Below are 60948 nucleotides of genomic sequence, written 5' to 3' on the forward strand. Positions count from 1 at the left end.
CCTGGATCAGGAACAGTGTGGCCAGCAGGAGCAGGGAGGTCATTCTGCCCTGCACTGGTGAGGCCACACCTTGAGTCCTGTGTCCGGTTCTGGGCCCCTCAGTTTAGGAAAGAGGTTGAGTTGCTGGAAGGTATCCAGAGAAGGGCAACAAAGCTGGGGAGGGGTTTGGAGCACAGCCCTGTGAGGAGAGGCTGAGGGAGCTGGGGTTGCATAGCCTGGAGAAGAGGAGGCTCAGGGGAGACCTTATTGCTCTCTACAACTACCTGAAGGGAGGTTGTAGCCAGGTGGGGGTTGGTCTCTTCTCCTAGGCAACCAGCGCCAGAACAAGAAGGACACAGTCTCAAGCTGCACCAGGGGAGGTTTAGACTAGATGTTAGAAAGAGATTAGCCATTGGAATGGGCTACCCAGGGAGGTGGTGGAGTCACCATCACTGGAGGTGTTTAGGAGGAGACTGGATGGGGTGCTTGGTGCCATGGTTTAGTTGATTAGATGGTGTTGGATGATAGGTTGGACTCGATGATCTCGAAGGTCTTTTCTAACCTGGTTAATTCTCTTCTAGTCTATTCTATTTGAATGACCAGATGGAAGAAGCTGCCTGACCAAGGAGATGAATCATGGTCCTCAGCTCATTATCAATCCCAGAAGTGGAGCTTGTGACAGTTACTGGGGTTTACTGCATGCTGAAAAAAACCTTTGTCATATGTGTGGGGTTTGATAAGTAATAGATCTGCTGAGCCTAGGACTGCCATAGTGCTGGAAAAGGATTAACAGCCTGCCCACCAACCAGCATGTTTGAAACATCAACATCTCCAGGGTAAGAGCAGGCTAAAAAGGTAAGAAAAAGGCTTTTCTTGCAGTCTGTGCAGACTCTGACCTGGAGCCCTTCTCTCTCCTTGCTCACCGTTCCCATGTAGTGGAAATATGACCCAGATGTGCATGGAATAGCTGAGACTGCTTCATGAAGAAACTTCTCTCCTTTCTCTCAGTCACATGTACCTCAAATTAATTGCACTATTTGTCTATTTTCAGAAGGATTTTATTTTCCCTGGAACGCTATTAGGACTTCTGAATCACCCCAAGAGGTGCCAAGCAAACACTGATTCATACTCTGGAGTTAAATCACCATTCTTCCTCAATCCCAGGGACAAAGCAGGAAGTGTGGGAAACAGCTTAGTGCATCACCAGTAACGTTTGTTTCTTTCAAAAACAACTTTGTTATTGTCACCCTGGCTCGGTCACCCACAGCTTAGGAAAAGCAACACCCAAAACAGCAAAGAAAAGCACATTCAGTACAGCAGGGAGCAGGAAACCTCTCCTTCCTCCTCCTTGCAGATCACGAGGGGGTGGTTTGGCCTAAACCCAGCTACTTGAGTCATCAGAGCAATAAGCTGAATAATGAACACATCATCCCTCCCAGCCATTAGTTACTTAACAACTGCTGAGCTCTCTGTGCTGGGAGCAGCCCCATGCAACCTGCTGGAGCAGGAGCTGGGGAGCAGCAGCACGGCCAATGAGCTCTGGGGGCAAAGGCTTTCCTCATGGGGCAGGAGGCACAGCGTGGAAAGCCACGAGGCTAAGCTGCACCAGAACGTCACCAACTGACTGACAGAAGCTGAGAACACGTTGCTCTGAGGTGGGCCCAGCTGCCTTGCCTCCTGAGCAGGGCCAGAAAGCTAGCCAGCAGCTCCACCGTCACCCAGTCTGTAGTCCACCAGCAGTGTTATGGCAGAGAATGCAACAAAACCTGGGTTACTTGCCCCTGAGGCCTCTGCTGTTAGATATTTTCTTTGCCAGATCCTGCCAGAACTGGCAGCTAGGGCATGGGTTACTTGGATCACCAACCACACTTTCTTTCCAGATGCCTATGGTCTTCCAGAAAGGGCTGGGGGAAAAAGCTGGTTACAGATGGTCATGCACAACAGGCATGGAAATAAACTCCTTGGTCACCAGTTTACCCTCCTGATAAGGGTGCCCAGACTTGAAAGCTGGACAGGCCCAGACAGACACTGAGGTGTCTGGTGTCTGGTTAGGGAGGAAGTAGAGCTCAGTTTTGCTTGGAAGCCTCTGCCTCCACCGTGCAGATTTAAAGCAGAGCTGCTGTGATTCAGAGCTAAGACATCTGCAAGGAATGGTCAGTGTGTCTCAAGGATGGGTCCCAGCCATTCCCTTCTGCTCTCCTCTGTGCTCCCAGTGCTGGCAGGTCCCTGTTGAGGGCAGCACAACTGCTTCATCTTACAGTGTTAATCAGTTAATTTTACCACTTAGCAGGGTATTAAATACCTACCTTAAAACGTTAATTATCTTTCTTGTTCTTTAGTTCATTTCATCATCAGAGTACCAAACACTCTGCTTAGGGAGGGGTAGGTGAGACCACCCGTGGCCAGGTGCACGTTTAAGCACCTAGCCCCAGGACATACATTTGAAACTGCAGCCAAGATGTAATCCCCCTCCCACGCTGGGGAGCACAGGGCTGGCTGTTACACTTAGGAAAGGATAAGCACCTACATCGCTCTAGAAAGTCAGAGCTCGCATCACACCGCAGCACCAACCCACCAGAAAAGAGGAAGGCAGCTCTCCCAATGACACCCGGCATTCATTCCCAGTCCCAGAGGGCCAGTTCAGTCCCCACAGACATGAAAACTCCCTTTTCCATGTGCCCCAAGCTATGCCCAACAATATAAGCAGCCACAGCTTCCCGAGAGCTCCGAGGGGTTGTGAAATCTCCTTCGCTGACAGAGTTGCCCATCACTCATGAGGCAGACTGCAAGTAATTCACCTTGGCAGCACAAAGAAACAGAACAAAGTTGAGACCCTCTCTGAAACTTGACTTGTGCTTAGCGGTGGAGCTCAGGCAGTGCTTCTCCCGAGCAGAACAGGCTCCTCTCTTGCCTCACTCTTCCAGAGGCTGGCTGTAACCACCCGGAGCCAGGCAGCCAGCGAGTGGGGGAAAAGCCACCCTGGCAGCGGTGTGGAAACCCCAAAACCAGGGAGTGGCTGTCGTGCCTTATTTGACCCTCGTGGGAAGGGAACGGCTGGGCAGGGCAGGTTTTAAGCAGAGCTGAGTGGAACTGCTCGCCAGGCTCCCGCAGCAGCACCTCTCGCAGATCTCGGCTCCCACGAACGACCTCTGCTTTGTCGAGCAAATCAAATATGCAACGTTTCAGGAGAAAGTGACACACGGAGAGCGCACGCCCGGCCCGCTCTGCTCAGCTGCTGCCTGGGTTTCAGCTGAAAGAGCGCAGCTGCCCCACGCGAGCCCAGAAGCGCAGGGGGAGCGGGCACCCACCTCGGGACACACCTCCCCTCCGGGAGCAAGACTCCCGTTACTCAATGCCGCTCCACCATTCCCCCCCCCCCCCGCCCCTTCAGCGGGAGCCTTGCAGGCTTCCATGCGTGGGGCAGTCATGGGGGTGCACACTCTGCTCTCCCTCCCGCTGCTCCGGGAACACGGCGCGCTGCGGGCACGGCAGCGCCACGCTCTCGCCTTAGGCGGCAGTGGGCGAGATCCCCGAGAGCCTAGCCCCGCGCGGCTGCCCGCTCCCCCCACGAGGAGCTGCCCCGGGAGGAAGGAGAAAGGCAATGAGGTGACGGGGACGCAACCCCCGCACCGTGACGCTCGTAGGCATACAGCGATCCTTTTGCTGACGTCACCCGCGGAGAGCCTCCGCCAGGCGAGACCACTCCGGGGGAGGGGAAGGTGGTCGAGTGTGCGGCCCCCACCCCCAGCGCAGCAACTCCCCACGCGGCAGCGGGAAGCACGGAGAGGAGACGGGAAACGCCACCCCGCCGGTCCCCGCGAGCAGACTGTGTATGGACAGCGGCGGTCTCCGCGTGTCGGCCGCCGTGTGTCCCCCGCCCGGGGCGCGGGTGGTAGGTGCCGGATGTTGGGAGCGCGCGGGGTGCCACCGCCTCTATAAGCGCCGCCACGGGGCGGGCGCAGGAGCCGCGGCTCGACTCGTCCCGTCCTGTCCTGCTTTGTACCGCCCGCCCCGCCGGGAGCATGTACCAGAGCCCCGTGCGCTGCCTCTGCTCGGCGCTGCCCGCACTCTGCTGCGCCCCCGCCGCTGCTTCGGCCTCCCTCCTGCCGCCCCGGCCCCGCTGCTCCCCACCGCCGCTCGGCCCCGCCGCCCTGCGGGCAGCAGCGCCGGGAGGCCCGCCCGCCCTGGGGGCACCGCCCCGCACAGGTGGGTACCAGGGAGGTGCGGGGCCGCTGCAGGCCGGGTTGGAGCCGAGAGGCTCCTGGAGCGGCGGCCCGTCACGGTTCACCAGGCCGCTGAGGCTGGGCTGTCGCAGCCGGAACGGGAAGATGAGGGTTCGGATGCCCGGCTGCCCCGGGGCCCCGTGTGTGGCCATGCGGCTCCCTAACAGCGGAGCCGGCTCTTCCGCTTCTTGCTGGGGCGTGGGCCGTGGCTCCTGTGCGCGGAGCGTGAGTCGGGGGCAGCCGGCAGTGGGGAACAGGCGCTGCCGTCAGCCCGCCGCTGCTCCGGGAGGCTGGCAGCGGCAGCTGGGCGCATCTTGCGCACAAGCGCAGGGTGGCTGCTCGGAACGGACCCAAGTGCTTGCGGGGTCAGGGCTGCAGAGGTGCTGAGGGGACTGGATTATCTCTCTGATGAGGAGAGGCTGAGGGAGCTGGGGCTGCGTAGCCTGGAGAAGACTAAGAGGGTATAAAGGGGCAGTGGGCACAAACTCTGCAGCCTGCTCTGTAGTAGGTTGGTTGGGCTAGATGCTCTCCAGACATGCTTGCCTAACCTGGCTCTTCTGTGGATTAACTCTTCTGTTGTCCAGATGGGTCAAGATCTTTATCCCAGTGTCAGAACGGTTCATTGATCTCCTCTCTCCCATTTGGCACTTGGTGCCAGGATGTACTTGTCTCTCAGTGGGTTTCCCTCTGATGGAGACTGTGGGGAAAAGCCCAGGCTGCCCTCAGCAAGCAGCAGTGGCGGTGCAAAGCTATCAGGTTCCTACTTGCCTGCACCGATCAATGATTACATCCCGTTCCACGCTCCCAAATGGAGACTTGGAAAGCACTCGGGAGCCCACATGTCCTTGGCTGCACGTGGAGTCCACGTGAGGACAGCACCTCAGCATGCACCATGCTGCCTCCCCCCTGCCTGTTGAGCCACAGTATGGCTTGGTGGAGTAGTGACCTCCCCTGTGGGCCTCTGCAGTTAGCTTCAGCTTTTGGCTGCATCTATTGGCAAGCAGCTTGCTTCTTACTGTAGCCAAAAGTGCACACCCAGGGAAGCTTCTGGTGAAAGCTGGGGCAGCACCCACCTTTGCCCCCGGCTGCTGCTGGTGGGAGAGGTGATGTCTGACACCCTGCCCGCAATCCCTGAGGCTGTGTTACCTGGCTTGCAGGAGATCCACCTTTCCCTGCTGTTGTTAGCTGGGGTTGGTGCTGTTACAAAAGAGGTCTACAAGCCAGGCTGGAGCAGGTGCTTCCATTCCTCCTGTTGAAGCCAGGCCAGGATGCCAAATGGCAGGAGTAAAGCTTCATGGGGCTACAGGGGAGAGGAGCATATGTGCCTGCAAGCTGGCAGAGCTGAGCTCATGATTAGAAGCACTCACGAGAAAAAGGATTTCCAGAGCTTGTGCCAATTCCTGATTATTCTGTGTTACTCAGAGCAGGATCTGAGGTTCTCTTTCTGGTGTTGCCTGTTGAGTAGGCAGCACTGCCCTTGCTGTGACAAACTCTCTGAATCCCCCTACAAGGGACCTGACTCCCCTGTGTATGACTGGCCCAGGTGCCAAAATCAGGGCTTGAACTTTCGAGTGTGGGCAGCCTAGGGCTGCAATCCACAGCTGGCCCAAAGAAGGCTGTCTCTGTATTATGATACCCTGTGGCCTAGGATTTGTCACATGGGGATGGTGTTGGCCAAGTTTCCTCTGCATTTGGGGTTGCAGGGAGGGCATCTGAGGCTACTGCTGGCCTCCTCAGCAGTGGAGGCTGGTGTAACTACACACTAGGTTGCAGGTGTGGCAGAGCTGTCCACCTGGCAGTGAAATCCCTGCAGTGCACGAGGTGGAGGCTCTGCAGCCAAAAGCGATGCTGGGAAGTGAAAAGAAACCAGAATGCTGTCCACCTTATCCAAAAGATATGGGCCCTGGCTCTGATTACCCTCTGCAGCCTCCTGGTCTGTCTGCACACCGCAACCCTCATCTTTGAAATAAAGTCTGTGCCTGCTCATTGCCTGAGATCCTGGATGGTCATCTGTTCTGTGCTCTTGCTAGGTGATACCAGAAACCTTGAGTTTTGCACCCAGTTCAAAGTTTAATGAACAGTTTAGTTTCTGCCCCTGCCCTCACAGTGCTGAGGCACCACCCTTGCTGAGAGGAAGGCTTCTTTTATTTGAAGCACCTTGAATGGTAATTGCTGAGCTGGTGTTCCCTATTGCAACCCTTCACCAAGAGAAAGGCTTCCATGCTCACCACCCACTACTAAAGTGCAAGCTCAGGAGTCCACTTCTTCCTTTGCACATACCAGCACCATGGTGTCACAGTGCCAGCAGCAGGCATTGTCCCAGAAAGTTACAGGTCCCTTATCTTGGACTCTACAGATGTCAGAAAGGTGACCTTCTCCTTGTCTCACTGCTATTGGCACGTTAAGCATTGCAAAAACAGCAAAGGGGGTTTGTGTTTAGGGCTTTAACAGTCAGGTTGCTGGTCTGGCCCCTCTTCTGCAGAACAGTTCAGTCCATGCTGTGATCTTCTCAGCACTTTGGGGACAAAGAGCTTCTGCAGTCCATCAGTCATCTTGAGCCAGAGTCCTCTTGCAGGAGTACCCCTTCAGCCAAGGACTCCCAAGTCACCTGAAAGTGTTTAGTTTGCAGCCCAGGTCTTCTTTCCACTGAACCTTTCCTGGGCTCTCAGAAGAAGGCAGAAGTTTTTTGCTTCCTGAGATGATACTGACTTTCAAAGCTGTCAGATCAGTGCTGCAGCTGGGCTGTAGCACACCCTGTGCAAGTTAGGCTCTGCTTGATTCAAAGAGCTGGAGGATGAGATTTAGACAATACTCTGGCTTTGTTTGCAGCTTGGCAGGGGCATGACTGAACTTAGTCTTCATCCTGCTGTAACAGCTGTAAGCTGCTCAGAGCTTGAGGGTAGACTTCTGGCCTCAGACACATTACACCAATCTTGTCCATTTCAACATCTTCCCTCTAATTCAGGTCAAGCAGCGGACACTCTTGCCTGTGGCTGCTTGGAGCAGAACAGCTCCCTGTTACTCCTTTGGAAAGCCCTGAACAAGCCATGTTCATCCAGTGTGGCAGGGGCTGTGCAGAAGGCACTGCATCTCCACTGGCTTACCACCACCTGGCTAATGTTGTGCCAGAGGGGAAGGGCAGGGGTGGGCAGGGCACAGGGCTCGTGGCTGTACTCAGCTGCTGACAGCATCCCTGAGGGAGCAGAAAACATCATGTACTTCCTCTCAGCTGCAGCACTTAGCTAGGGGCTGTACCTACCCCCAAAATAGGTGAGGAGCTCCCTGTGGAGACTTCACTGAAAGCTCTATTGATTTCTCTGGGTTTCTGCATGGCTGCCTGGCAGCTCTGGTACTGTGCAAGCAGGACCCTGCCGTAACCAGTACAGAGCATACTTCTGTTCCTGCTTAGGGATTTCATATCTGAGCCTGCTTCCCTCACTGTGAAATGGCATTTCATCTACTTCAGCTGTACTTGGCTTCTTGACAAGAGTTGTAAACTGAGACACTCTGCAGAAACTTTACCCTCTAAACACAGTTCCCCGAGTAAAAACATTTTGAGCCCAAGATCACATCTCAGTTCGAGGAACTCCTGGTACTTCAAACCTGAACTACAAAGATGGAGATGGAGGTGGGGAGAGGCAACTTGCTTCCAATGTAAATCCCTAGTTTATGACTTATAGCTCTTCAGAGGCACTGTTCCACTGGCTTACACGTACAAAACATGTTGATAGAAGTATTTTTCAGTGTCTTTACAAGTACTTATTCTCCTAAAGAACATGAGGCTGCTGCTGCAGGGTCCTTTCTCTTCTCTTTTACTCCTAAGTATGTTTACTGAACTGTTAGAACTTCCATCTTCCTGCCTTCCCCTCTAGCCAGGTCTGTCACTAGCCCTTACACTTGGTAATGCTGTAATTCAGGCTAACAAAGGCTGCAGCTGCAAGTGTGGTGGGTAGCACCCCAGATCTGCCACAAGATGTGAGCTTGAGATGCTCAAGTCTCTCCTGGGTTTAAGTAACTCAGAGGTACAAATAAACTCCCAAACTGCTGCGGGCCGACAGCAATGCAACACCAAGTTCTTTTGCCCAAGATCACCTTTGCAAAACATGTTCAGAGTCAGTAAGCAAAGCAGCAACAAAACTCTGCCAGCATTGCCTCTTGAGCAGGTCGCTGTGGTGTGAGCAGTGCTCTTCCTGCTGGTGTTTGAGGGAAAACCAAGTGTCCAGGCACAGCTCTGAGTGTGGAAAAATGCAAGCACAGCCTCCTTTCAACTGCCCCTACCTGCTGGGTGAGAGCAAACCTCTCAATGTCATGAGCCCTGTGCAAACTTCCACAGCTCCCTGAAGCCCATCCCTTAACACTAATGGTCTCCTGTGTGTTTGCAGTAAGCAAGCCATGGGGCATTGCATTTACTGGCTGTGCTCTGGTGAAGTAGAAGGAGGAGATATTTTGCAGCACGAGGCTATAAAGCCCTTCCACCTTGGGGGCTAGCTGCTAGCAGGTATTAACAGGGAGAGGTGGGGGACAGCTGCTGCTTTGCAAGATGTGCTTAAGATGGCCAAAGGAGGAGGAGGTCACTGGGTCCTGGAACTGCAGGACCACAGGGTGTGCTGGAAGGTGCCAAACTGAGGCACAGCACAAAGGAGTGAGAGGCTGAAGGGAGAAAGAAGGGTGAGGGGAATGAGTGTAGGGGCATGAATGGGAGCTGGAGACACCTTCTCCTCCACATCCTGAAGATAAGCCAGGAGAAGCATTTGGCCACTCTGCTCATGAAAAAACGTTTCAGCTGGTTTGGGGCAAATGAAGCTGTGGTCCAAGATTCCCATGAAATACTAACATGAGGGAATGAGTCCCCTTGCTTGCTGCTCTGCAGGCAAGAAGCCATGGGGCATCCCAGATAGGCTTAGGGTACTGGGCCATGCAGAGTGCCATCCCCATCAGTGACAAATGCTGCCCATGAAATAAGGGGCAGAAAGTATTTGTCCACCAGCTGGACTCTCTCCTCCATGAAGAGGGAAAAGGTATGCTCTGTTTCCTACAACACATGCAGAAGTGCATCTGAGCCCTGCTATGCTGGATGAAAGACTTCTTTCCTAAGAGTACACCTGCCCAGCATCTTAAACCAGACCATCTGCATGCTGCAGAGCCTGCAGCCCCTGACAACAAAACTCTGAGACTGTGGACAGAACTAACCCTCTCTGCATCCTTCTCTGTCTCAGGAGTAGGCTGCAGTACAAACCACAAGTTGCTGGCACTGTAACAAAGTTCTCTGTAAGGCATCTTAGTGGTGAGAAGAGTCATGGTGGACATGTCTAACACCCTGTGTTTCCTTCCCAGTGTGTTCCATGGGAAACAGCACCAGCCGGCTCTACAGCGCGCTCGCCAAGACGCTGAGCAGCGGCGCCGTGTCCCAGCACCAGGACTGCCTGGAGCAGCCGGACTCGGCACGGCTGGACCCTATAGACCCCAAGGATTTGCTGGAGGAATGCCAGATGGTGCTGCAGAAACGGCCCCCCCGCTTCCAGAGGAGCTTTGTGAACCTGAGGAAGAACGCTGCCAGCAACCACCGCCCCATTCGGGTCATGCAGTGGAACATCCTTGCCCAAGGTAGGAGCTGCCTCTAAAGCTCAAGGTGTGACCTTGAGATCAAACCCAGCAATGGAGACCTTGAAATGCAGGTGTGCCTAAGTAGTGAGACATGCCAGGGATTGGCAGAGCAAAGGGAGAGGTGAATGACATGAGACAGAACTGACTGAGGGGGAGGTTCTCAGCACTTCTGTTCTGTGGGAAAGAAGGTCTCCCCTTGCAAGTGTGATACCCAGGGTAGCCCTGAATGCCTGTGCTGACTGAACATGATACACTGAAAAAGCTGTGACAACTTCTGGACAGATGTTAACCTCCAGGAACAACTCATCCTTTTGTAAAGCTTCCCTACCATGAGTTTGTCAGTGCACTGTTCAGGGATTCAGATCTCTTACAGGAATTCTTAATCTTTCAAAATCATTTGAACTGATTTCTCTCCCCCTGAGACCTCTAATATCACGGCTGTAAATTGCACAATAGCCTCACCTTAAAGTCTTTCAGGGTGGGGAATCCCCATGCAGGGACTGCCTTAACATTCTGCATCAAAGTCACTCCTCATCCACTGCACTTTTCCTTAGGCTTAAGGTGTGGCAGCTGCACGTGGAAGTGCTTGGCACCATGTAGTGACTTTTGGGAAGAGGGGGAAGTCATCTTTAATCTAACTTGTATTTGTAATGGAACTGGGTTTGGAGAGGCTTTGGTGTTTAGAGAAGAGGTTCTCACACCTATTGGCAAGCCTGGCAGCCTTGGAGTGAGCAGCTACTCCGGCATGTAAACTGATCTAAACTCACACTGCATCCCATCACAACCTCTGGCACTGTGACTGCCTGCTCTCCTGGGGGTGCTGCCAGCAGCTGCTGCAAGGTGGCAGGTGGCTCCCGAGAGCAGAGCCTTTGTGACCTCTGCAAAACCTGGAGCAAGACCCTGTTCTAGCCCTCCATAACTTCCTTATCTTTTTTTTCTCCCCCTTCCTGCTGATTTCAGCTCTGGGAGAAGGCAAAGACAACTTTGTTCAGTGCCCCATGGAAGCGCTGAAATGGGAAGAGAGGAAATGCCTCATCCTGGAGGAAATCCTGGCGTACAAGCCTGACATCTTGTGCCTGCAAGAAGTCGACCACTACTTCGACACCTTCGAGCCACTCCTGAGCCGACTGGGCTACCAGTGCACCTTCTTCCCGAAGCCCTGGTCCCCCTGCCTCGACGTGGAGCAGAACAACGGCCCCGACGGCTGCGCCTTGTTCTTCGTCAAAGAGCGCTTCCAGCTCGTCCACAGCGCCAACATCCGCCTGACCGCCATGAAGCTGAAGACCAACCAGGTGGCCATCGCCCAGACGCTGAAGTGCAACGAAACTGGGAGGCTGTTCTGCATCGCCGTCACTCACCTGAAAGCCCGCACGGGCTGGGAGAGGTTCCGCTCCGCCCAGGGCTGCGACCTCCTCCAGAACCTGAAGAGCATCACCCAAGGCGCCAAGATCCCTCTGATCGTCTGCGGAGACTTCAACGCGGAGCCGACCGAGGAGGTCTACAGAGAGTTTTCCAACTCCAGCCTCAACCTCAACAGTGCGTACAAGCTGCTGAGCCCCGACGGGCAGTCGGAGCCCCCCTACACCACCTGGAAGATCCGGCCCTCGGGAGAGTGCCGGCACACGCTGGATTACATCTGGTATTCCCAGCACGCCTTGAACGTGAACTCAGCCCTGGGCTTGCTGACTGAAGAGCAAATTGGGCCCAACAGGCTCCCTTCCTTCCATTACCCTTCCGATCACCTGTCTCTGGTGTGTGACTTTAGTTTTAACCAAGACCCCGACAGACTGCTGTAAGGTGTTGGAACGCCGCCTGGTATTGATTGCCGTGTCTTAACTCACCACTGTTGTATTTTAGAGAGAACTTTTGAAGCTGGAAGCTCCTGGAGGATGAGGAAATACCTTTGGTTAGACATTGTCTTGGGCACTCATTTGGAGCTACCCTTGTCCTTCAGCACTTGTTAATCTGGAGCCTCCCAAGAGAGGAAGAAAGGAGTCATGGGGTTGCTTAGCCTGGAGAGGAGGAGGCTCAGGGGAGACCTTATTGCTCTCTACAACTACCTGAAGGGAGGTTGTAGACAGGCAGGGGCTGGTCTCTTCTCCCAGGCAACCAGCACCAGAACAAGAGGACACAGTCTCAAGCTACACCAGGGGAGGTTCAGGCTGGATGTTAGGAAGAAGTTCTTCACAGAGAGAGTGATTGGCCATTGGAATGTGCTGCCTGGGGAGGTGGTGGAGTCACCATCATTGGAGGTGTTTAGGAGGAGACTTGATAGGGTGCTTGGTGCCATGGTTTAGCTGATTAGGTGGTGTTGGATGATAGGTTGGACATGATGATCTTGAAGGTCTCTTCCAACCTGGTCTATTCCATTCATTGTTCTTCTGGTGGTGGTTTTGCCATGTCAGGGCTTGAAAAATGGAAGGAAAATGAGCTTTATCCTTTCACTAACCCCTGTGTTTAAGGATTTAATCCTCTAATGAATGTGGAGGCCTTACTACGTCAATCCAAACACTTGTGTTTGTAAAACAACTTGCCCTATCAGCATGCTGATTTTATTTCATGCTAAGCTTATGCAAGTACCAAAGGGAATGAGGCCTCACTACTCAGTGAGATCCTCTTCAGTCTATTTTTTTTCTGTTGCAATGATGCAGTTCAGACATGAACAAATCTAAGTTCACATTAGTGTTGTCTTCTCCTTTTTATGTGACTTGCTAAGAGGATTTCACTAAAAGTGAATAGGTAATAGCACAGTGTGAGGAAGGCCCCCTCCAGTAAGACCAGGTGAGGAAGCAGAGACAAACTACATCATAACAGTACCCTCCTCACTTCTCCAGGTAAATGTGCATGTCTCCATGACACACCTGTGGCCTGTAGGTATACACACAGTGACAGTTACCTTTGCCTCTTCTCTGCTTCCCTCCAGAGGACACACCTATCCAGAGAGCATTTCCTTCTCTGCTTCAAGTATTATTTTTCTAAATGGTTTAAATTTGTAGTCTTGTCACTCTTGCTGTTTCAGTACAGGGACAATCCTCATGTTGAAATGCTTCCTTTTATTTATCTTCAGAACCTAAAACTACACTGGAACCTGTAAGGAGATAAGATTTATTTATTGAGAGAAGCTGATGATCCTGCATCTGACTTGAAATCATACAAAATGCACTCAAGAGCCTCTTTCCCTGGCCCAGGGGAGCTCTGGCTAAGCACTTCAGGCTCCATCAGAGCTGTGTTAGTGTAGGAGCTGTAGTGCATGGAGTGGTGCTCACTGGAACAGCGCAGGTATTGCACACATGGACTGTAAACATGGCACTCTGCTGGAAACTGAGGTAGAAAGAGAGGAGTTGGGATGGCATTTAGCTAGCTGGGAAAGATGAGGCAGAGCAAGTAAAGCAGTACTTCCATGTATAGTAGGGCCCAGAGTAACTCTTAAATGTTCCAGGTGTTAATAAAAGTCTTTGGGAAAAAAACTGTCATGTCTCTGCTGTCATCTCTTTCCTTTCCCTAAGCAGGAGAATCTCTCTCAAGTAGGGACTGTTTGAGCTTCAAGACAGTGGTGATGCTTCTCATCCTCCACACTTCTGTCCCTGAGCCCTGCAGTTCTGATCTTACAAGTTGGCACACCTGCTTTGCTTTCCCCACAAGTGCTTTCTCAGACTTGACATTCCCAAATGCCACAGCAAATCTGTAGGGAAGGGAGTTAACCTTTAGCACTGCTCTCTCTCCCCTAGCTGAAGAGAATGCCTAGACTCTCTTACTGTAACTATGACTCTTTCCAACAGTTGTGTGGAGCTACAAACCCATCCAGTACTGCAGTGCAGGGTGCAAGTGACGCACTTGAGGGCTGCTAAGCACACTCAGCAGAGCAGGCACCTCACAGCAGGCAGCTGTGTGTCACTTCCTCTTGAAAGGTCACTTGAAGAGCAAGAAATGCCACAGGTATGTACTTGTGTTGCTGGTGAGTGAAATACAGGACCTGCAACTGGAAGTCCCAGATTCCCACACAAACACTCCCTTTCAGGTGCATGAATGCAGGGCTGTGTTGCCCTTCCCTTACATGCTCTCTGCATGTGTTTCTGACCCTTGTAGGATGATGTCAGTGATCTTGCTTCCAAGCAGAGCTGCTCAGGCCCCTCTAACCAGATGGAAATGCAGGATTACTCCAACAAGGGTAGATTTGCAATTCCCCAGAGAAAGCATTTTAGGACCAAGGAGCTCAGCTTTCTTAGTGAGTGTTCTTTACCAGGCCCACGTGCATCAGCTACTGCCAGCCAGGGCCTCTTTAAGGGCAAATCTTTCTTGGGGCCCTGGAAGCCAGAAGGGATGACTCCCCTGGAGGAAGATTCTGAGCCAGAATCGAGGCAGTGGTGACATCCCAGAGAAAGGCAGACCTTTGAGCATCCCTGCCATAAGCACTGCATACCAGCTAGACTGAGACATCTTCCTTTTCATGGTGCTGGCTGCCCTCAGTTCCTCTGAGGAGATGAGATGCAGTGCTGCTCCTTCAGGGTTGTCTTCCATTTCTTAGGCTGTTCCCTCTGATGGTCTTTGCAAGGAGAAATAACAGAATTGCTGATTAGTAGAGGTAGCTGTAGGTAAAACACTTCTAAAAGCAACACCACAAGGTTGAACTGTAAGATGGTACCTTTAACAAGTTAAATCCTTCCTCGCCTACCACCCTAAGTCACACCAGAAGCTGGGGTTTCCACTCAGCTCCTCTTGGCAGTTTCTGGAGAGGCTACACTTAATGGCAGAAAGCTGTGACCTGAGAGTGAAGATGATGCTGTACTCAGATGTGTGTTTGGAAAAACACACACACACCCCCAAAACCCAACCCAACCAACCAACCAACCAAAGCAAACCACCAAAGCAAGCCCTTCCTTTCCATTTTACTTTAGCATAAGTAACTCCCTTTTCCTAAGGGCAGCCAAGGGCATCCATCAGCATGGTCCTGCCTCAGTGACTGCCAGGGCACAGAGCCATCACACCCATTATGGCAGGCTTTGTTTACCAGCAGGGGCAAAACTATTGCAGCTACAGAACTCCCACGGGCATTTGCACAGGGTGATGACACTTGGGTGTCTGGGCAATGCTTACACCCATTTTACTCAGACCCTTGCTGTCAATGCTAACTCCCCCACTGAAGAAAGCAACCTGCAGGGAAATGGCAAGATGTGGATGATTTTGCCATTACTGCAGAGCTCTTCTGAAGCACAAAGGGCTGAGATTCTTCTTTCATTCACCCTGGCCATGTGACAGTGGATGCTCACTGCTTTGTGTCCTTAAAGGGTAATTCTGAAGGCCAGGGGAGGGTGGGAGAGCTGTGAGAGGGCTGGGGACTTCTCCCCATCACATGGCAGCTTTAATATTGCCATCCTCAGAAAACCACACATCCCTGCTGTAGCACAAGAGTGAACTCTTTTCTGCTGTATTTTAGTACAGGTAGACAAGATGCAGGAAATCAGCTGGTAGCTTCACCTTTTTAGTCCAGTGCTTGCTCTAAGTATGTATTATGCAGACAAACTAGAGAACTCCAGTGAAATGCTGCTCTTACTTTGTTTTATTCAGCAGGAGGCCAGCCTTCAGCACTGCAATGCTTTAGCCTGCTATAAATATCAGCACATCAAATACTTTTCACAGGAAGAAACAGAAAGATTTAGGTTTTTTCTCCCCCCCTATGCAGCACTGTGGCTTTTACAGTAAGAATGTCTTCAAAGCTCTTCTTGTGGCTGCCTGCCTCCCAAGCACAGCAAGGCTAAAAAAAGACTCAACAGATTCCTTGAACACAAGCTGCAGGAGAGTTTTCCCTCAGCCCCCGAGCTAGCTGAAGGAAGCAATGACCCACTTACTTACTGAAAGGCAGAAGCTGTTGCAAGCTCGTTAAAACACTCTCAGAGAACAATTAGATCAGAAGTAGATAGTGTCATTTGCATGTTCTTCACTTAATAAGCTTTGTACCTGCTATCTGAACTGCCTCCACAAGGCAAAAACTGAAATTAGCTTGCTGTGGCTGTGACAATCTTCACACATAAGTGAGATCCCTGCTGCAGCCGTCACAGCAAGTAAAAGCTGAGGCTTCTGCGCCTCTTCGCTTTCTCACCAACTCGTCACTGCCCCTGGCTCACTGATCCTTTATCAGCTCAGATGTAACTCTCCAAAGTCCTAAAGTTGAGGGAATCAATTAGCAGAGTATCCCAAGAGCTCAGGCTTCCCTGCAGCGTGCTTTACCTGGGTCACTTGAGCTATGTCAAGGCACAGAACCCCTCTACTAAGCAAGATGGACTTTGTCCAAGAGAGTGTAGGCAGAGCTCCCATCCAGGATGGGAGTGCCCTTTCAACCTTTCTTGCCATAACTCAGAAGTTTTGATACTCAGAACTTTATTCCAAGTTGCAACTCACAGATTATTTTTGCTGTGGATTGCACACCCCTTACTGTAGCAGTTACTTGAAGAACAAGGATGTGTCTGTATCTGTAAAATCAGTGGTACCAGGGCTGTACCTGTCTCAACACCTTCTGGATAAAGCATGCTCACTTCACACTGGAGTTTGATTCCACAGACATATCTAGAAAAGTTACTACTTGCCAAGGAGGAGTTAAGCCTGGACTCCTCCATGTCAGCCACCAGCTTCAGAGGCAAAAGCTAGTCCTGCTTTCCGAGCTATGCTTAAGCAGACATGCTGAAATCACTGTCTCACCATGACACAAAGCCTGTTTCTACTTCTAGCTAGCAGCTAAATTAACAAAGCCATGCATGGAAAGGTTAATGAGAAGGGTCTTCATTGTCTGAAGCCAGGTCAAGTACTCTTCCCATGTCACTTAGTGTCCCCTCATACAGAGATTCTCAAAGCACTTGACGCCCTTCTGCTAAACATCCTCTGGCAGCCAGCAGTATGTGTGCCGCTCACCAGGTGGCCAGGGGAGAGAGCCAAAGGACCATCAGCAGCTCTGCAGCACCTCAGAGCACTGCTGTGCCTACCTCACCAGCAGCAGAGATAGGCACCCTTCATTCCTTTCATTTTGGCCATTACATGGTGAAGTCTTGGCTCTAACTTAAGAGGAGCAGGTCATCAGCTGGGGATCCTATCTGTTTCCACGAAGACAGCTTGTCCCCGTTTGACTTCCAGTGTATCTAAATTAGGTGTTGGAAAGGTCTTAGGCTAAAAACTCCAGAGACAGACATTTCATGCTCTGAGACACAGCACCTCTCACATACTATCAGGTAACAGCCATCTAGAAAAGGACTTCTCACAGATAAAATGCAAAGGACTTCTCACAGACAAAATGCTGCGACTTTTCTCTCTTCTAGCTTGGTTGATCTACCTGCCTCCCTCCATGCTGTTTACCCAGAGCATTAATTAGTGCCTCTGAAACAACCCACTGCACAGCTCCCCCCTGCTTGCCTTTCTGTCCCACCTCTTGCTTGGCAACATAAATCCTCTTCCTTCTCCTACATCTCCTCCAGCAAAGGAGTCTTTGTCCTCTACCCCAAGTCAGACACAGCTCACCTGTAAGAACTTTTGCTTCTTTGGGTTATGTGCTGGTGGGAGGGACTGCTGTCTTCCACAACACGCTTTTGTGCCTGCTTCCCATTGTTCATTCACTCTTCCTTAAGCTCTGCTTCTCTGCTTAAGAGCATGAAAAAGGATCTCTTCCAGAAGAATTCCAAAGTTTCCCACATGCTGGCCTGGCTGCAGGGAGCTATTCCCACCTTTCTTACCAGTGGAAAGAAGGGGGCTTACTGCTAAGACTCTAGAGGCAGCTCATTTCTCAGTATTAAAACTTAAGAGGGAAAGCAGACTCCAATGTAAAGATTTAATTCAGGTCCCCTTTGTAGTTACTGAAGACCCCAATTCCAGATTTCTGCTAATATTGCTCCTCCAGGCATGAAGTGCTCAGATGATCATTGAGGAACTGTTTCAAGATTACTTGAGTTCCTGCTCTGAAGATCTTCCAGGGCCTCTTACTAGGAACTGGGGGTCCCACTGGGCACTTGGCTACTCACAATTCAGTGTCCTACAAGTTACTAACCTGTTGTAGTGCCAGCATGGGCTCCATGAAAGCAGGGTAAGCTACTCTGCTTCTATTTTAAGCCAAACTCTTGCACATGGATTGGAACTGTGGAGCAGGTTGTGTACTGTGTGTCCTCACCCAAGCTTTACCCCGTAATGTATCAGGGCAATTATAAATGGGAAACCTATTTAGATGCTTACTTCATTCAGAAAAAAACACCACCTACCTAAAGTCATGTATGTGTGCTGAAGCCAAAACAGTGACAGTTGCAAATGTCAGTGGCAATAGCATCAGAAGGACCAGCAGTATAATTCAGTACTTTTTTTCCCCACAGTTTCTAGCTACTTACTGAACTTCTTACCTGTCTCTTTCACATGTTCAGTGATTAGTTTATACACTGGAGCAGCCAAGGCTGCTCATTTCTACCTTCCCTTTGCAATGCAGACCTTAAAAAAATTAAGGTGTAGCTGGAGGAAGAGTGAGGTAGTTCACAAAGCTCTAGAAGCTATTGATTCTCAGAGGCATTTAATCAAATCCTGTCTTTTCTGCATTAAAACATGGGAGCAAACTTGAAGTTACCACTTGTCAGCAGAAGGGTGGAATAGGAATGGGGAGAGCAGTGCAATGGGGAGAGCAGTGCAATGGGGAGAGCAGTGCAATGGGGAGAGCAGTGCAATGGGGAGAGCAGTGCAATGGGGAGAGCAGTGCAATGGGGAGAGCAGTGCAATGGGGAGAGCAGTGCAATGGGGAGAGCAGTGCAATGGGGAGAGCAGTGCAATGGGGAGAGCAGTGCAATGGGGAGAGCAGTGCAATGGGGAGAGCAGTGCAATGGGGAGAGCAGTGCAATGGGGAGAGCAGTGCAATGGGGAGAGCAGTGCAATGGGGAGAGCAGTGCAATGGGGAGAGCAGTGCAATGGGGAGAGCAGTGCAATGGGGAGAGCAGTGCAATGGGGAGAGCAGTGCAATGGGGAGAGCAGTGCAATGGGGAGAGCAGTGCAATGGGGAGAGCAGTGCAATGGGGAGAGCAGTGCAATGGGGAGAGCAGTGCAATGGGGAGAGCAGTGCAATGGATCAGGTTAGAACCAGTAACTCTTCTTAAGCTACACAAGCTATTCCACAATGTCAAAACCACAGTGCAAGAACACTGTGTATGCTCACTGTCCTCAAAAAGCAGAAAGTAGGCTCCTGCCAGGAAAGTTACCTCACCAGCTACTGCAAACTTGTCAGACACTTCAATGAAAACTATTCCAGTGTGTTGCGTGGGAGAACTGGACAGCCACGCAGAGTACCAGAGTGGTGAGGGCTTCCAAACTTCCACACTATACCAGCTCATCTGAAGCTGAATGCCTGGAAGATTTCAGACAAGCAGAAGAGGTTAATAGGTTGAAAGGGGGGTGGGGGTGGGGATGTGATGGGAAGAAAGAAAGAAATAAAATGCAGACCAAACACCGTTAGATTTCATTTCTATATTTCAGTAAAACCTACTTGAATACACTTTGAAACAAGAGTACAACAAAATAGAATATACTTCAAATGTTGAATATACAAACTATTATAGTTCATTCTGAACACTGGTACTTCCCTCTTAACTTCAACTAAAAAAAAAAAAAAGAGATAAAATAATAATTTTACAGGTTTAGAACTACCTGACAAAAGCTCATGCTAGGCGTGACCTTTTCAAGTGACAAGAGTAGAGCTGAAACTGAAATGTATGCAGGGATGTCAAGGCTAAGTGAGAGCCACAGGCATGTTACAGCAGGAGGCAAGAAAGCCTGCTGCTCTTTTTGTCCACCATTAGGAAATTTTAGACAGAATTTTGGTTTAACTACCATACAAAATATGTTACATGGAATTCTATAACAATACTGTGCTAGGTACAAGGTCTTTAAAAAATCTGGGGGGTGGGGGTTTTTGTTTCTTTTTGTAATAAAAAAGCTTTACACAAACAAGCCATTAGCTTATTTCAAGAAAGGTAACTGAAAATCAGTCTAAGGCTTTTTCCATTTTGAATCTGCTGAAGCTGTATGATACAAAAAAAAAAAACCAACCAAAACCAGAAAGAAAGAAAAAATCCCTCTAGGTCTCTGTCTTCTTTTAGAAGCTCTTTAATCTTCTCCTTTATTTCACATTCTACAATACCTAATAGCAGAGTTTTTCACATAGCACCAGTTGAGTACTGTGGGCACACAGTAGTAATTGCTGGTATGCATCTAAAATGCATCGAATTTGCCATCTGTAACAATGAGACCTTCCTCTCCCCCTGAAACCTAACGACCAAGGCAAACCTCTCACACCACTCTCTTAGTGTTCCAGGCCTTAGTGTAACTTGGTAGCGGTAGTGAACTGTTTTGGTCCCTTTCCAGTTCCCTCTCTCTTTCCTTCTCCACAGGTTCAGCTGTTTCCCAACTGGAAGAGGCAGTTTTTGTCAGCATATCGATGTGGTTCAATTCCCACTGAAACACGGGAAGGTAAGGTTTGTTTTGTTTGTTTGTTTCCAGTAAGTCTTCAACATAATGCAGGGTTAGTAACATTTCCCAAAGGCTCCTTTTCCACTGGGGCGCTCCAGCCACTTCCCTCCCCCGGTTCTGTCAGTATGTTCAAAACCCTAACAGTCTGGAAGTCCACGCTGAAGTGACCTGCTCCTCACTTCTCACACGTGATGATTCCTTCTGTTTTTATTGTTACGGGCAGGGCAATAGCTGAGGGCGTGCTAACTACTACCACGTGGGTCACAGTCTTGCTGCCGTCCGCCGGCTTCTCGTCCTTTACCAGCTGCAGGGTTTTCACTTCGCGCTCCTGCTTGGAAGCCGCCGTGTCTGATTTAACTTCCGGGCTTTTTATAACTGCACTGATCACCCTGGGAGGAGTCTGGCCAGACGCCTGCTGGGCAGGCACCGATAGTCTCATTACTGGTGTCCCATGAGCTATAGACACTGGGGTTAGTGCTCTGACAGCCAGCGGGGTTCCCACGATGTTAATACCTCCTGAGCCAGACAGGCCTGTTTTTGTCTGTAACTGACACTGCGTGAGCTGGGTGGCAGGGATGGTAATGATTTTGGCAGGCTGCATGGTGATTTTGTCTCCATTCTCAGCAGAGGTTGGCATGACAGTAGGGATTGTCTGGATTACTACCTTGGGAGCCGTGGCTGTCGTTGGACTCGTGTTGGTTATTAGCGGCGACCCTGCATTCACTGACTGCACGGCCACGGTTGAGATTTTCTGTCCCAGAGAGGTCATCACAACAGGCACTTGCATGGCCACACGTACAGTCCTGCCAAAAAGAGGAGGATAGAGTCACAGAATAGAATAGGAATAGAATGGGATAGGGATGGGAGAATAGAATAGGAATAGAATGGGATAGGGATGGGAGAATAGAATAGGAATAGACCAGACCTTCAAGATCATCACATCCAACCCATCAACCAATCCAACCCACCTAAACAACTAAACCATGGCTTTGGTTGGAACAGACCTCCAAGATCATTGAGTCTGACCATCGACCTAACCCCACCATGGCCATTAAACCACATCCCGAAGTGCCATGCCTTGAACACCTCCAGGGACGGTGGCTCCATCAGCTCCCCGGGTAACCTGTTCCAATGCCTGACCATTCTTTTAAGCCAGAAGACAGGGCACCATCCAAGATGGCAACAGCAACAGACAAATCCAGGATATACAAACTTCTAATTGGTTCTTTCTTTTGAACCAAACAGAACAAAAAAATCCCCAAACCTTTTTGCACAGCAACCAACAGGACCTTGGAAATGTAGCAGCTCTTTCCCCCCCACCCCTCTCCACACAGTGCTGATATCAGCAAAGGGCAAGCACACTCACAGCTGGCTAATACAGACCTGGGAGCTGTCGTTGCTGGGACAGTAGTAGTGGTAGTGGAGGGACGAGATGATGATGTGTCATGTGCTGGTGAGGCAATGTTCACAACTCTGGTGACTGCTTTTTCTGATCTAGTACAGCTCAACTGAGAGGAGTTTTTCCCTCCACGTGCAGAGGTTGCTGCTTTTAAAAGGCTTTCTGCAGATAAAGACACTCTTTCCAATGACTTTTCATCTGTAGGCATTGACAAGTCTTCATTGCAGGACTCACTTTTCTCATCATCTATGACAACTATATTTTTTGGCATCTCCTTAAACTGATACACAAGCCTCTGTCCCTCAACTTTTGCAAGGATTCCTCTTTGATAGTAATATCTGCAAGAAAAGTACATGGAAGTAACCAACATTGTGACACACTTTGAAGAAAACCTCATTCTATGCTAAAAAGAAAATATGGTTTACAATGGGAGAAGGTATGGCAAGAAGCTGGCAGAGCACACTTGCAAAGGAATAGAACAGAATAGAACAGAATAGAACAGAATAGAACAGAATAGAACAGAATAGAACAGAATAGAACAGAATAGAACAGAATAGAACAGAATAGAACAGAATAGAACAGAATAGAACAGAATAGAACAGAATAGAACAGAATAGAACAGAATAGAACAGAATAGGTTGGAAGAGACCTTTGAGACCATCGAGTCCAACCTATCATCCAACACCATCTAATCAACTAAACCATGGCACCAAGCACCCCAGCCAGCCTCCTCCTGAACACCTCCAGGGATGGTCACTCCACCACCTCCCTGGGCAGTACATTTCATTGGCCCATCTCTCTTTCTATGAAGAACTTCTTCCTGACATCCAGCCTAAACTTCCCCTGGTGCAGCTTGAGACTGTGTCCTCTTGTTCTGGTGCTGGTTGCCTGGGAGGAGAGACCAACCCCCACCTGGCTACAACCTCCCTTCAAGTAGTTGTAGACAGCAATAAGGTCTCCCCTGAGCCTCCTCTTCTCCAGGCTAATCAACCCCAGCTCCCTCAGCCTCTCCTCACAGGGCTGTGCTCCAAACCCCTCCCCAGCTTTGTTGCCCTTCTCTGGACACCTTCCAGCAACTCAACATCTTTCCTAAACTGAGGGGCCCAGAAGTGGACACAGGACTCAAGGTGTGGCCTAAGCAGTGCTGAGTACAGGGGCAGAAGAATCTAGCTAAAAAAAAATAAATACCTGACCTTTGAAATGCACACTTCAGGAATTAACTTGCAAATTAACTGGTAGCCTAAAAAGCATCAGGAACTGCCAGACTCTGGTGCTTTTAAAAAGGCTGAGTCAGCAAGGAGGCAAAGCTTTTAGAACTTCAGAACCATTCAATTTCTCCAGGCAAAATCAAGAATCAGATTCAGGACATCAGAGTTGTACCTCAGAGCTCGTCCCATCGTCTCATAGTTCATGTCAGGTTTGTTTTTGTGTTTCCCCCATAGTTTGGAGACAGCTTTCGAGTCCACAAGTTTGAAGATCCCCTTCTCTCGCTGAGTCCATTTAATATAGCGAGGACAAGTGTTTTTGTCCTGGAGAAGGTCCAGAAGGAACTCCCACAGATATGTTGTATTTCCTAAAATCAGAAGACATTTAAACATTAGAAACCCACTTCTGAAGATAGCACGCAGTTCTCCATATATAGGTAACTCGTGAGTGACCTGCATCACCAGCAAATGTTAGCCAGTGTGTGGCAAGTAATGCAAGCTGCACATATTCATCCTTTCTGTTTGGTACAGCTCCCATAAATATTTACATTCTGCAAGGAGCTACTCCAAATGATCTGCTATATAGCACAGGAGCCTGTTTGATCCACCACCCCTTCTCAGTTCCTGAGAAGTGTGGGAGAGCATCTGTTCAGCAGAACAAGAACTCTGAATTTTCTTCTCCTATCTGCTTCAACAGGGAATGGATCTAACAGACAAGAGGATACAAGCAAGGCATAACACTTTCCATGACAAATCACCTCAACCGTGCTAAGTTTGTAACAAAAGCTTCTGGATCTGTCCAGGACCTGGGGCTCTCATACCTCTCTCTGACAGCCCCAAGTTCTGACCCTTCCCAAACTATGTTTCAGAGTGACTAAAGTCTTTCTAGGTGCAAAGCCAGTCCAACTTCTTGCTGCCACTATGGCAGACATTCCATGCCCCTTTCTGTAATTAGGAGGATGCAAAACAAAGTCAGCCTAGAGAAGAGTTTACTGTATTTCCCAGCATTCAAGAGGTGTACCACTGGAGGAGCTCCAGGACAGGGTTTAGGACAGTGAGTATCAGGACAGTATAAAAGATCTAATGTGAGGGCTGTCTGTGCTCTCTAACACTTTCACCTAGGAAAAGGGGAAGAGGAATCTCCAGTTCCTTCTGAATAATAAACTGAAGGGCACAATTCAATCAGCTGCTTCACTTTGCATCACAAAGTATCAGGAATGCAGAAAGAGGACCTACACAACCAAGAAGCCCTTTCCAAATGTGCTGTTCTCCTCCATGACTTAACCTTGCTGAGAAATTAATTCCTTGTTTTCCAAAACCACAATGCATTAAAAAGGCAACCAAACCACAAAACCCAAACCAGTATCATAAAATCACAGAATCAATAAGGTTGGAAGAGACCTCAAAGATCATCAAGTCCAACCTGTCACCCAAGACCTCATGACTACTAAACCATGGCACCAAGTGCCACATCCAATCCCCTCTTGAACACCTCCAGGGATGGTGATCATCTTCCAGTTCATCAACAACTATATAGAGAAATCAGCAGTACAGACAGGAACTAGAAGAGACAGAAATACAGGCCTCCTCTCTCTGTTATTTGTGCAGCAAACTAGGAACTGGGACACAAGTACCATTTAGATTAATGGAAAGCTGTAACACTGAAATCAAAGTCAGGAAGCAAGCTAAGACTTCAAACTACCCAAAAAGGAAAACACCACAAGATGTACTTTAAGTACAGCAGATGCAACTCTCTCATCTTCACTGAGGTCCACTTCTACACTCAAATCCCAAGACAGCAGAAGTGGCCAGCACAAGGTAGTTTAATGACTGTTTGCAGAGGTTTTTATGAGCTAACATTTGCACACCAGTCCCATTCTTCCATGCCCAGGACTGACAAATGTAGGAATCACATAAACAGCAGAAATCTTGCTTTCAAACAAACCCTAGTAGTGGAGCACATTCTGTCAGCTGGTATGCTGCCAGTGAAAGTCACTAAATTTCATTTCTCCTTGCCATAGCAACACCTCCAAACAATTTTCAGTGCACCAAGTAGGGAAGAGATACACATTTTTCACCTGTAACCAGGGGAAGAGCTTCTAACTCTGTATGTCAACTCAAAGGTGAGCAAATGGCCTAGTCTGTCTCTCAGATGATTGAAAAGCAGAGGCTTGGAGTCCAGGAAAGAAATTCATCAGGAGAAACACTAGGAGAGGATGGTTCTCCAGCACAATATCCTTCATTCAACCAGTAAAATGTATCATCATTTGGTTTCTCCCCTGAAGCCAAAGTGAATCTATTAGTCCAGCAACACATGCCTTCTGAAGTTTGTGAATCAGCTGAGGAAACATATTGTCAACCATCACCATTACAAATGCCCATAAGCTGCTTCTACTTGAGAAGCCTTTAAGCAGCAGCTGAACAAATGATGTGTCTAGCAGCCAGCTGACACACAACACAAAAGGCAGTAGAAGTCAATAAACACAGAGCAAAGGAAATCACAAAAAACTAAATAAATCAAAAAGCCTATTAACTGCAGAGTGTATTACAGGGCAGGTGCACACATCCTTGGGCTACATCTTGTACAAACCAAATCTGAAGACACTGAATGAAATCAAAACTCTAGCCATGTCAGTACAAACTCACACACCAAATCTTTCAAGATCTGTGTATTCTCTGTGACCAACACAAGCCCAACAGGGCTGCATAATTTTAAGTACTTCATAAATGGAAACACATACCTTTGCCTTCTCTAGGTTTCTTCTTTATACCTAGGTCTGGAGAGCCATCAGATAGAGCTGATTGTTGCGTCTTCGGTTTACGGCCAGCTGCACATAAAACAAGGAGGGGGAAAACAGCCTTTATCATCTGCAGAATCAGTTTGTCTTTGCTGAAAGGAACAGTTCAGGCTTTTTTTTTTTATCCATAGCTATGGATAAACTTAAATTCTTGGATTACTACTGCTGCACACCCAGTTTAACTCCTCATCTGGCTGCATATTTGATAGGCAGATGTAACTCAGATTCAGACAAGTTAATGGCAGGTGAGGTAAGCACCATCCCTATTGAGTAGGAGTTCAATTCACTTCCTTTCTTTCAGTCCAGTCTGGTTTACTCTGAATGCATTATTTCTTCTGCTGCTTTGTTTTTGGGTTTCTAGCATGGGTGTTGATCAAAGCATCACTTCTCCTAAGTGTTACTCCTGAAACCATAAGCAGTCATTTCCACCTTGCACCTGCCCATCAAAGGCTGGAGACAAAGGCTTCCCCCAAGGCACATGAGCAGTGCCGCAGGGGATGAGGTACAGCAGAGCATCACTGAGAGCTACAAAGCCGCAGACAGCTCTGGGCACTGCTGGGAGCCCTGCCTGCCCCACAGAGCCCCCAGCTGCCCACGCAGGGCTGCCCTGCCTGGGCTCGCTATGGGCTGGCAAGGCTCCCAGCACCTCCTCCTACCCTTCACCTGCCCTGCCAGAAGCCTCAGGAGGGGACTCCTTCCTCAGCAGACCAAGCTGCCAGCCTTCCTGTGCCAGGGAAATCCACCCCCAGCAAGACCTGCAGCTTCTTCATCCTTTCACACTTCAGTGACCTTTTCACTCAACGTAAACAGGCCCAAGCAGGGAAGAAGATCACACCCCACAGCAGCTGGCTGTAAACAATCCATGCTTCTGCCTTTGGTTAAAGGCAAGCAGCAACAATTAACTTTCCTACCTCAGGTGCAAGAGTGTGATATTTTGCTGATGAGCAATGCCCTTCATTAAACACTGCATCTGAAATGGCATTAATTATGGAGTGCAAAGTTATGGCTCTGTAACTATGGCTACATGACCTTATACACTTAAGAGCAGGAATTTGGACTCTGTCATAGGAAAAAAGTATTTACAAAATAACCTTCATCAAATGTCAGAACTCCCTGAGCACAGCCCTGCAACACAATGTGCCCAGTAATGACCATTCATTCAAACAGACAGTGGAAGATAAAGAAACTGTTTAAATCCAGGGGGTGACTACAGCTATGGAAAAGCTTTAGTCATCATTTGCTTGCCTAGGTAATTTACAGTGGAGTTACAGTTACCTGTTATGTGTGTGTTTACTAAAACTAGGACTCACAGAGCTCAGATTGGGATCACTTTATCACTACCACTGCATTTTTATTCCTCTAAATCACAGTGTTTCATCTTAGCATCTCTGGAAGCTCTAATAGCACAACATTCCTCATTACGTGGACTGTCTTGCTGCCTGTAAAACCGCTGGACCAGAGAGAGAAACCTCACCAGGTGCCAACCTCTCATTTGGTAGCTTGATGCTTTCAACTGGAACACTGTTCTGAACACTTTCTCCTCAAGATATGCCACTCAGAAAAAAAGCAAAGTGCTTCTCTCTCACAGGGAAGGAAGATCCTGTACTGATTTTGTAAACTGATTTATGGTTTTCCAAGTCAGTACCCACCCTGACACTTCATTGGAAGAACTCCAAGTCTACCTGCTGACCAAATCTATCTGTGATTCCAGGCACCTGTGTATGTCTTGGCAAAACCCATTCTTGTGCTACTTTTCTTCTTGTTGCACACTCTTTTTCCAAGACCTCATAGGAGCACCCAGGTCATCTGGCCTATCTCCACCAGTCTCAACTGCACCACCTGCAGCAGAGCACAGCAGAAAGACATTTCTGAGATTGCTCCCAAGAGCCACACAGACCTTTCTTCTTCTTCATTGGCTCATGGATGTCAGGGGAAGCTGGAACAGGACATGCATCCATGGGTTCAGATTCTTCAGTTGACACCTCCACCACAGTTTCTGTGATCACATCAGGTCTCATGGCCGCATGGATGAATTCTGGGGTTGACACACAAGGAGGGACAAAAACTTCCACTATGAGGTGAGGGGGAAAAAAAAGCATCTGATGAAGTTTCTACCTGATTAATGTACCTCACATCAAATTATTTGCAACAAAGCATATCCCAGCAGCCTGTCACCTACACAATCAATCCAATTCCCATAAACATGCATGGTTGCCAGCATTGTTGGGCAAAAGGCAAGTATCACAGCAAAATTCTTTAGAACTAAACTCAACTTCATATGAAACAAATTAGAGCTTAACTGCTGATCCTTACTGCAGTCTCCATTTCCTATTCTGTAGCTTTTGTGTTTCACTTTGACCATTATTTCATCCAACACACATGAAGTAACTTCAGAAGGAACACCATGTTGAAGTAATCATCAAGTTTTGCTGGTTTTTAAACTGGCAACACTGTGCAACACAGTGTATTCAGATGCTCCTTCTAAAACAGAAAAGCAGTTAAAAATACCTTTCCCTTCAAGTAACTCTTTATTTCAGCAATTTAAAATGTGCAACTCACAGAATCACAGAATAGTTGGGGTTAAGGGGGACTTTTGGAAGGCACTTGGTCAAACAAGGCCACCTAGAGCCCGCTGCCCAGGACCATGTCCAGACAGCTTCAGAATAACCCCAAGGATGGAGGCCAAACAGCCTCTCTGGGCAACCTGTAGCACTGAAAAAGTATTTCCTGATGGAAAAGTTCAATTAAAATGTGTAGCTACTCAAGTCTCTGCCCAACAACCTCTCTCAGACAAGGGATCTTATCTGTAAGTATGCTTGTCACAGAGTGGAGAAACCACGTCAACCCTCAAACAACTCAGTCATTTTGAAACAAGCAAGCAAATGTTCTAAAGAGCACACAGCTCCCCACAGAAGCAGGTTTCCCAATTTGCTTGTTTAACTAATTAGTGGAAGGAGAAATGGCTGACAGAGCAGAAAGTGCTGTTGACATACCAGGACTCCTGGCATCTCTCAGGCAAGTAGGAGACTCCATATGGAGCAAGGCCTCTGCAGCTTCGATTGTTTTATCCGTGCAGTGCACATTGCTTCCATGAACTGATGCCTCCACTGTAGAAAGACAGGAAGAATATTACTGAGATTACTGCTACAAGTCCACTTGTACTGCTGTACAGCTGCACTACTCAAGCATGAAAATTCCAAAGCTGTCAGGTGCCTTCACACCTTTGACACCTTCCTCTCAACAGCCATGTTCAGGGAAGATGTGAAACAAGCAGAATCAACACTCCCACTTCTTAAAAAGAGATTTCTAGCTTGCAACCAAGCTCCTCATTTCTGTGAGGTGTTCAAGAGCTTACAGAAGCAGAGTTCTGGGACTTGTCTTCTGTCTTCAAATCACTCAGAACAAACCAGGTTGTAATGAGGATGATTATAAACTAACACAGCAGAGCAGGGTAGTACTATCTCCAACTATCATCCCATTAAAATCTAAAGGTCAACTCTCTTCAAAGTTTCCATCTATTTGGATAAATACATATATCCATACATATGTGTGTGTATATATATATACACAGCATTAAGTCTGTGAAACAAATATATCCAGTTTCATTTTATGACATTGGGTTTAGCCAGATTGGTTGTTATAAAAAAACAAACAAACAAAAACCAACAAACCCAAACAGAAGTAGGATAGGATAGAACAGAATAGGAATAGACCAGGTTGGAAAAGACCTTCGAGATCATCAAGTCCAACTTATCACTCAACACCATCTAATCAATTAAACCATGGCACCAAGCACCCCATCCAGTCTCTTCCTAAACACCTTCAGTGATGGTGACTCCACCAGCTCCCTGGGCAGCACATTCCAATAGCAAATCTCTCTTTCTGTGAAGAACTTCTTCCTAACATCCAGCCTAAACTTCTCCTGGTGCAGCTTGAGACTGTGTCCTCTTGTTCTGTCACTGGTTGCCTGAGAGAAGAACCCCCTCCCGGCTACAACCTCCCTTCAGGTAGTTGTATAGAGCAGTAAGGTCTCCTCTGAGCCTCCTCTTCTCCAGGCAACACCTCAGATGGTGTCTCTTCTGTCTTCTCATTCACCTCACCCTCAACTTCCAGTGCCCCAGATTTGTTTTGCAAGGGCAGCTGGGAAGGTGAGGGAAGCCCTGAGGGCTTTACTTTGTCTCCTAACAGCGTTGTTCTTAAGTGACAACTAAGGGAAGAAAGTAAAACAGAAATAATGTTTTGCTGAGTTACAATAGCTGATGAAAACTAAATCATTAATCACAAACCATTCCAAGCAACTTGAAGACGTTTACATTCAATACAGTGGAGACCACTGCAACTTGAACACAGTAGCAACACTACCCTTCTCCCCCCCGCCAACTTATCAATTAGAACCACCACCCTATTCAAGGCCAGCTCTGTTCCTCGCTCTTGCAATGGTTTTGAAGAGCAGGGACTGCAGCAGCACCTGTTGCACATCATCCACACACTCCCCAAGGTACGCCGGCCCTCTCCAGTTGCTCTTTCCATTTATGGCCATCTGCTCAAAGCTGAACCGCTCCAGCCAGGCAGCCGGCAGCCTAGGCAATCTATCTTTAGAGTAAGCAGGGTCACCTATCTCCAGCGTCAGAGAACTAAAGAGGATTCAGTCATAATTCTCTATGAGAATTCCAAGGCACCCATCCTGGTCTAAGAAACAAAGTTTAAGTGAGAAGCAGTGTTGCTCCTGACTTCTAGATACAAACAGACTGGGGGGAAAAAAGAAACCTTCCAGCATATTGCACTTTATTCAAAGTCAAAGACTGAGAAACTGAAAAACCTACTGGCCAGCAGATTGAACACACACATCACAAGCTGAAAAGTGAATTAAATCTGGAAGACACACCGAAGAAAAACTCTGGGCAACCAAACTGTCTCTCTGAACAAGCCCAGCTGCCCACTTCCTGGCTGTTTGCTGCTCCACAACCCTCTCTTGGGATGCTATTTAAGGGGCTTTATCTTTTTGGAATAGAGGATGCCTGATAAAACTGGCATTCTACCACCACTTCGCCTCAGGCTAGGAACAACAAAAGCCTACCTAAGAGGACAGGAAAGTCACACTAAAGGCTAGGATCTCTATTGCACACTCGACACCTGAACCAGAGGCTATCAGCAAGAGTTTTACAGGGTGAGCTCTCTCCCCAGCTAGAGGTCCTGGGTGCTTCCTGTGCTCAGGCAGCTGCTGTTTCTTTCTCAAGCAGCAGTTTGGAAGTGCCCCAAGTGGGAGGTTGAACACCTGCACTGAAACTGAGTGTCCCTGCAGGAAACTCTCCACCTAAACATTTTTCTTTCTTAAGAGAAGCACAGAAATTGAAGACTAACTTTCCTTTCTTTCTCTCTCATCTACCAGACAGAACTTTCCACCCATCATCAAAATACAAGAACAACGTACAGCCAGTCATTACAAAGTTATCAATTCTACATCAGTACTGAAATTATGAAGTCTCAATCTGCATTTAATACATTATTACTAAAAAACATGAAAAAAAAAGTATTTGAGGCAGGTCAGTAAACCTTTTCCACCAGCCCATCTCCCCTGCACCCAAGAGCTGTACAATTTTCACTTCTGTTTCTGCTGGTTACCATTTTAGGGACAACTAGCTATCTTGCCTCTGTGCAGGTATCAGGTCCAGTATATAAACTCCTATAAAGAAACCCAAGAGCTGCTAAATCTCAATTGTAAGAGGATACCAATCAGCTTTAGGAAGCCATCTACTCCTCAATGCTTACAAGCATACAGAAAAGTTCCTACTTTTGTATCCAAAGTGTCTCCTACAGGGAGTAGTTTAGATGCACCACAAGTGACAGCTACTCAGCAGAGCACAGGACAAGGCAAAACAAATAAACATAAACCAGCTGAAAGTCGTCTTTGTACCTTTCCAGTACTATGGCATTCTGCTGAGGGGATAGAGTGGAAGGGAAGAATAGAATAGAGAATAGAGTTAACCAGGTTGGAAAAGACCTTTGAGATCATCAAGTCCAACCTATCACCCAACACTATCTAATCAACTAAACCATGGCACCAAGTGCCTCATCCCGTCTCTTCCTAAACACCTCCAGTGATGGTGACTCCACCACCTCCCAGAGACCTCAAGGAGCATCTGGTTCCAACCCCCCTGCCATGGGCAGGGACACCTCACACTAGATCACATTGCCCAGAGCCACATCCAGCCTGGCCTTAAAAACCTCCCGAAGAAGAAGGGGCAGCTGCCCTCCCCACCTCCCCCCACCCAGTGTTAGGGACTAAGGCTGCAGCACCGTAACAGCAGAGTGAAGGAGCAAAGAAGCCACCCAAACTCTGCCCTAAGTAACCCTTCCATTTCCATTAAAAATAGCACAATCTACTCTCTAAAGCCTCTGACATTTGAAAATGCACGCTTAATAAATGTGGTGGGGTTGTTTTTTCTGACATGAGTTACTTAGGGCTCAAGTAAAAATGCCACCTAAAAACCATCAAGCAAAAAATAGCAACACTTCTGGCTTTGGCTGGAGCAACACACATGCTGTCTGTCCATCACAGCAGTTAAACTAACACAGCCAAAATGACGTCTATTAAAACACTTAGCAAACTGAGTGCTATTACCAACTTTGAAGTCTTCTCAGCTTCGCTACAGACTCCTTCTGCCTCAGAAGCATTTGCTTATGCAATGAGCAGAAGAGATTTTCAGTTATGCTCAGGTAAGGCACCACCACACTTGGGACAGCAAAGGGCAAATTTATCTCTCAACACGGATTTTGCATACAGGGTCTTTTTGACACGCTAGAAAATGTCTAGCAGAAGACAGCAAGACAGAATGCTCTGCCAGGACTCACAACACTGATGAAAACTACAGCTAGAGAAGTCATCCCAGAAGATGAAGTGGGGCAGCAGGTTCTCTCAGAGAGACAAGAGAAAGCCAGGCAGCTGTTCCAGCAGATGATTCGATCAAATGCCATCAACTAAACCCTGCCTGTATTACACTTGGTGGCACTTTTCACAATAAAGACAAGGGGCAGAAAGCAAACCAAAGGTGTAGGACTCTGCAATTAAAAAATGCCAACTTCAGTCAAAAGCCATGACCACAGGGAATCACTGGCAGTTACTGTACAGTACCTTTCAGGCTTACATAGCCCATGCCGTGGCAAACATGCATCATCACAGCAACCTTAACCTCAGTACATCCAAGGTTGAGATACACAAGTGCAGTACCACAGTAGGCAGGGAAAATTCTAACCCAAGACAGATATGTATGACCTTTTTCTTTTTAAATGCTTGTCTACTGTATCTATTCTATCAACTGGGGTACCACCATGCACATATAGAGTCATAGAATCAGTCAAGGTTGGAAGGGACCACAAGGATCATCTAGTTCCAACCCCCCTGCCATGGGCAGGGACACCCCACACTAGAGCAGGCTGCCCAGAGCCTCATCCAGCCTGATCTTAAACACCTCCAGGGATGGGGCCTCAATCACCCTCCCTGGACAACCCATTCCAGGGCTTCACCACTCTCATGGTGAAGAACCTCCTCCTCACATCCAGCCTTAATCTCCCCACCTCCAGCTTCATTCCATTCCCCCTAGTCCTATCACTACCTGAGATCCTAAGAAGTCCTTCCCCAGCCTTCCTGTAGGCCCCCTTCAGATACTGGAAGGCCACAATGAGGTCACCTTGGAGCCTTCTCTTCTCCAGACTGAACAGCCCCAACTCCCTCAGTCTGTCCTCATAGCAGAGGTGCTCCAGCCCTCTAATCATCCTCATGGCCCTGCTCTGGACACACTCCAGCATGTCCATATCCCTCTCATAACAAGGGCTCCAGAACTGGAGGCAGTACTGCAGGTGGGGTATACAAGACACCAAACCAAAACCGCCTTAAGTAAACAACTTAGGATGTAGCTCTGGTAGCTCACATATTCCTTTCAGGAAGGCCACCACTTGCCCAAAAGAAGGTGGAATTAGATTTTTCCAGCCTTTGGTAACTGATTAACATGAGAACTGCCATTTACCAATCCAGAACACATCAGAGCCAACAGCACTGCTTATCTTTTGTCCTTTTAAATCAAATCTTATCCCAGTGCTTTTAAGAAGAAATTTGGCTGCTTGGCAATGCATCTTAAAATTGTTCATAAAAAAGGTTTCTGCTCTGCTTTCACTAAAACAAAATCCTCTTTGAAAATCATTTCCATTTTAGAAATCTAAACAGTTAACAAAGCTGGTTGTGCCTATCGTCACTGCTGACCTAATGCCTTCTATCTCCACCTTCCAAACAAACAGTGTGTACAGGAGATTGTTCAAGGCTCCCAACAGCTGCTACAAAACTCCAAACTTGGTAATTAAGTCTGACAGGGCTGTACTTCAGCTTTATAGAAGAGAATTCTGGCAACACATCCACTTTGTAATAGCGCCTCCAGTTTTAACATGTAACAAGAGTAACCAAATTAATTAAGGCGAAGTGATGAGAGACAAATAATGGCCTGCAATTCCCAAATGGTACTTCCAGGACCTGTGACACAGCTGCCACCTCTTTATCTGAAGAGCTATCAATGTCTGCACTTACAAGGTCAACACTTAACTGTAGCACCTGATTTACAATAGCTTATCCTTTAAAACAATCAGGCAACTAAAGCAACACTTTAATGAAGAACTCACAATTCCAAGCATGGAACTCAGTCAAGAGTGACTACACATACGCTAACAGAGCTCATTAAAGTTTATTGGCGCTCACGTGCTTGTTTTATCTCGGCGTTTAGAAGACCACACTAAGCAGCAATGGGAGGTACCGACAGTGCTTAGGCCACGTTTTAATTAAAACCAGCCGAATTGCCCGTATGGGTAATATCCAGAAACCTCTCTGTATGCAACACTTGACTGGAGAAGAAAGCATTTCCAGTTTACTGCTTGTTTTACAGCCGACATTTGTTCAGAAACTGAAAAGCAACTCCTGAGGGGTTTTTAGCATCTCCCTAAGCCCATCTCTGTTAGCTCGAAAGCCTCTCATCCGTGCACAGTTTAAGGATGATCCATAACCCGCTGCATACCAGCAATCAATAATGAAGACAAGAACAAGCACCTCAAACACTTGCCTCGTGAGCTGCATGTTATCAGCCCACCATACAGAGAAACATTAGCCAAGAAGCCAAAACCTATCTTCACCGAGTCATTTAGAAGTTGTTCTTACAAGCAGCAATTAAGATAACCTTAAACAGCAACAATTTTTATCCAGCTTTCTTACCACAGTTTATCAAACACCCTGAAGTTTTGTCAACACTGAAGCCAGGGAAAGGCAGGGCATAATTAAATATAATCCCTCAGGATAAAGGATTCCTCTCTTAAATCCACATGATACCATCTACATGCATAAATAAGTAAACAGATAGGGTATCCTGATAGTATGATGCTGGGAATACTAGACGTGGGGAGGTATCTGTATCCCTCACTGCAATGCAAATATCAAAAAAAGAACAAAGTTGGCTGGGCTAAGGACATCAGGAAGAGCAATACAAAGGTCACTGGTTATTTAGCTAAGGGTTGGCTCACAAGCAAGGTAGTTACAGTGACTTAAGAAGCTGTTGGCACAATAATCAACTACTAGAACGTTCTCTACCAACAACTAAAAGTAAAAACTAACTGAAGTCTCCTGCAGCAGCAAGTGCTGTCAAAATGGGAGGTGTGCTCTGCCGGCAAAGTGAAGCTATCTCCTCCATCGTACACAGGAGAGCAGCTGAATGCTTCTGCCATGCTCCACTTCTTCTGTTGTGCACAACAGGTCTCCGCTGACTTGCGGCGGAGGCCTTTTGTGTGTGTCTCTGTTTTCTTTCCCCTTGCCTCTAAAATCACTGAGTATTTTTCCAAGCTAAATAATGAAGGTGACCTCCCCTCCCCCTCCCCTCCCCCCCCAGCTTTTAAAAGGGTATCTTATACACTGGTAAATGACAGAGCACCAGCACACATTTGTGCTCATACAAAGGCACTGCTATGTGAAGGCACAACCAGTGTGAAGGTGTATGCTCAATCAGTTCATGTCCAGACACTGGACACACAACTCAGCACCTACAGCATGATACACAGCACTGCTGTTTCCAGAGACTACTTAAGAAGGGGAGCTCCACGTGTAAAGACAAAATCAAATCACAGCTGCTATGATTGTAGAGAAGAGAAGGTTTGCCACAGTGTTTCCGTTCCTGAGCTGTGTAGCTTCCCTCGTGTTTTCTCCAGGGCTATACCACACAAATCCCAGGATTATCAGAGCATCCAGTTGCTGGAAGTGGCATTGGATTCAACAAACCAAAAAAAAAAAAGAATTATAGAATTTTTTGATTGGAGAAGACCTTTAAGCTCATCAAGTCTAACCGTTATCTAGCTCTATCAAGTCAGGTGCTAAACACCTCCGGAGATGGGGATTCAGCCACCTTCCCAGGGAGCCCGTTCCAGTGTTTAAGAACTCGTTTCAGTGCAGATGTTTCTTCTAATAGCCAACATACACCTCCCCTGGTGCAACCTGAGGCTATTCCTCTCGAGAGTTCACTTGTTAATAGCGTTAAGAAGCCGATATCCACCTTGCTCCAACCTTCTTTCAAATACAGTGATGTCTCCCCTCAGCTTCGTCTTCTCCAGATTAAACAATCCCAGTTCCCTCAACTGCTCCTCACCAGCCCTGTTCTCCAGACCCTTCTCCAACTTCGTTGCCCATCTCTGGACCTGCTCCAGCACCTCAGTATCTTTCTTTTAGTGAGGACCCCAAAAACTGGACTCGTCCCTGACATGGTGCTGGAGCTCAGGTAAACGGCACAGGTCCCAGCAGTGGGTGGTGACGGCGGCAGTGCACAGCACTCCTGCTGTCTCGCTTTTTCTCCCACTTTTCTGGGCTCGGGGTCACCTTTCCCGCCTTCGCAGGCAGCGCAGCCCCGGCCCCAGCGGTGGTGTCCGAGGGGGATGGCGCTGCCGCCGTGAGAGGTGGCCACGTGCGGGCCGGCGGCGGCGGCGCCGCTACTTCCGTGTTTACACTCCGCTTCCCTCCAACTCCGTGCGCGCCCCGGCAGCGCCGCGGGCAGCCGTCACTCCGCCGCCCTGCACGCTCCCATTGGCGGCAGCCGCGCCCCGCCCCACCCCGCCGCTCTCCGGCCGCCAACGGCGGCGGCCCCCATTGGCGCGCGGCAGCTGCCACTCCCCCTGCGCTCGGGGGGCCCCGGGGAACGCACCGCTTCCGCTACGCAGCGCGCGTGGGGGAGGGGGAGCCGCCCCTCCAGCCGCTTCCCCCCTACCAACGGCTCCCCCCCCTCGCCCCTCCGGTACCACACACGTGGGCGGGCGCCGCCGCCCGCGGGCGCCTCCTCCCGCCCCGCCGCCAGCCCAGAGTTTAAAAGGGCACGGGAAGGAATGGGGGGGGGACTGGGGGGAGTGAGGTGGGGGCGTACACGCACGGGTGCGCAGCGGCAAGGGACGCACCGGGCCGCGGCCCTCAGTGCAGTGTGCGGCAGCTGCGGCGCTCGGCCTGCCCGTTCAGACAGCGTGGCGACGGGTGCAGGGGAGGGCCGTGCCGGGGGAGGCGGGAGGACAACAATCTCGCACACTTCCTGGTTCTCCCCCGGCCGAGCAAACCCCGCAAAACTCCTCCGCCCGCGCGCCACAACTTCCGCCGCGCTTGCGGCGGGACCGGGGCCGCCCGCAGTGTGGGCAGGTGCCGCGCTCCGCCGCCCGCACGCCGGGCCGGCCGCTACCAAGGTGATCACTTCCTGATTGCCCTCCATTGCTTCCCCGCCCGCAGCCGGAGCGCGGCGTGCGCCGCGGCTCTTTACCCTCCCCCGTGCCCGCTCCTGCGCTCCGGCCAGCCCGGCACCACCACCGGCACGGGGCAGCCGCGCGGGGCAGCTTACCGGCTCGGATGAGGAGGTCGAGCTGGTTCGTGGGCCCCTCATGCACGGACGTCGCCATGTTTATACTCCTGAAGCGGCTTCACATTGACCGGCGGGTTGTCGCGCACCCGCGACTCGCGGGGCCCGGCGACAAGGCGCGCTCCCGCAGGGCGGTAGAGCAGAGCGGGCGGCGCGGACACCGCCACGGCGCGGCGGCGGCGGCGGGAGCGCTTCCTGCGGGGCGGCGCGGCGCACGCGATCCTTCCGCCGCCGGCCTCAGACAGGAAGTGCCGCGCCGGCACTCGCCGCCGCCGCCGCAGCGCGGGGCCGCCCGCGGGCGGGGGAACCCGCCAGCCGCCCCGGGGCGCAGGTAAATGGAGGCGCGGCAGAGCCACCCCGCCCTGAGTCCTCGCACGGCATCCTGAGGCGACCGCGACCGAAGGCAGGCAAGGACGCGCGTAGAGCTGAGCGCAGCCCATCCCGGCACAGCCCCGAGCAGCAGCCGCCGCCTTCCCCGCATCTCCCCGCTGCCGCGGCCCCTTTTGTACCCTTGCACCTACGTGCCCTGGTGACGCTCCCTAACCGCGGCACCCAAGTGTTCTCAGCAAACTCCTGAGCCACCTACTCCCGTCACATTTTTTCAGAAAACTTGAGTCTTTCCGGAACGCAATCCCCATCCTCTCCTTGACAGGAGCGAGGCTGACTCCAAGGAAATGTTAGATGCCTTTTCCAGCTAGCCAGATGTCCCATCCTTCACCAAATCTAGCCTTAGAGCAGGTTTTGTAAGGGATGGGGGGAAGTTGCATTGCTTTCTTAGTAAAATAAAACTCCACAGCACTACCATTTATGTTTGTGTCCTCTCCCATCTGAAGAACATCTTGCTTTTGTAACACCACAGCGTGCCCTGCCACTCTGCAGCTGGGCAGAAGCAACAACCACAAGACCCAGTCTTTAGGCTTCCCAAGTGAGTCTCTGTGCTTATTCTCAGGCTACGACATCAGGGCTGCCTGCAAGAGCAGCTATGCCAGGGAAAGCAGAGTATACAGCAGAGTATGTCCTAGATGGAGATCAGCTGTAGTGGGAACTCCTTTACATCACACACACTTGACTATGCCTGTACTGTTAAGAAAACAGCAGACGGATCAAGCAACCACTTACTGCACCGAGGCTTCCCTGCACATAACAGCTTCACAGCTCTGCTAGGAGAAGGTAAAGGGCACCAGCTGCATCAGTCTGACAATACAGAATCTTCCTGCCCCTCTCAAGCTTTCAAATTCCCAGGATCTAGATCATAGACAGAGTTTAGAAGCCTATTTCCCCATCACAGAGATTACAAAACAGCATGTGGCACAGATCACCTCTGACTGGTAAATTCAGTACCTCCAGCTATTGACAGCTCATACTCTTACTACAACTCCCAAGATTTATTAGGGATACAATTTAATTAGTGTTATTTGCATACACAAAGGCAACTCGGGCATTTTGTAGACTCCTCTTATCTGTTCCTGGCTGTAAGGATTTACATGTGTTCATCTCATCAGGTAACACACAAGCCCTGCCAGCAAGATTGCTGGTTCTCACATTCAAGCCATGACATCTAAGGGTAGCTGTGTGTAAAGTTTTGTCAGCCAAGCTCTTTCCAGCCAGGCTCATGGACAAAAAAGGCACTCTCTAGCCAGCTGTGACGGCGCAGTACTCTCCTGCAGATACAGCTCTGCCAACAGCAGAGTGCTCCTGTCAGCTTGTGTTATTCAGAGAGGTGGAACAGCAGCATTAACAAGAATTCCTTCTGTCAGCCTACTCCCGCTAGGGGACTCTGCTGTGTTCTCCAGCAGAAATTTCTCTAGCGGGGGCAAGCCCAAGGACAAGCAAAGGCATTTTAAGTAGGCACACACTTAAACGTGCAATAAAACTTCACAGCCCTTCATTAAGACATCCTCAAATTGAAGTGGAAACCTCATGCACTGTAGTTTAAGCAACACTGCCGCTGCAGCTTACATACCCAAGTAACTGTGTTCACATCACTGTCCTGTACACCTATTGTTGTTAGAAATCAAAGTTCACCCACACTTCTCTTCAGGCAGATGGGTCCCAAGCAATAGAACACAGTTTAAAATAGTTTACAGTCAGTTTATATCCAAAGGTACACCAAGACACTCAAGTACCTTTGAAGATCCAAGACCTGTGTCAACAGTTCACATGCACATACTTTGGAAAAGATGCATTCATAGTTTATAGCCTTACTGCTCACTATGGAATTCGTGAGGATTTTAAACTCACTGCAGCTCCCAGTCACAAACTGAAGGGTTTGACTCCTATCCAAATTGTTCCCTCTATTCCCTACGGGTAAAATAAACTTTCGCCTAGGATCTGTGGCCTCCTCAAGTAAGGGCATTGAAGTGATCTGCATGTGTAAGTTTTGACAAACACCATGTGTCTGAAATAATATGAAAAAGAGTATGAAGTGTCAAGCTCTCAGTTTAATACCATTTTTCTAAGCAGCACTTATTTACTACTGCAAGCACAGGCTTAGCACAGCGCTTGCCAGTTCAGATCAAATGGACTCGAACAGCTGCACACATTATTCTGATTCTTTGCTCTCTCTGATCCTGCCTGGAGAGAGTATCACTGGATGCCCATGGGATTCCAGTCAGATGAACAAAGTCCAAGCCCACTTTCAAGATTTTAATGTGAGTGCCTAGAATAAATCTGTGAAGTGATCATTTTGTATAGATCAGCTGGGCACAGGACACATCTAACATTAAAGCATAACACTCATCTTAAAGGAGGAATGAGATTTTCCCCAAAAGTTCAGCAGTTCAGCCTGTTGAAACTGCAAGATTTGCAGTACTTTGTGCTGAACACTAATTCGTCATGCTAATAAAATCTGACTGTTTCAGGGGGAAACTGAGGAAAGAGATCAGTGACCACGTCAGCCTTCTCTCTTTGACTACACCATATGAAGACCAGTAATACCAAAGGTGTGAGTCTGTCACAGTCTGCACCTTTAAGTGTGCTCACACCAGGATGCTTTTGGTCCTATCACATTCTAAGTTCAAGATGTGAATCATAATTTTTTTTCAGCTGCATAAGTAAAATGCTGTGGATGAGTCTTCACAGTAACATTTCTCACTTCCAGCTGCAATTAGAGCTGCGAGTTTAGAGAAGAGTCCTCCTGCACATCTGAAGTCCGGACTAGCAAGCCATTCACTTAGCCTTCTGTCAGCCTCAGAAAACAAAACTTAGGCCCCAAAGCGGTAGCTAATTAGGCTTTACTACAAAATACTTGCAGTGTTCTTTCAGTATGAATAGTGCACTGAACACTGCTGCTGAAGGCAGCAACCTGAAATCCAGAAAGAACTGGACTGTTGTGTTGTGTAAAAGCTGATCATCCACAGAGCAGCTGCACAGCTCTTTTCATGTGATGCCTTAGACAAGGAAACACCAGCAATGGTGACATAAAATTGAAGCTGCAGTTCAATTTTGTTTCTGAATTAAGAATTATTGAGAAAAGATGCATAGGCCCTTGGCATAACAGCTCCAGGTGCACTCCAACAGCACACCCAGTGGAATGAGGACCATTTTGTTTCACTGGCATCAATATTTGACTAGGCAAAACGCAATAGATTTCTTGGCAGGGGGAGAACTAACACCAGGGCAGCGGCATGGTGTCAAAAATAGAATTAGCTCATATTCAAAGCCAAAACTCTTAACCTATTAAAGTATTAGAGACATCTAATTCTTGTAGCCTAGCAAGTACTGAATGGAAAGTTTTATTTTGCTTGTAACCAGCTAGTGGGCTTCATCCTAGCTCTTTGATCAAGGTGGTACCAAGTTAAGATGAGAGTTTAACCAAGCTGCTGGAGCACCCAAACTCCTGTTTGTAGTCAGCAGACTTCTAAAGCAAACTCTTCTCCACTTTTAAAATCCTCACCAAGCTGTCAGTGCAAGGAAATTAAGTTAAATCAATAGGATATGTCAGCACTACCAAAACATACACCAGATGTTAGTGCTAATTTATTTTTTCTAAGAGGCAGTTTAATCAAATAACATCTGAATAGAATGAATGGTAACATTGTTTTGTTCATCCCTTATGTACACCTGCCTTAAATATCATACACTAAGACCTCAGACCGTTGATTAACAACTGATGAAAACTCATCTGAGAGAAACAAAGGAGTTTACAGGTCAGAATTCACATAAAAGGTGTCAGGAGGAAGCACTTCTAATCACAAGGGGGAAAGACATTCAGAGGCAGGCATCCTGGCCTGCATCAGAAATAGTGTGGCCAGCAGGAGCAGGGAAGTCATTCTGCCCTGTACTCCGCACTGGTTAGGCCACACCTTGAGTCCTGTGTCCAGTTCTGGGCCCCTGAGTTTAAGAAGGACGTTGAGACACTTGAACGTGTCCAGAGAGAGCCAGCAAGGCTGGGGAGGGATCTGGAGTGCAGCCCTGTGGGGGGAAGCTGGGGTTGCTTGGCCTGGAGAGGAGGAGGCTCAGGGGAGACCTTGTTGCTCTCTACAGCTGCCTGAGGGGAAGTTGTAGCTGGGTGGGGGTTGGTCACTTCTCCCAGGCACCCAGCATCAGAGCAAGAGGACATGGTCTTGGGCTGTGCCAGGGGAGGTTTGGGCTGGAGGTAAAGGGAGGGTTCTTCCCAGAGAGAGTGGTTGGCCATTGGGGTGTGCTGCCCGGGAAGGTGGTGGAGTCACCACCCCTGGGGGTGCTCAGCAGGGGACTGGATGTGGCACTTGGAGCCATGGTTTGGTTGTTGGGGGGTGCTGGGTGACAGGTTGGACTTGATGATCTTTGAGGTCTTTTCCAACCTTATTCTATGATTCAAAGAACAGGTAGTAACTAAACACTGTACACAGATACACAAAGCTGGTTCCCATGGCGATAATTTAACTAGCAACATGAGATTTCCTCTGGAAAAAAAGATTTGCCTTAAAGTATGTATTTTGCTCATGCACTTATTTAAATTAGTGAAGGAGTTAAGCCTGAACTCACTGTTTGGTGAACCTCCTCCCTCTTTGCTAAGGACAGCTATCAATTTACATGCTAGCTGCAACTGAATTTCCTGGTGTAAAAATAATTTAGGATACTATACAGACAAACACAGCAGCGTTGCCGGCTTTGTAGGTCGATAGTTTTCCATTAGATCATAATCCTGGAGGGCCTCATTTCCAGAGCCCCATTTTTTTCCTGCAGATCATCTACCTCCCTGTGGCCATAACATTTTGAGAATTAAAGCAGACTTTTTCAGCTCACGCCACAGGGAGGATTTCTGAGGGAACACTGAATTAAAAAACATGGTGACATGTCAAGTGATATCTCAGCTTCTTGAAAAGTAGGTTTCTTTCCTCGTTAATCTTAACATTGTGAGGAAAAAAATAAACTTGTATTTGCTGCTTTGATGATTAATAAAAGATAAGGGGAAAAATACTATTGATAGGAGAAGTTAGATTCACTGAATCAGTTAAGCCAGGGTTTGCATTGGCAGTATGATTTTGGTTTGCTTCTCACGAGGATCAAGCTTTACTGTGCTTACAGCAACATTTGCTTTAATAGCTGCCCACTGTTCAACAAGATTTGTAAACAACAAACACCATGGGGTTTGCAAATTCATCATGAGGTAACAGAGAAGAAAAGCAATGCTGTTGCAGGCATAAAACCAGTAAGAGAGATTTCAGAAAGTATTATGCAGTTTTAGCCACACTGTTACAGGTAACTTGGCAGTTTTAAAACAACATCATCCTACTTAAATACTGATCCAATGCCTTATTTGACTAAAAGGCACGTGAGATCTGCAGATCATGTCTGTGGCACCTTTTCCACTGCATGTATGGCAAATCCAAAGATTAGATTACCCCATTATAAACCTACAGATCCACATCAGTTAGTGGCCATTGGAATGGGCTGCCCAGGGAGGTGGTAGAGCCACCATACCTGAAAGTCTTTAGGAAGAGACTGGATGGGGTGCTTGGTGCCATGGTTTAGTTGATTAGATGGTGTTGGATGATAGGTTGGATTCCATCTCAAATGCCTCTTCCAGCCTGGTTAATTCTATTCTATTCCATTCTATCATGAGTTCTGTGTCATGACAGACAAACAGAACTACAGAAACTCTTAACTACAAACTAACTGCTTCTTTAAAGACTGTATAGGTGTGTACTTGATAAATCAGCATTTCAAAATGCTCTTCAAATAAATATTCTTATGCTTTGTTTACCTCTTTCTGCCTTAGCCTGCCTTCTCATTAACATTTCCTACAGTACCTTTTACCTCTGCAACATCCCATTGCTTTCTACCTGTAACTCACTGCTAATAAGAGCATGTTATCAAAATGAAGGTTTCTCAGGGCCTTGATGCTTTCCCTCCACCTATTCTACCTCTCTGCCTGAGTTAACGAATTCAGAAAGACTCTTGGCTGTATCAAAACCTGTCAGTCAAAACACACACCCCACCAGACTGCCTCCCTCAAGCACTTCTTTCATCAGCACTAAGATCATCTGTGTGAGAAACATTACTCACTGTCATGTGTAACTAAACCATGAAAACCACACTGGATTAATGGTGCATATATGCTAGAAATACTAATGGAGACAAGGAGGGTGGGAACAGGTGTGCAAGAGGAGATCACCTCTCTCCCCAAAGGCCTTTTGGAATCACAAATATTCATTAACCATTTCAAGTGTTTGATTTTCATTCCTTCTCAACACTGCTGTAAATTACACACATTTATCTTTACTATGGTTTTGAGCATTTTATAGCTTTTTTACTATTTGATTGTGTTTGATTTTCATTCCTTCTCAACACTGCTGTAAGTTACACACATTTATCTTTACTATGGTTTTGAACATTTTATAGCTTTTTTTACTACTTGATTGTGTTTTATTATAACAACTTTTCCAGGACACATTCCTGTCATGTGCAATTAAAAGAACAAAAAAAAAACCAACACCACACCACCACAAACCAACTACAAAAGCCCAGCACAAATCACCTGCAGTCAGGACACAGCCCTTAACATCTCCAGCCACAAACTCATCAAATTATCACATCAGCTGCTCAAGAAATTTAAGAATGTGCTTTCAGTTATCAGAGCTGCTTAATAACAACCACTTCTACTCCTTTGACAATAGCTTAAAAAGAAACAACCCCAAACCAACAAACAAAACCAAACAAGTTCCTACAGAAATGCTACAAGTTTGTAATTGCCATTTCCACATAATCACTGTGGCCAGAAAATGATACTTAAAAACATGAGTTCCTTTGCAGTAGTTCTTTAACTTAACTGCTCTGTCAACCATTCATCTACCAAAACTGTAGATGAAACAGCACATTTCATGTTTATAAATCCAACACTTCTGACTGCAAAAGCCTTCAAAGGTTTTTCAAATACAAGTTCAAGCCATCAAATTCAGCTTCTTGGGAAGAACACCCTCAGCTTCTCACTTGACCTTAACCTCCAAAGCTTCGTTACCATAGTCAAAAATTAAGACAATATTTATTTCACACCCTCTCTTTACATAGATTTGTTGAACTTGTAATCAGCATGGTTAATTCAAAGCACATTTGGGCAAACTGGAAGTCTTCTCCCCAAGCCTGCACCGTTAGTCCATGCACACCCTATGAAGCCGACGCATGTGATTTTGGATGCAGTGCTCTAGGACACCAGCACCCAGATTCACAAAGATCTAAGAGCAATTGCATCCACTATTTAAGGAGAAATTTGAACTGAAACCTACCTAACCTGATGGGAATGCACATATATTTGCTGGGCTGCAAAGTTAAGCAGCTGAGAGAACAGTCTCCCTCAGCTTTGTTTTGCCTGCTTGACACAGATTCAAAATCCAGCTCTAAATTAGGCAGCCCACAGACAGGGACACACACCACCTTCTAGCCTAGCAGCTTCATCAGCTCAGTATGAAGAGCCCAAGAGGACCTGTCCTCACTTAGCCTGCAGGTCTACACACTCACTCAGCACTCAGGCCCTTGGCTGAGCCCTGTCATCATACAAATCCAGCAGGAAGTTAACTCAAATACACCAAAGAGCTGAGGGTCTCCTTGCTGTATTTTCTTTCCAAAATCAGCATACTCAAATGGCTACAGAAGGGTCTACAAGTACTAGAAAGCAAGGGTGAGGGACAGCAGGAACTGCAGCCTGGCAGTCAGATGTCATCAGGCTCCTGCAGGAGCACAACTTCTGTTTCTTCAGGCAGTTAGAAAAGATACCGATCCCCTTAGGAAGTTTAAAGCTCCTGATCATGTTCTTTGGAGGGGGGTGTACAAAAAGATACACACTAATAGCTGAAGTCAGCTGTGTTAGTGCCAAAGCCCTGCTCCTCTCTCCAGTCCTAACACTTCTTACTTTACCATGCAGCTGAGTTAACTTCAATCTGTTAGCATTTTAACCATAAAAGGACAGTTCAACTCCAGACCCCACAGTCACCACTCCTGCCACTAAACCAGCAATAAACCAGCTCTTGGACCAAAAAGGCAGGATAGCAAGGGACTGAGGACAGAGCTCAAGGGGAGGGTGAAGAGTTGGAAGAGAAGGCAAACACAGTCCATACTGCCAGCTGCCCTGCAGTTATTTGGCTCAAACACATCATAAAACTAAATTCTAACCAGCTTTTTAACCCAGCTGATTTTCACAGAACTCTCAAGTTTAGTTGTGTTCAGTGACCCCCTGCAGAAACAGGTAACACAGACATAAATGAACAGCTGCTTACTTACAAGGGTACACAGGGTGACAATGCAGTACTCCGAACCTCAGGTGACATTTCTACCTGCCAAGCCCCAACCATGTCACCACTGAAGCTAAGTAAAACTAAGTTTAGAGCAAAGAGATCAATTCAGGTCAGGATCTCCACCCTCATGTGAGTAAATACAAAGTCACATTCTTCAGAGACTTCTAAAATCAAGAAAATCTCATTAAAATAAACATATATATATATAGTAAGTCTACCTGTTTCCACAGTTTCAGTCTCAATTTCTTGTTCCTCTGCTACATCTTGCATCAGGTAAGTCTCATCATCATAAACCAGGACCTGAGCAGCGTATCCCTGTTCTAGTCTGGCACTAGGAACTGGTTCCACAATCACTGCTGGGAATTCAGAGACTGGCTCATTCTCCTACAGAAAGAAAAAAACAGAAATACAAAGCAAAGGAAACCCAAACACACTCTAAAGACTGCACTGTTGAACCCTACATCAGTATTTCCCTCTTATGCTCTTAATAGATTTTATTAAATAATCATCACAATTTTCAAAGATTTTAAGGACATTTTCTTCTCAAGAAAGAGCTTTAAAAACAGAAAGAAAAGAAGACAGCTTGTCATTCACCAAAGGGACCTTCCTGAATCTCAATAGGTATTTTCCTGGCTTTTAAGCATTTAAAAGTCAAAGCATCAGCTTCAAGACAATCAGAAGGCTTCCTCTTTTGCAGTATGACATCCAGCTCTGGGAAGTGTTTCTTCTGCCCCTGCTCCACAACATGTAATCAAGGCTTTGCATGTGCACTGCAACATACCTACATCTGACCTGTATCTTATGAACACTCATGTTTTAGATTAAGGACATAAGCTATTACAAAAGAACTGGCTACTTCAAAGCCCATCTGTGTATCTCTATTTATTTAAGGATCAAAATGTCTGTAACACAGACACATTTAATCAGTCCAAGTGTTGCAGAAGTGGAAAACTGCCAGATTCAAATTGCCACAAGCTAGGGAACAGCAGAATGTATTTATTAGTTGATAAAAATGCAAAATAGAGGCAAGTGTGTCCCACTGGCTAGCAGTGGGAAAAGTCCTTGTATTGCTCTGCTCAACTCAACACCTCAAGACACACCCCAGAGAAGGGTTTTAATTCTGTAAATCCAGCCTACAGTTGTGCTGCAGACTTCCAAACCCTACTGCTCCCACTTCTCTCTGGTAACAAAATCTTCTAATGGAAGATCTTTGGGCTGTTCTCTTCCTCCTCACAGAGCCAGCCCTAATCCACTTCACCTGCTTTCACAGCAAGCTCAGAGCAAACCTTTCTTTCAAGGGAAGATAAAAGGTGTCAAGTTGGTTAGCAAATAATGCTACTTATTTCTCTAACCTCTTGGTTTTTTATTCCATTGCTGTCAAACTCCAGGCCAGGGCCTCCAGTGTCTATCACTGCTGATGTCATGGTGCATCCCTTGAAGATGAGTTGAGAGCTGCTATCTATCCTGAAGACAGTTGCGCCGATATCATTGATGAGGTTATCAAAGGCTTACATTCACAATCCACTGCTGTCAAACAGCTGGGCAGAGGTGGCTGAAACACAAAATAATTTAAAGTAAGTTATTTGCATAGTTTATACTCAAAAGTCTGACAGCATTTATGAAGCTACTGCATGCTCCATCTCTGCATCTAAAAAGGTCATCAGTGAACAAACGTATGTGGCAGAATGTGCTGACCCTGGCAGAGTTAACACTGAGTACTGCCATGCAACACAGGCTTCACAGTAACTTTTAATACCAAGATAGTGCAATTTCAGTTAAATATCACACACTCCTAACAGCAAGTAGTACTTTTAGGTATTTTCCATTGATTGAAAGAATAAATATCTCACTGAGGTCAAGCATCAAATAGTTTTTTGAGACATACATGTGAGCTAGCATGGCTTTTCTGAAGTTGCTCTTTTCCTATTAAATGGGGGGGTGGGGTCTGTTAATTACATTTACTTCTTTAGTTGACTAGTTTCATAGTAGTTCCACAAAGCTATAGCTTCATAAAGTTTCATAACTAGTTTCATGAAGCTTTCCAACACAGAATAGAACAGAATTAACCAGGCTGGAAAAGACCTTCGGGATTGTCGAGTCCAACCTATCATCCAACACCACCTAATCAACTAAACCATGGCACCAAGCACCCCATCAAGTCTCTTTCTAAACACCTCCAGGGATGGGAACTCCATCACCTCCCTGGGCAGCACATTCCAATGGCCAATCTGTCTTTCTATGAAGAACTTCTTCCTAACATCCAGCCTAAACCTCCCCTGGTGCAGCTTGAGACTGTGTCCTCTTGTTCTCGTGCTGGTTGCCTGGGAGAAGAGACCAACCCCCACCTGGGTACAACCTCCCTTCAGGTAGTTGTAGACAGCAATAAGGTCTCCCCTGAGCCTCCTCTTTTCCAGGCTAAGCAACCCCAGCTCCCTCAGCCTCTCCTCAAAGGGCTGTGCTCCAAACCCCTCCCCAGCCTTATTGCCCTTCTCTGGACACCTTCCAGCAACTCAACATCTTTCCTAAACTGAGGGGCCCAGAACTGCACTTTTAAACCAATGCATATGCACTATCCATCCCACAAATAAATCACAGTGTCACAGTACAGGTTTGAAGGGATCTCCAGTGATCATGGGGTCCAAGCCACCTGCCAAAGTAGGATCACTTAGGGTATTCTGCACATGAATGCATCCAGACGGGTTTTGAATGCATCCAGAGAGGGAGACTCCACAACCCCCCGGGACAGCCTGTTCTAGTGCTCTGTCACCCTCACTGTAAAGTAGTTTCTCTCCATGTTGAGGTGAAATCTTCTATGGTCAACCTTATACCCACTGTACCTATTGTTCCTTGTCTTATTACTGTGCACCACCAAAAAGAGATTGGGCCCCTCCATTTGACACCCACCCCTCAGATATTTATATACACTGATGAGATCCCCTCTCAGTCTTCTCTTCTGCAGACTAAACAGCCCCAGAGCTCTCAGTCTCTCTTCACAGGGGAGATGCTCAAGTCCCCCAATCATCCTCATGGCTCTCTGTCGGACTCTCTCCAACAGATCCCTGTCTCTCTTGACCTGGAGAGCCCAAAATGGGACACAGTACTCCAGGTGTGGCCTCACAGGGCTAATGTACAGTTTTCTTTCAAATAAAAAGTATTATACTCTTTCCTATGGAAATTCTTAGGAGTTAAAAACAACACAAAAAAATAGTTCCACATCATAATGCTTTAATTTGGGTAAAACTGTGGACTCAAGGAACCTACAAGATACATAACCTCCACCTTTGCAAATGTCTTTACGTTAACAGCAGTGCTTTGTTTCTGAACAACTGCTATTTCTTTATTCTGAATAAATGTTATTACTCATATCCTGCCTTTGGAAAACACAGATAATCTGTGTTTCTAAACCTTGGGCTGTGAGGAGCAGTTTACTGCTTCAAGATGCAAACTAAGGAGCTTGGCTTCTTAGCTACAGGAACAGAAAGCACACATTCCACGTGAGATGCAAGACCTCAGTCTGAAATCAATTACCCTGAGATCAATGCTCGGGTAACAGAAGCCAGAATTTAGCCCCAACATGTTTAATAAAATCCATACATTTCAAAAGCTAGAACCACCACTAGGTCTGCATGAAAACAGGAGATCTTCCAACACATATTGAAGAGGGGGGAAAGAAAGGCAGCATAATTATTGCTCCTATGGGTAATCTCAGTAAGGCTGATATTTAGTAACAGGCAGCCAGCTTAAACTAAACTCATCTTGCACATACAAAATTACAACTATTCATCTCCACCACTGGAGGTTAATTCATCAAGAAACTCAACAAAAAATACTGTGCAAAACCTATTTTCAAAGTTTCACTTATCAAGGTATTAAGGGTCCTTCAGCACACCCAGCTGGCAGCCAGTCACTAGTGGTGTCCCCCAGGGATCAGTGCTGGGCCCCAGGCTCTTTAATATCTTTATCAATGATCTGGATGAGGATATTGAGTTCATCATCAGTAAGTTTGCAGATGACACTAAGCTGGAAGTGGGTGTTTTGCTGCTAGAGGGTAAGAGAGCTCTGCAGAGGGACTTGACAGGCTGGACAGATGGGCAAAGTCCAAGGACATGAGATTGAACACATCTAAGTGCCAGGTTCTACACATTGGCCACAACAACGCCATGCAGTGCTACAGGCTGGGGACATTGTGGCTGGAGAGCAGCCAGGCAGAGAAGGACAGGAAGTACTGGTTGATAGTAGGCTGAACATGAGACAGCAGTGCGCCCAGGTGGCTAAGGTGGCCAATGGCATCCTGGCCTGGATCAGGAACGGTGTGGCCAGCAGGGGGGTCATTCTGCCCCTGTACTCAGCACTGGTCAGGCCACACCTTGAGTCCTGTGTCCAGTTCTGGGCCTCTCAGTTTAGGAAAGATGTTGAGTTGCTGGAACATGTCCAGAGAAGGGCAACAAAGCTGGGGAGGGGTTTGGAGCACAGCCCTGTGAGGAGAGGCTAAGGGAGCTGGGGTTGCTTAGCCTGGAGAAGAGGAGGCTCAGGGGAGATCTTATTGCTGTCTACAACTACTTGAAGGGAGATTGTAGCCAGGAGGGGTTGGCCTCTTCTCCTGAGTGGCCAGCACCAGAACAAGAGGACACAGTCTCAAGCTGCACCAGGGGAGGTTTAGGCTGGATATTAGGAAGGTGGTCTTCATAGAAAGAGTAATCTTCCACTGGAATGGGCTGGCGAGAGAGGTGGTGGAGTCACCATCACTGGAGGTGTTTAGGAAAAGGCTGGATGGGTGCTGCAATTAAGAGACAGGACTCAGCCTGATGCAGGCCAGGTGTCCAGTTTGTTATGCAAAATCCTTCTTTATAAAAGCTAATACAACACGGAAGCAGTTTACGACTGGAACCAGGGACTCTGTTCTATCAATCTGCTATATATGAAGTCTTACACCCTCAGGTCATAATTACCATTCGTAATTAGGTATCTGCCCTCCTCCAACTACACTGCTGCGCCGTGCTCCCACAGTTTACAAGCCATCAAGGCCAACACTGTCTCCTCTTATCAGTCCAGCAGTGTTTGGAGCTCGGCCCTCCAAGATTTAACCCTTCATTCCTGTATCCACAGCTGTGAAAGAGTCACAAATCCCTTCAGATGGGGTGCTTGGTGCCATGGTTTAGTTCATTAGATAGTGTTGGATGATAAATTGGACTCAATGATCTCAAAGGTCTCTTTCAACCCGGTTAATTCTATTCTCTGCCAAAAACATGGTCTGAAAGGCACCGCTTCTGTTACTGTATCAACTTAGCACAAAGTCTGTAGCCATGCTGTGGACAGCAGGTTACCATAAAAAACAACCAACCACCACAACAAAACCCATACCAAATGAAAAATGAACCAACCAACCCACCCCCACCCAAACAGCATGAGGTATTCACAGCTTTCACCCTTACATACAACAATAAAAAAAGAGAGAATGAATTTGGAAAGCAGATTTCTAGGCAATTAATCCTCATGAATTAAAACTGAAGAACAGGAGATAATCTTCAGTAATTGTACTAGCAGCAGCAGTATAAGCACAGGATATATTCTGAAGGAAAAGCAAAAGGCACATGCAATTCACAATAAGAATTAAGGCTCCTTTTTTGTTTACACAGGCAATCAGCTTGACAGGAGAAAGCATGATTCAGGTCTAAAAATATTCCATTTGTAATAGCACCCAAAGAAAAAAATACCCACCACAGTCACACTTTGTTTCCCATTGTTCCATTTTCGGTTAGCAATATTCTCCTGGATGAAAAAGGAAGCAAAGATCTCTGCTTCCCAAACAAGATTCAAGCTGGGGAAGCCTTTAACAAGCATCCCCGGAGTCGTACACACCTGTTACCCCCCAAGGCTTTTAGCACAAGAAGCCTACTCCTTGTCTGCCTGCCAATCAGCACATTAGTTCAAACGTCTCTACATTCAGGAATATGCAAAGTACATAAACAGTTGCTTATGAATACATTAAAATAAACAATCAGGAAGGAGAAGGGGGGGAAAAAAATCCCTTTTAGTGAAGGGGGGCAGGGGGAGGGAGAATCAACCCGTTTTCCTCTTCTACAGTTTTCCACCTACATCCACACTAGAAATCTTGCCAAGCAATCACAATGCAAAAGAGTAGGCCAGAGAATGGAAACTGTATTTTAATTTGGAGGCAGAGCCTCCAGCCCATTTCAAACATCAGCATTATTCCTGCAAGGCAGATGTCTATAGATTTTTAAGGACACACAGCGCTCCATACAGTACCTTTCTGTAGCTTCAGCACGTCACGAAGCTAACTTGGCTCTCATGCAGTGTATTAATGCAAACAAATAATCACATGCTAGACCATGTGTACTGTGTATTTGTATTTTATGTACTATAATCCCAGACAGGTGGCCAAACAGCTGCCAAATTGTAGCAACTGAAAACACTTAGTACTGTGTACTACAGCAGATTATGTCAAAACCCAGCTATTTCTCTGTCTCCTAGGTTACAAGAAGTTTGGGTAATTTTTGAGCTGATTTATCTCTACATGAATCACAAATTACCTACAGAAGCGACAATAAGGCAATGCAGAAACATAAAGGACAATCCTCATTTGCCAATTCCAGGAAGAATCTAACAGGGGGGAAACACACAGAAGAAGGAGATGCTAACTGTTCATTTGTCACAAGGAGAGTATCTTTAGTTTGATGGCAGAGAGCAATCCAGGCATGGAATAAATGAAAGACCCAGGGTCTTTATGTAACAGGATCTGAACTTTATACTAAGAGTCTTGCTATTCAGCAACCTTATCCCAAACGTGACAGGGTGGGGGGAAAAAGGCAAGCCCCACTGGTCAACAAGTGGGAAGACAAGAGTTGAAGTTCAGTCTGGTTTAGTGACAGATGTACAGGCACACCCCACACACCTACCTGTATGTGAGATTCCCACAGATACCCCTTTTGAAGGAAGCAGCTAAGCGTTTGCCCTCTTCCCCTTCCCTAAGCACCATGCCCTTGTTGGGAGCCTGTTTGCTTCTCCCTCGAATTTCAGGAGAATGCTGAATCTACTCCCCACCCTCTTTCCCTAGCAAGTCACAACTAATTTGACTTCTGTAAAAGGAAAAGACTGCCTGGCCATTTTCACAAATCACTTCCAAAATTCCTATTTCCCAAAGCTAACTGAGATAAAAAAAAAAGGCCAAATGACAGTAAGATTTATGTTGCTTATTAGATTATTTCCCATTCTTCCTGGCCATGGAAAATGTAGAGAGCAACTAGTTGTGAAACATCTGGAATATCCCTCACAACAGGGAAAACAGCTTTGCTGCATCATCCACTATTTTTGTACATCTCTCAGAGGAACACAGAATTAAGTCTAGGTGCTCCCACTCTCAAACAAAAAACCCAAACCCCCAAAATCTTCAAGCCACCACAGCAGGAGGTTTCCAGCTGTTTACCGCTGCAAAAGACACAACAAACACTCAAGTGTTTTGATAGTTTACACTGGTCAAGAAGATCAGAGATCAGTTACAACGTGTAGGTCTTTAGAGGCTACAGAGCACCTGTCACAATGGCTGCAAAGTACCCAGCAGCTTATTCACACATTTCATAGCACGTTTATATTGCCTACGTGATGTACCCGAGTGTCTGCCGACAAGACATCCGAATGGTCCACCTGTTTTCAACAGCTACCAGCGAAGCTTAAAACCACTGCAAATCACAACTATGATAAACACAGAGTAACTCCCCACAATCTTAAGTCTGTCCCTTGCACATAACCACCTATCAGGTTCACAGAGAAGCTAAGAAACAGCTCAACAGAATTAAAACCAGTGACAGAATAACCAAGCACGGAAAGGATGGCAGAGTAGCCCCTGTACTAAGCCAGACTCAAAGTGAACTTACTTAGGACTGGCTTCAAAACAAAACTCTGAACATAAATCTGCAGATAGCTTTAGTACACCTTTTTTTTCCACGAACAAGATGCACGCCGTCGTGCCCACACACCATTCACAAGGCAAACATGCCAAAGACTGGGCAGCAGTGCCCAGAGGCAGCTGCTCCCGCAGCACTCAGAAGAACCCTAAGAGTGCTTGGAACAATGTCCCCCTTTTATTCAGCTGGCATCCCAAATCCTGAGGAGAGATTTATGCGGGTACCTACACAGATGCAACCGCAAGAGCGGGACTGCAGCCAGCAGTAGCATCACACACAGCCTATTCCCCTCCTCCCCCCCGCCCCCCCAAATAAGCCTTACTGTGGTTTAATCAGAAAAAAAGAAGTTAAGCAAGCTGGCTTGAACATGAAATAGGTTACACATACAGAAATACTGGCCAAGACCATGGCAGAAACCCATTAACATGTAACAAGGCTTCTAAGAACACAAAGGTGGGCTTTCATAGGCAGCACCTCAGACACACCAGCGAAGGTCACTATCACTCCAAGACATATAAACCATAGCACAGACTGTAAAATAATTTCAACGTTCACAGAAAGTCCTTTTCAAAGGCATTTTCCCAGGTGATTTTTTTTACAGCTATAACTGAATTAACTTCTTCTCCTTTGTTAAAAAAAAATCCAGAAGAAGTTTAAAAATAAATGAAAAAAAATTAAGTTACTGCAAGTTGATGGGGGGGGGGGGGGGGGGGAGGGAATACTTGAACTTGTAAACAGCTAAAGAATCAGCAGGTATGCTCCACAACTTGAGGGGAACAAACCAGATAATCCATGGGATTCACGGTGTCTTATAAATTACACCAATCACTGGAAGTTATGGAAATCAAAGTGAGGAGCTGTCAAAGCAAGTAGTCCTGGCCACATCATACCCCAGAAGCTCGGTAATTTTATTGCTGAGCACACAGGAATTGTTACATTGGATCGAATTAGTGAGGCACCGAATCCACTAAGAAACAACCTGAACTCCTTCCATGGATATTTGATTTGGTTATCTGAACAGCCAAAGTTGACTCGGAAAGCTCAATAGCTAAAAGCTGATGAGCCCCAAAACATGTAAGCTCATAATCACTTAAAAACTATTAACGTTGAGCAAAAAGCTTTGTGGCTGCAGCAAGCTGCTTCTGGACCTTCCCGTGTGTCATCCCATTAGCAGGCTCTCGTCCCACTGCTCTCTATTTAAAGATCCCCTGAAACCTCTTCCCTCTGACGGGAATCTCACACACCTACCCCTCCTTCGTACCAGCACTTCTCCTTCCAGGGTGTCAATTGGGGGTCCTTAACACCATTTCCACATCCCAACGAGCCAGAGTAGGGAGCAATTATTCCCCGGTTTACATAATAAAAGACCAAAGAGAGGTGAAATTAAATGGTAATAATGCCGGTGTAAACCCAATCAAAACAAACAAACAAATCCAGCACGCACGCTAAAGGAAGTAGAGCACACAAACTATGCCATTCATTTCCATAGAATACCCTCGATGTCCAAGTTACAAGACAGTTAAGCCAGCTTTATGGAGGTAAAGCACCTGAAAGGTTTATGTGACTATCCAACACAAGATGCACAGAGTCTGAAGTTTAGAGACCTTCTGAAGCAGATGTTGATCAGCCCTGAGAGAAGGAACGAGTTTATCACTGAACACACCATACTAAATAACCGTTCTGTTCCCAGAACCTCCTTAAGCAACTGATCCTGTCTACTTTCAGAGATGGAGTGAGGGGAAAGAGAGGAAGCAGATCTTGGGTAAGACCTGTTACATACAGTTTTGTAAACTTGTATGTCATTTCATTAGGACCCTTGAAATAAAGTGTTGTGGTTACAGTCGCTGACTCAGATCCCTCCATGTAGGATGGCTTCACATCCCCTCTCAATGAGAAAGGGTTTTCAACATACCCCTAAGAGGAGAGACTTGCACTGATCTTTAGACCACCCTCACTTTCTCCAAGCTTTCCCCAGATCAAGTGCCCACACTTTTGCCTCGTTTCAAAGCTGTGGCACAAAACACGCTACTTCGTTTTTAGGACACGGAGATACCCGAATTGCACTGAAAGCTTATTGTTAGGCGCGTTGGTTTTATGAGTCCGAGGACTCTTTAATGCTCATACTCCTCTACCGCTGGGCTCAACTTCATTTCACGCCATTTGTCTTGCCTAACTAGGAAACTCGCACACGCCGATCACGAAGTGCCAAAAAGCTTTAGCACTCGATCGCAACAAAAGAGAATAATGATCAGCACATGGAAGAGAGACAGCTTGAAAGCATGACAAGAGGTGAACTCGGCAGACAGAGAACCCTCCTCACAAACTGTTTCTAAACTGACAGTTGGTAAGGTCTAGACGCCTTGGCTGAAAGAGCTTCAACGGTTAAATACAAGTCACAAGGAACATGACAGTGACTAGTCGTAAGGGACGGAACATGTAGAATGGACTGAATTATTTAAGTGGGGGAGGGAAGAGACATGAAAGAACACATTCAAAAAAGGTAACAGATCAATATGCACACCAGAGGTAAGCCGGTACAACATTTTACGGGCACTATAATTAAAAATACGCCAGACCTTAGCCAGGGTGCAAGCAGAGCAGGGCGCTGGGCGATTTTAAGGCAAAAGGAGGGTGCGTAGCTGAAGCCAGGGCGGGAGGCTGCAGGCCCGGCCGGGCTACCCCTCCGCGAGCACGGGAGGAGCGAGCACGCATGACAGCCAGTGACCAGCACGCCCGGGCTGCCATGTTCTCCCGACGCCCTGTGTAAACAAGGCGCTGCCCCCGCGGCGCTGCCCCGGCCGCCGCCCCACCACGGCCAAGGCCCGGGAGGGGCTGCGTGGCCCGGCCCGCCAGGCCGCAGCCGCCCCGGAGCCGTGTTTACACTGACAGCAGCCGGGAGCCGCCCGCTGCCGCCGCCCCCCAACGCCCCCTCGGCCGGCGGGGCGGCAGCCGGGGCGCGGACCCCCAAGAGGCGGGGTGAGAGGGGAGCCAAGGAAGGGGGAGTGGGGCGGCCCCGGCCCAGCGGCCGCTCCGCCGCACCCAGCCCCGCGCCCCACGCGAAACCGAAAGTGCAGCTGCGGAGGGAGGGGTAGGAGGGTGCCACCAGGGCAACCTCCAGCCCCGCCACCCCGGGGCTGGCCGGCACACCTCAACGGCTACCCCCGGGACGGGTAGCTCTGGAGCCCGGTGCCCGCCTCGCCGGGTGGCTGCCCACTCGCCCCCTTCCCCTTTCTCTCCCTCCTAGGGCTGCCTGTCAGCGCCCGTCCCACCCGCCTCGGCGGCACGCACCGGCGCCGCGCCCTTACCGTGCCCGTGCGCCCGGAGGCCGCGTCCGTCGCCCGCTTGGGCCGGGAGCAGGAGGTGGTGGGCGCCGCCCGAGCAGCGCCGGAGCCGGGGCCAGGGCCGCCCCGCGGCGGGAGGGGCGGGCGCAGCGGCGCAACCTGCCCGGCCCGGGCCCCCCCCGCCGCGCCGAGCCGCGCCGCCGCCTCTGCACATGCTCGTGCCGCCCGGCGCGCGGGGGCGCTGCGGGCATGCGCGGCCCCCACGCGCTTGCGCGGGGGCGCGCCGGCGCTCATGCCCTGTCCGGGGCGCGACGCTGCCCTCGGGGCGCGGTTGGTCTCGCTGGGAGCCTTGCCCTGGGCTTCCTGCAACCTGCCCTGAGGCTTCGAGCCTTACCTGGAGAGTCCTTCCTTCCCTGCTGCTTCCTTCCCTCCTTCTCCCTATGGGTAGATTGGGTCTTCGTGTTCAGAGCTGAGGAGAGTCAATGTACATAACACAGAGCGTGAGGCTGAGGGGAAAACCTGTGGCATATGAGATGTTAGTGACCCTCTGCCGCCACCCTGCCTCGGAAAGCAGGGAAACAGTTGCCTGCTATCAAAAAATCCCTCCCAACCTAACGAAGAGATACAATTATTTCCTGCAATTGGTTAGGGACGGTAGGAGGCTGAGCTGTCCGTGTGTCACAAGATCACAGACAAACACCCGGATGAAAGAGATCATCCACTCCAGCCCTCACCCAGCACTGAAGGAGCAACACTGGAGCATGCTTAGAATAGAATTAGCATAGCATAGCATTGAATCAACAAGGGTGGAAAAGACCTCAAAGATCATCTAGTCCAACCTGTCACCCAAGACCTCATTGCCAGGTCCACATGCTGCTTAAACACCTCTAGGGACAGTGACTCCACCACTGCCCTGGGCAGACTATTCAGTAGAGAAGTATTTCCTGATATCCAGCCTAAACCTCCCTGGCACAGCTTGAAACCATTTTCTCTAGTCCTGTTGCTTAAGACCAAGAAGAGGCTGCCCCCTCCTCTCTACCTCCCTTCAGGCAGTTGTAGAGTGCAATGAGGTCTTCCTTCAGCCTCCTCTTCTCCAGACTGAACAACCCCAGCTCGCTCAAATGCTCTTTGTAGGTCCTGTGCTCCAGGCCCTCCACAAGCCTTGTTGCTGTCATTGCGCAGCTAGGGAACCTCAGGTGTGCAGAACTGGCTCCTGCAAGGGATTTGCAGCAGCAATGCCAAGATGTCAGTTTCAAATTCTCTTCACAATCACAACTGGCTCTTTTAAGAGTGCACAGTGTTTAAAACTAGCCAAATTCATAATGCAACATTTGTTATTCCCTTGTCAATACAAGATGTAAGTCATCGTCAGAGTCTGCTCACAAACCAAGTACACCGTCCATCTAGCCTGGTCTGACAAGTTTGGCACAGAATTAGTCTTCTCCTTCACAAATACTGAACCTCAACTGTTATTAGAATAAACCAAACCAGGTTGGAAGAGACCTTCAAGATCATCGTGTCCAACCCATCAACCAAAATATACCCTTCTTTTGCACCTCACAGTATTGGAGGAGCTTTAGCTGAATAGGATGCATTACATTTTCACTACAGACCAAAAAAAAACTCCAAATACATTGTCAAGGAGACTTTCAAGGAAGTCTAGACTGAAGGTTTTCAGCTGAGAAGGAGTTCTACAGGCTGAAGGTTTTCAGCTCAAACTGCTCTGGGCCCTCTTGTGTCTATGCGCTGTAAAGTCTGACTCGCTCCTTTGTAACAGGAGCCCTCGGCACTGAGCAGCTGTGCCCCGGTGACACATCACCCACACACACTCTTCACCTCCATCCATGCGAAAGGACTTCTCTGCTACCTCAAGTTCCGTCTGACCATCCAGCTCTACCGCTGCCTTGGCACTTCTGTTCATCTCCTCCTCCATCCCATCTGATTCCCAATCTTCAACTTCTGCCCTTGGCATATATTACTGCCACATGGTCAGTTATTTTCTCCAGGGATCTCAGAAACACCTCGCTGACAATAAAGGTAGCCCTAAAAACATCAGGCTTGTGCCCTGAAGCATGGAAACAATGGAGATTCTTTCTTTCCAATAACATGTCAGGCAATATTAATAATTGATGCTGCTATCAGGCAGCCTCCTACATAAGTGGCCACTACTGAGCTGTAAGCTTAAACTTAGCCATCACTTTGTAATAATAACACACACCACAGGAAAACAGAGGTCTTACCACACACCAACCCTGCCAGACATTTAATAAGGCAAAGATTTAGCTGTCATCAATTACAGAATTTGCTACTACTTCACACTAAGCAATATGAAATGTCAGTTTTCTCTCTGCTCTTTAGAGGACAAGAGATGTCACTTCTAGATCTTTCATCTTTATAAGGAAGTCTCAAACTACATGGGGGGGGGGGGGGGGGAATATCATGTATTAACCACAGAGCTGATATCCATGCTATTGCTAGAAGCTACAGTGTTGTAGTTAACGTTCTATCATGCAAATTGTCTCAACAAAAGCGTGAAGTTAGTGTCTCACAGCGTGGGTAATTGAAGTTCACTTTTTATAGGCATTTGGCTTAGATCTGAGATAGCAGCTGGCAATATAAAATGAAGAGCAAGTCAAGAAAAGGATTTGGGGAGGAAAAGATTAAGGGGTTCCCAGCAAAAATTGCCCTGTAGACTGGAAATGGGTCTAGCTGAGTGGGAGTTTTAGCCCTCAAGAGAAATTCTTTAGCAGCCTGGCAGAAGTAATTGCTGTTACCCTCATCCTTAGCCCTCAGTTAGCCCTGACTTGACAGCTTCTTTGAAAACACAGGCCCATCGTCAGCTGAACGAAGCCACATAAACCAAAGCTGCTTTGCACATCTTGGTAGCTCCTTCATGGAGTCACTGGGCATGGGGTGACATGGCCACCACTTAGTGGTGCTCTAAAGATAGACTTTAAGTGACCTCTTCTGTAATGCTAGTGTTTGTTTTCCTGATACCTGGCCTATGCAGCACTCTCTATTCAGGTTTTCTTCACTCTCTGTTTGGATACCACGGGATAAATGTTTCTGCTGCCCTTAAGCTATTTATGTGACTCCCACTTCTCATTTTCCCTTCGAACAAGCTGAGCTGTGCAGCTATTTCCAGTACAAGTTCAACAGGACCTCTCCAGGAGGGGAGTCTTAGCAGGTGTTCATCTGACCTATGCTGCTCCACAGAGAAAAGCAGCCTGGTTTGGGATGATCGTAATGGCATCTTCCTTTCTTTCTCTGCTGCTGCTTGGTTTTGTTTGTTTGGATTTATTTGTTGCTGGGTTTTGTGGATTTATTTCTTGCTGGTTTTCGTTTGGGTTTGTAATTGTTTCTTGTTTGTTTTTAAATGAAACTAGATCAACTCTTCATGTATAAGATTGTATTTCTCTGAGGAACAGTTCTTTCTGG

The 60948-nt window shown here is 47.9% G+C and overlaps 2 protein-coding genes across 5 annotated transcripts; one reads left to right on the plus strand and one right to left on the minus strand.

The window, feature by feature from the left end:
* The first annotated feature begins 3917 nt into the window (after positions 1-3917).
* NOCT (nocturnin) lies at positions 3918-13273 on the plus strand. The gene is made up of 3 exons (XM_068154009.1): positions 3918-4185; positions 9537-9806; positions 10767-13273. Exons 1-3 carry the CDS (start codon positions 4002-4004, stop codon positions 11600-11602), a joined length of 1290 nt encoding a protein of 429 aa, XP_068010110.1. The 5' UTR covers positions 3918-4001; the 3' UTR covers positions 11603-13273.
* Positions 13274-19259: 5986 nt separating this feature from the next.
* Positions 19260-57684, minus strand: ELF2 (E74 like ETS transcription factor 2). Of its 4 annotated transcripts, none has more exons than XM_068154011.1 (9): positions 57535-57684; positions 47660-47859; positions 46526-46691; positions 28678-28791; positions 27582-27719; positions 25628-25714; positions 23062-23254; positions 21666-22019; positions 19260-21085 (listed from the first exon to the last, which is right to left on the minus strand). In XM_068154011.1, exons 2-9 carry the CDS (start codon positions 47729-47731, stop codon positions 20458-20460), a joined length of 1752 nt encoding a protein of 583 aa, XP_068010112.1. In that variant the 5' UTR covers positions 47732-47859; positions 57535-57684; the 3' UTR covers positions 19260-20457. The 4 variants fall into 4 exon arrangements, with proteins under 4 accessions (XP_068010112.1, XP_068010111.1, XP_068010114.1 ...); XM_068154010.1 differs by having other exon boundaries at positions 27582-27755; XM_068154013.1 differs by lacking the exons at positions 46526-46691; positions 47660-47859; positions 57535-57684 and adding an exon at positions 37576-37723.
* Positions 57685-60948: the final 3264 nt, after the last annotated feature.

Source organism: Melanerpes formicivorus, unplaced genomic scaffold, assembly GCF_026170545.1.
Source record: "Melanerpes formicivorus ecotype bairdi unplaced genomic scaffold, bMelFor1.0.p_v2 SCAF_27, whole genome shotgun sequence".
Taxonomy (NCBI): domain Eukaryota; kingdom Metazoa; phylum Chordata; class Aves; order Piciformes; family Picidae; genus Melanerpes; species Melanerpes formicivorus.

What these genes read in the sequence shown, in the direction of transcription:
- NOCT (XM_068154009.1), top strand. Translation starts at nt 4,002, where the DNA reads ATGTACCAGAGCCCCGTGCGCTGCCTCTGCTCGGCGCTGCCCGCACTC. An exon ending in GGGGGCACCGCCCCGCACAG is followed by an intron (nt 4,186 to 9,536) that starts GTGGGTACCAGG and finishes TTTCCTTCCCAG; the next exon opens with TGTGTTCCATGGGAAACAGC. An exon ending in GTGGAACATCCTTGCCCAAG is followed by an intron (nt 9,807 to 10,766) that starts GTAGGAGCTGCC and finishes TGCTGATTTCAG; the next exon opens with CTCTGGGAGAAGGCAAAGAC.
- ELF2 (XM_068154010.1), bottom strand. Translation starts at nt 47,731, where the DNA reads ATGACATCAGCAGTGATAGACACTGGAGGCCCTGGCCTGGAGTTTGAC. An exon ending in GACTGAAACTGTGGAAACAG is followed by an intron (nt 28,792 to 46,525) that starts GTAGACTTACTA and finishes GTCTTTCTACAG; the next exon opens with TGGAGGCATCAGTTCATGGA. An exon ending in GAGAGATGCCAGGAGTCCTG is followed by an intron (nt 27,756 to 28,677) that starts GTATGTCAACAG and finishes CTCACCTCATAG; the next exon opens with TGGAAGTTTTTGTCCCTCCT.